Below are 72,089 nucleotides of genomic sequence, written 5' to 3' on the forward strand. Positions count from 1 at the left end.
ACAGTTCTCGTACATTCCTGATAGTCAAGGGATTGGAGAGGGAATGCATAGTTTCCCACTAGAAAGAGGTGGCTGCTGCCACAAGCGATGAGCTAGGGTAAGGGGCAGAGTGCCTGGGCTGAGAGCTCAGTGGCCGGATGATGTCATTGTTATCTGAATCAGCATCACAAAGGATGCTGTTCAATTATTGGCATGCTGTTGATTTGCCTGGTCATTCTACCCTCTGCGAAGGCAACAGAAATTACGATTGCTCTTTTCTTGCCTTTCAAGCTTATTCCCACTCACCCCAGAGCATGTGCTCCATGGCCACCTGCCCTGCCGTTCCTCCCCATTTTTCCACGGTGCCCCAGATGGGAACCACCTTGCTCACAGCACCTGCGGCTTAGACTGCTGATTCTGCTCTAGCGCGCTGTCGAACAAACCCCTGGACTCTGCCTAATGAGGTAACTTCCTTCCAAAGCTTCACACAAGGACTGATCCTTCTGCAGAAGAATCCAGACGCGGGCTGGAGGTATCCTTTAGGTGGCAGGCAAACAGAAGCCCCTCCCACAGACATTCATCTGGCTCGCATGGAGCCCCGCCCCCAGCCAGAGAAATTTCCATCATGAGCAGCCCAACTTCCAGCATCTCACAATGATTTCTTTCCTAAAAACATGGCAGCCTCACTCCGCAGGAAAAACACAACACTGTCTCTCTCTGTGAGCTCCCCAAAGGCTGGAGAGGGCCCCAGAGCAGTTCATCATCGCTCCTGCATTTTGTGGCTTTAATTTCTCGCTCACAGAACTCATCTTATCTGGTGGATGTCGTGACAGGAACCAGATGTGTCCAGCCTCAGCATTCCTGCAATGGGATTGTGGGAGGAGACACAGCCATGCCTGCTAGAAATCCTCTCTAGACAACTGAAGCTATCCAACATTTCTGGAAGGCTTTCTCAAGCCCGGCCGGGCACGTCACACAGTTCTGCGGTGTTTGTTAATTGTTCAATGGTACCGATGATTGAATGTTGTCTGTCAGGCACGTCTTTCCTCCTGGCTCTTCATCCTGCTTTGTACTTTTACTTAATCTACAAGAATTGCTGTCTTCACTGTCATGGCAACAGTGTCTGTCTTTGGGTGGGCACAGCAGAGCATTAGAGAGAGAAAATGCAACACCTGCTGTCCAAGGGGAAGTTCTAGCTTTGCTGCTGAAAACCGGATTGTCTATTCCCTTCCCTCTGACCTCGGGATAACACCTGCCCTCTGTAAACCAAAGAGCTACATACGACACATGAGAGGAACACAGATGTACGGGGCCGGGAAATAAAGCTTCCGGGATGCGGGCTGCTCTTATCCACAGCCCAAGGACAAAGTGCTTGTCAGCCCAAAGGTTTATTTTTAGTCTTTGGCGGGATCTACGACTGATCTTACAGAGTCTGAGGACTCACCCTCGCTTTCAGGTTATGGCCTGATAGCCACATGACGACTGATTGGATCAGCCTAGGAACCCAGGTGCAGAGACCACCACAGACAAGCAGATGACTGTGTGTGGCTGATGGGAAGGAGAGGGAAGGAGAGGGAAGTCAGGGGGAGAGGGAAGGAGGGAGGGAAGGAAGGAACCATCCCCCTCAGCTGGACAGTCCTATGCATTTCTCCGCCTTGGACTTTGGTCACGGTTGCGTGGGTGGGTTTTGTTATTTTACATCATTACTGGAAGAACGGCTTTTGCAGAAATTGCCTAAAACTTCAGGGATTCTTGGGAGAGAGCAGTAAGATTAATGAAGCAAAGCTCCCCCGCCTTCTGCCAAGAACATCTCTGCTCCTTCGCTATGTTGGCCAGAACAAATATCTCCCAGCACAGCACAGAACTCAGAAGACTGCAGACTCCGGTCTTTAGAAACTTATTTTTAAAGAAAAAGGAAACTTGACTGCAGCTGAGAGGATTGGCAGTCCTCCTATATCCCAGCCCCACCACCTCCTAGGGACCTCTTTTGCTGCTCAAATGCTTCATCTGGATGTGACAAAGCACCCACCCCCCCCCAGCTCAAACCCTGAGTATCTTGACTTTCCAAACTCTAAGCCACAGCCACATCGAGTCCCCAGCATCACTCTGTGAGGGAGCACAGAACAGCTGGTACAAGGCTCTGTGGAGGTAGCACTCTGAGAGGTGCCCCTGTGGGTTCCTCTAGGAGCAGCAGGAAACAAGAGTGTTCTTTCTACCTGGCATCAGTGCTAGCAGCCTGTCTGGGGGACCCATGCATGGAGGCTTGGGGGAGGAGCATGGCTCAGTTGTTCTCCAGGGGAAGGAAAAGCAGAAACATCGTACTTTCGGCCTCCAACATGGAGAGCTGGGAACTCTCCATGTTGGTCAAATTAAATGAACCAAGAAGACAAAAGGATGCAAAGGAAGAGTAATTTGTGCTTAAAAATGAAAACAGACCGCTCTTTCTATTTGCTTGGCATTTAGCACCGAAGTTCCAAGCAACCACACTCCAGAACGTGATTGACAGGGCTCATTAAAGTCCTTGCTCCCCTAGGCTGGAAACCTCAGCCAGGAGAGTGCTGATGATCGTCAAAGCACAGCTCGCCAGTGTGGCGTATTGATCAGTCCCCGCTGCTTACAGGAAAGAACAGACGCGTTCACATTTCTGACAGACCGTCTACCTACATACAGTGTGGTGATGACCATTAAAACCCCACAGCACACCGCAGTGGGTCTGTGCTACCTTCACCGCTAGAAGAGATACAGTGAGTTACTCTGCAGAACGCTCCCCTAAAAAAACATCTGCTTTATATTCTCAAAGAGAACCCAGCTACTTAGACAGAAATCCACCGTGGAACCATCTACAAAACCAGACCCCAAGAGCTCCCCTGCTGTCCCCCCTGGAGGCCTATTTTGAAATAGGCCACCTGGTCCCAGGCACAGACCTGGTCTATGAGATTAAGTCTATCTGGCTCCAGCTGGTCTCTCCTGATGCTCTACCGGGTAACCCACCACAAGCACAAGGCCGTGCTTCCCTTTGCCTGGTGTGCTGGAAGAGGGAGGTGTGCCCCTGTCGACAGCATCCAAGCTGTGATTTTGACTTTTGTATGTGCAGAAACTTCAGTGGGGTTGCACAAACCAGCCACTGTGATAGCGGCAACTCGACAAAGCCCTGTTCCGGGAGCAAGGGAGGCAGGCAGGCAGGTTTCTATTCAATCGACTACTTGAAATATTAAGTTGTCCAGAGGGCAAAGACATGCATCAATCAAAGGGCCCCCTCTGAGTCTCAAAGCGCATCAAGATCTGAGTAAAGTCCCCTCTGACTCCGTAAAATCTCACTTCAAAAACCCTCCCCAATGCGCATCAGATGGAAACACCTGTTCCATCCCTCTAACGGACAGATGAAAAGCACCACTCCGCCTTTGGCCTGTCTGCCAGTTACCCACCAACTAAAACGATGGGTTCAGAGAAGCAAGTGAGCAACAGAGCACATCAGACACACACGATTGCTCCAGCCACCTCAAGGGTCACCTTTGAACCACACACATACACACACACACACACACACACACACACACACACACACACACCACACACACACACATACCTCTCTCTCACACACACACACACAAAACCCACAAAAAAAAAAAAAAAAAAAAAAAAAAGGGGAAACCTCTTTATCTTGCTGCTGGGCCCACAGCCCATGCTGGCCTAGACATGTGTCACCAGAATATTTTCTCTGTGGCAGAGGAAGCAATGTCCAACATTAAGCTGTGAAGACACTCATGAGAAGGATCAATCCAAGTGAGGGCAGAGCCAAGGTTCTGCTCCAAGGAAGGTTCTGGAAGACTGGCCATGCCTTTCAGGAGACTGGGGTGGCTCAAAATAGCGCTGCAGAGTATTCTGAGATGTTCAAACGAACGCTCAGCAAATCTCTTCAGCTCACTTGGGCTTTAACAGTTCTTAGCTGAGAGACTGCTAAGAGGGGCCGAGAAGGGCCTGTGGATTTAGTGGGGTGGGGGGCTTTACTGTTGTTGTTGTTGTTGTTAATTTTCACTAAAAGGGCTGGCCCATCTTGCTCTGTGTTCTCCTTTCTTATTGAAAATAAAGTAGCAGCATGTTGCTTGCTAGTTGGTAAGATGCTGTACTCTTGTCTCAGAAATTACAGGCTTTAAGATGTCATATTTAAACAGCAGTATGGGCCTGTCATGCAATCAGCCAAAATAAATGCAATCCCTGGTTAAAATGTGAATCCTAAAAGTTTGAAAATGTCTAACTATTTCCCCAGTGCATTATGAATCTTAATTTCAGAGCTCCGGGCCTGGCTTATTTTATTTTATTTCTTCTTGGTCCCTCTCTCTCTTGTGAGAGCTAACACTACACACATCTTTGAAACACCCCCCCCCCAATCACACCTTTCACAAACTTAAATCAACAATGATATGTTCAAAAATCTTTGTCTTCCCTTTGAAACTGGATGCAAAAAAGAAATCTCTCCTGTCGGTGGAGACAGCTGTGAAAGACCGGGGAGCCTGCACATAGATTTCTTTAAACTTTTTAAACTGCTGTTTCTCTTTATCCCACTGGTAGATCTGTGAGAAGGTGTAGTCACTCCCCAGGGCCAGGTAGTGGTTATCTTTGAAGGAGAAGGGCTGCAAGGTCATGGCCCCCCGGGACGGGAGAGCTTGGACCTCCACAAACTGCTTACTGTTCCATCTCATGACCCGAGAGTCCCCGATGAAACGGGTGAGGGAAAGGTAGAGGGTGTTCTGCATCCGGAAGCTCTTCACAGCCAGCACATCCTCCATGTTGGGGATGTCACCGTGGGGGACAAACTTCTTCGAGCTTTTGTTCCACTGCAGGATAATGGGGACCTGGGAGCGGCTAGACAGGATGAGGTGTGACTTCCCATCGATGTCAACAAACTCGGCATCTGTGTCCCGGAACCACTCATGTAGAGACTGGTATGAGTAGAACCCTTTGCTGTTCCACTTGTAAACGGTGGACAGGCCTGCTTTCGAGCTGTCGGCGATGATGAAGAACGTCTCGTCATCAATCTCAAACAGCTCGATGTCATTGGGCTTAGAAATGCGAGACACTTCTATGTCTTGGAATTTGACAAACTTGGTCCAGCTCTCGTCGTATTTGTAAATGTGAGAGCCACCGAAGAGCTGGGCCACCACCACAAAGACCTGGTCATCGATGAGGATGGCCTTGCAGCCTACGATGGACTGGCCTATGACCAAGAGAAAGAGAAGGCATTAGTGTGGATGAAATGAGTGCTAAACCTCCCCGCAGACCCTGGGCCAGGTCCTGCTTGCCTGAAGGTACTGTGGTACCATGGAAGACAGCACAGCGGTTCCTCGAAAACTTAAACCTAGACTAGCCAGATGACATTTTACTTGATACAAACCAAAAAGAACTCCAAGCAGGGCCTGGAATAGAAACCTGGCAACAAATTGAGAGATCAAATGTTCATGTATTCCTCAAAGTCATACATAGAAACCTGACCTTGTCAGGTTTCGAACCAATGTTAGGATTGAAACAGTGAGGTTGGTGTCTTAGTTGCGGTTTCCAGTGCTGTGATAAAGCATCTTGTGGGGGAAAGGCTTTAGTCTAGCTTACAGCTCCGCATCACAATCCATCACCGAGGGAAGTCAGAATCCACGGCAGAGGGCAGCTTACTGGCTTGATCCTCATGGCTTACTCAGCCTGCTTGTCTTATACCATCCAGGACCACCTAGGGGCGGCACCACTCACAGTGAGTTGAATCCTCTCAATCATCAGTCAAGAAAATGCTGTACAGATGGATGTATAGACACGCCTACAGGACAGTTTTATGGATGCATTTCTCAATTAAAGATTCCTTCTTCTTCCAAAGTATGTTCAGGTTAGTGTCACGTTGACAAAAACCAACCAGGACAGTCATCGGGAACATGGGGAAAGGATAAAGAAGAGGAATTGCAGGTGGAGTCTGAGACAGCCACGCAGACCACGTAAGACGGAAGCCAGGGCTCTGGGAAAAACCAACAAAGCCAGTCTTGGCCAGATTGCACAGAGGCCCTCTTTGGGGGAGTGTACTGGCTGGTTTTTATGTCAATTTGGCACAAGCTAGAGTCATCAGAGAGAAGGGAGCCTCAATTAAGAAAATGCCTCCGTAAGATCTGGCTGTACTCAAGCCTGTAGGGCATTTTCTTAATTAGTGATCAATGGAGGAGGGCCCAGCCCGATGTGGGTGGAGCCATCCCTGGGCTGGTGGTCTTAGATTCTGTGAGAACGCAGGCTGAGCAAAACCATGGAGAGCCATCCAGTAAGCACAATCCTCCATGGCCTCTGCGTCAGCTCCTGCCTGCTGGTTCCTGCCCTGACAGAGCTGTCCTGACTTCCTTTGATGATGAACAGTGATGTGGAGGCATAGGCTGAATTAAACGCTTTCCTCCCCAAGTTGCTTTGGTCATGGTGTTTCATTCATCACCGCAATAGAAACCGTAAGACAGGGAGTATACAGCACTGCCCTTTCCCTTGTTAAACTTGTTGACTGTATTGGCTTCAGCTATTCTGGAGAAGGGGGTCACCCCAAGCCACCCCAGGAGTGGCTAACTGGAGAAGTAGTAGGTCAAGAATTAGAAGTCCAAATGTGGAGGTGGCTGGCTGCCACGGCTTGGCTGGGCCTGTCCTCCATTCTAGAGAGTATACTTTACTTTCACTTATCTTCCCATTAAAAAAATCAAAAGACTGCTCACGCTCCGGTGCCCCAGTGTGAGTTCCTCTCCCTTAGTAGCACAGGAATGGAGACTGCTGCCATGGCGGGGGCTGGAGGCCATTCAGGAGCAGGGCTTCTCCATCTCTAACAACCTTGAGGGATGGTACCAGGAAGTAGGGTTTGGGGAGGTGACTAGGTCACTCATGACTAGAATTACCCTTACAAAAGAAACCCTAGGGATCTGCTTCTGCACTTCTACCATGAGGAGACTGAGGCAGAGTGTGACTGGACCTGAGGGACCAGGGAAATGTCTCTGGGTGTGACTGCAAGGACCTGAGGTCAAATCCCCAGGTCCTGGAATCCCTGTGTTCCTATAGCAAGATGGGAGGTGGTGTAGGAGAAGAAGGAGACAGGAGATGTCTACATGGTGTAGGAGGAGAAGGAAAAGTCTACTTGGTACAGGAGAAGGAGTAGGTAGGAGACAGGAGAAGCTAGCTTGACGTAGACAAACAACAAAAGAGAATCCATCTCAGACACGAAGGAAGGCGAGGACTGATACCAAAGGTTGTCTTCTCACTCCAACAGATGTGATGTGGTACATGTGCCTGCACACACACACACACACACACACACACACACATCACATCACATCACACCACATCACACACAGCCATGAACGGTGATGTTGCATCAGACATTAAATATGCCGATATCTTGATCTTGGATGTCTCAGACTCCAGAACTTGCAAAATAAATTTCTGTTGTTTATAACCCTTCCTGTAATAGCAGCACCAAAATGTACCAAGACAGTCCTATTGAAAACATCATTATACACAACAGCTGGAAGGTGGATGCAATCCACACTCCCACAGAGAGACAAAGAGATAAACCAGCTGTGGTCCATGAACACCAGGAATAGTATTCAACCTCCAAGAAAGAAGGAAAGCCTGCTGCACACTGCAACATGGACTGGCCTCGAGGACATTCTGCTAAGTGAGTGAAGCCAGCCCTGAAAGGAAAAAGCTGTCAGTCTACCTGCAGGGAGGGGGTCACAGGCATAAAGACTGGACATTAAGGGCTGTGGAGAGGGATGAGCTGCTGTTTAGTGGGTGCATTGTGAAAGAGATGTGAAGATGGGTCACACACAATACCAGTGTGCCTAACACCATAGCACAGTGCGTAAGAAGCCGTCAGGATGGTGAGTTTTGCACCGTGTGTCTCCACGATGGGGCCCTCGGGGTCTCTGGAGATGTCAAAGGGTGTTCAAGACTGTTGAGAGCAGAACTTAGGGTGTGGTGCTGGTACACGGGGGTGTCATTACAGGATAAGTGAAGTAACCATCCTGACAATCATGAGATGCCTCCCACCCACTGAATGCCCGTCCACAGTTCAGAAATGCCTGTGGAATTTACAGTGGTCTGAGACCCAGCTCGGGTGCCACAAAGGACCCTACTCCCGCTCTGCTCTGGGTCACCACTGGCATTCTCTCCCCCACTGAAGAAGGCCACCCAGCAAGCTAGAGGACCACTCAGATCTCAAAGAACACTGGCCCCCCTCTCGAGATCATTACAAGTTTTGTCTTTCTTTTAATTTTCTCGGTAATTTGACCAAAGTGAATTTGGTCTGTAAATTACAAGGATAATGACCCAATTTCTGTCCTGCAAATTAGCTTTGGGGACAAAGGGAATCAGTGGCTTCCAAAAAGGTATTTACTTTTCTCTTTTGTTGGACTTCCTGGAACCTGACCCCTTGCCTGTGTTTAAAACAAAACTCTTGTATTGTTCTTCTGAGTTGCTTATTCACCAAAGCAAAATCTGGAAATAATAACAGGTAAAACTTAGAAAGTGAGTTCTTGTAACCAGGCACTATCCTAAGCACTTTTGCATACCTACTCACTCTTTCCAATCAACACTGGAGACATGCATGACTCTTACCATCGAGTTCATTTTTACAGAAGGGCTCAGCCATTTCTATAAAGTCACACAGCCAGTATGTAGGAGTACCTGGGTTTTAAATCTAGGCTACCTATACTCCATCACCAAAGTGCCAAAAGACACATACATAAAATCTATGTATGATGCAACCAAAAAAAAAAAACCCTTGATATATTTCTTTCATCTCTAATCTATATATCAATGTCTATAAATAGCTATATATGCTTCTTTAAAAACATTGGGGCTATACTATATACATGCTTTCTAAAACCTACTTTTATATGTATGTACATGTGTATCTGTGTGTGTATGCGTGTACATGTACATTCAGAGACCAGAAGACAAGCCTGGGTATCATGTCTCATAGCAAGTTCAAGGCATCCACCTGTCTCTGCCTACTCAATGCTGACATGATAAGCAGAAGGCACCACATCTGACTTTTTTTTAATGTAGGTTCTGGGGATCAAACTCTGGTCCTCATCCTTGCCAGCAACACTTTCCTGACTGAGTAGTCTCCCCAGTCCTAGAACCCACTGTTTTCACTGAAACCTTATGTTATCAGCCATTTTCTACAACTGTATTTAAAACAACAACAACTATACAATAGGTCTGGAGAGATGGCTCAGAATTGAAGAGCATTTGATGTTTTTCCAGAGGACCCAGGTTTGGTTCCAAGCATCCACATGGCAGCCATCTGTAACTCGACTCCCAAGGGATTCTACGCCATCCTCTGGGACTTGTGGTCACCAGGAATGCAAGTGGTGCACATATATACAGGGAGGCAAAACATCCACACAAAGTTTAATAAAACTACAAAAGAAAAAACACAATACTATACAATATTAGATGGCATACATGCACCAAATCCTATTTAACTAATCCTCTACTGTTGGACGAGGCAGTTCTTTCTAGTTTTTCATTATTGATAAATGACATGTTTCCTTTCACATATTGTTAAATAAACATGCTTTGAAACCATCTGGCAGTGTTCTTAACTGGAAGAAGCTGCTAGGATAAATGCTGGGTGTCTTTTTAAGGCTTTAGGGCATGAACTGCCAAAGTACTCAAGAACTCCCACCCTACAGATGGCAATTTCGAAGTCAAGCTTCCTTTCCCGCTTGGGCGGAGGTCCCTATGCCTGGGGGGGGGGGTTAGAAGTCTGTCTGTCCTGGAGAAGGACCTCAACCCCACTGTCCAGATGACTAGCCTATGGGTGCGTCAGCAGCAACAGAGAAAGAGAAGGAGAGAGAGAGAGAGAGAGAGAGAGAGAGAGAGAGAGAGAGAGAGAGAGAGAGAGAGAGAGAATACGCTTGTCATCTGTTTGTCCATTTAGTATAGGTGCAAAGATTACAGGTTGGAACATGCAGAAGTCACAAAACAATAAAAATACAAAAAAGCAAGAAAGCTGAAGAGTGACGAATAGAAGAAGAAGGAGGAGGGGAAGCAGCAGACATTGGTGTGAACATGACCATGGGATTTCTCACCTGGAGACAGAGGAACACCTTACCAGAGAACCTGGGTGCCTCTCTGATTCCTCAGAGACCCCATCTAACAGACACAGACTGAGAACACATGGAGAAGCTCCTGCTGACTCTAGAGTCACACCAGGACAAAGCAAAGTGACGAATGAGAAAGGCCCAGCCCAAGGAGGGGAGAACCATCCACGCTCTCTCCCTCACTCTCATTCAAGGCTAGCGGCTTCATGGCTCCACGTGTAGCTTTGCCTGTCCACCCACACCAGGAGACTTTCACACCAAGCTAAACTTCAGCTACCAAGAGACAGGCAAACACTTCCCTGCCTGAACAATTCATTCTTAGACAATCTCTGCCAGTTCTGGGGTTCCCTGTGCCTATGAAAGTCTTAGAAATCTTAACTAAAGTCAGAAAGTTGGGGGTCTCTGGTGGAAGGGGAGTGGGTCCCATTTCATCTGTAGTGGACAAGGCTGCCATTGGCCTTGGGCTCTGCCCATTGCAGAGGTTACCCATTACATCCTCACCAGACTGCCAAGTCCAATACTACACAAATCCCATCGAAAAGAGAAGCCATAAAGTTCCTGCTGCACAAATGACAGAAGCAGTTGAGCATCAATGAACTTGCCCAAAGACTCTGTCCCCACCCACTAGAACACAGCTGGCTCAGAGGAAGTGCCCAAGTAATCCTTATCTATGGATGAACGCACGGAGGAGGAAGGATTTGAAGTCACCACCAGTTAAAAAAGAAAATCCCTGACCAAGCGAATAGAATCTCTGGGTGAGATGGAGACCTACCATTCCATCTCGGCTGGATCAATCAACTTGGCTAAGGAACACCTCTAAGGAGGAAGGATCCCCTTAAGCCATGCTAAAGAGTTAGGTGGAGCAATTAGTCCTTTAATGAAATTTGTCTTTCCCAGAATCCCCATCTCTAGTACAGAAGCTTACAGACCCAGACCACGGCCAGGTAGGTTCCTAAGTCTGTCTGATTTTCTGAATTATTCAGGTAAGTGTTTACCTTTTCCATTTCTACCTCTTTTCTAAGCCTGCTTCCCTTAACACTTTGGACTTCTCCCTGCTTCCTTGTTCCATCCCCACCATGTGGCTGCTCTTCACCTGTGTCTAACTGTACCAGCTTAAATGGCATGGCTTTTTCCTTCTCGTCCCCATTTACCCCTGCCAGGCAGCTGCTGAGGTTTAGTGCTTGTGTGCCCTGCACGTTTCCTTTCAATACTAATAAAATTACCTTTGTTCTTACATTTGCGTTCATTCTTAAGACCTTATATTTATGAGACTAAGAACCCTAAAGGGGGACCCCAGTTTCCCCTCTATTGCCAGCCGCAGTGAGTGAGTGGCAAGGACAGGTAGACAACACCATCATCAACCTGGGACAGGGACACACGTAGAGACAGGTTCTGTCCCTGAATGAATAGAGCAGGCCACTTGTAAAGCTGTGCTGACTGCACGGATGCACAGGCAGAAGCCAGCCCACACATCCTCCACCACGCGCCAAGCCCCAAACCATGGAGCCAACTCCCACCAGGATAGTAGGATCCCCTTACAGCCAAGGTTCTCCATGCAGAGCTACGCTGAGCCTGTGCTTCCAAGCCCTGCTCCCTGGACAGTAAGCTCCACGCTACAAGGCCAGGTGGCTGTGGCAGCAGCTAGCTCATCTGAGATGGCATCTCCTGGGCATCAGGACTCATGATTAGACTCATTAGTAGCCTGTCCCCCAGGAGTGAAACGCCACTGTTTCTGACGATCTCTGTCCCGGCCTTTGCTGTGTAGCCACTTGTGCCTGAGAAACGCCTAGGATCTTCCCAACCCAGAATTTCTACCCTGGTACACTCCGGAGAAGCAGTTCAATGCCTCCCGGAGCCTGAGCAGGAAATCTCTCAGAGGACAATGATCGGGCTTCCAGCGTGCTGTTTGTACAGCCAGTATCAGTTACACTTGAAAGGCTGGGAAGATTGAAGAATTGTTTTGATCTTAATTTTTATCCATTTACTTAAAGAGCAAGCAGATAGTTCATTTTTAGTATCACTAAAGCCCTGGGAACCCACAGCAGCAGCACTGAAAGAAGCCAACGGCCTGGATTTATGATCGGTCCGTTCTCATTGCTGTGCTTTTACTAAGTGTGAGCAGTGATCAAGACCCAGCAAGGGAGCAAGCAATGGGGGGAGGGGTGATTGTGTGTGTGTGCATGAGTGTGTGTGTGTGTGTGTGTGCATGTGCTGGTACATTAGTGAATCAGCTTAACAAAAACAAAAACAAAACCATGGCTGACACGGGTAGACAGGCTGCCTTAGCTATGCAGAACCATGGGAGTCCCATGTGACTTCTTACCATGGAAGGAAGATGTTTTTCCACCTTTCTCATGGAGTCCCCACCTCCTCTTTCCCAATGGGATCACCACCAGTGGGAAATTACCACCCGAAGTTGTGTTGTTGCCACCAATAATTGACCATATGGAGAACACCTTAGATGACCGGTGTCACACGGCCAGTGTGGGCTGGAATGTGGTCCCCGCCTGTCCTCAAAGCTAGGGCTTCAAGCCTTCCCTTGATTGTAACGGGGGATGTTTCTTTTCACAACGCACCTGTGATGTTGTCATAACTCCGGAAATTCATTTCTATGTGGTCCCACTCCAACACCATGCAGTTCTCCATGCTGGGCTGAGCGATGGCCACGTACACGTCGTTCTTGGAGTTGAACGTGTCGACCGACACTGACTGGTACGGCAGAGTCTGGTGAACGACGAAATCTGAGAGGGTGTTGAATAACAACTATTAGTTCATAAAAACGCTTGTGAGAATTCCAACGGCCATTCTCTCTGCTTTGCGTCATCAGCGCAGGCTACCGGGGAAGGAACGGGAGGGTGGGGACCAGGCAACTCCACACTGCCCTGTGCCACATTTTGCTCTGGAAATTCTGCAAAATGGGACCATCAGGCCAGTGGAGTTATTGATAATGCTGCTTCCCAGACGCAGTGTCGCAAGTTACCAACAAGGCCTCCACTGTCTAAGTGAATGTGGCAGACTTGGCTATCAGAAAAGCAGGGCAGAAAGAATGCTGCGGGAAATTCATGAAGCTGGCATGCAAATTCTTCTCCGACAGGGCATGCTGTGTTCTAGTAAGTTCTGAGAATGCTACACTTCTAGCCCTCTCAGAGCAGTCCCTTTGGGAAAGAAGCTGGCTTAATATGGTTTGATATACCACTTCTCAAACTCACAGGAAACAGGGATCCTGTCATTTATACCCAGTTCCACACAACCCTATCGGGAAACAGCACCTCTGCAGGCCATAGTGAGTACTACACTTCCAAACAGGAATGGAGAAGGGGGGGGGATACCTTCTGCAGGGGTCTCAGAAGGGGTCTTATGAAGGACCCCTGGGGAAATTGGGGGGGACCTAAATGAGCTCCCTGGACATTGGACTTGGTGTGCGGTGCCTAGGGTCTGGGCATCACAACAGAGCAGGAGGAAGGCAATGAACTTTACGGGAACACGTTCAGCACAGTGGCATGGGGACTGAGTGTTCCTCACCCACACTGAGTCCGCAGGTGACCACTAATTCTCTGTGGAAGTTTAGGTATGGCACAGAATTGCCAAGGGACAGAGGGGGCATGCCCACAGAGCTAACATAGCATGTATACAGGGGAAGTAGAAATCTGGAGAAGAGAGAATGTCTTTAAAACACACACACACACATACACACACACACACACACACACACACACACACACACACACACACACACACAGAGAGAGAGAGAGAGCAGGGCATGTGGCACATGTGTCTAATCCCAGACCTCAGGAGGCAGATTTCTGTGGGTCCAAGGCCAGGCTGGTCTACATAGCAAGCTCCAGGCCAGCTAGGGACATACAGTGAGAGCCTGTCTCAAAAAAAAAACAAAACAAAAAAAAAAAAAAAAACACCCACAACAAATGGTTTAAAAAAACAGACATTAAGCATTCTTCTGGTCAGAAATGCTCCAACATGTACAGTCCCTTGGTTATGCATCCAGGAGGAGATCGTGGGTTTGGCCCAGCTCTTCCTCACCCAATCCTTAACCATCCTCATTCAAAGTTCCTATCACCAGCAATGCCATGTTTACGTCTTAGCCACATGACTCCAAACAACAGCATCAGAGTCCAATTTGGAGATGTTGCCATATCAAAGATGTCATGTGAGCGTCTTAGCCACATGACTCCAAACAACAGCATCAGAGTCCAATTTGGAGATGTTGCCATATCAAAGATGTCACATGAGCCATGCATCCAGGGAGCCCATCAATAGAAGAGACAGGAAAGGTAACAGCTGGGCAAGAGTCAAGATGGCAAGTATGGGGCAGGATGAGAGGAGTAAGTAAAGACAGGCAGCAGGAGAAAGTCAGGGCTCAGGGGACAAGGACTATGTGAGGCCCTAGGAAGAGCACTGTGCCTGGAAGCGAATGGCCTGAAGCTACCCCCTGCCCTTAAGATCTAAGGTTAGTCACTTCCAGGTCTCGGTTTATTTGTCCTAAGATGAGGTAAGGAGGCTGCCCCTCCAACTCTGTGGCAGGGACAGATCAGATCACAGCGGGTGAAACTGTCTACCTCAGAGCTCACTCCAGACACAGGTTGTCCCACCTCCATGTCTATATCCTGGCCATCTTGGCAGAGAGGGTGTCTATTTTAATAACATTTTTGCTGAGTAGATTCTTGATGTTCTAACCTTGGGGGAAATGACATGACCTCTGTCTGCCTTCCTATGCATGGGGGCTTATGTGTACATCTGTACATATCTGCATGCACACGAGAACCTCTTAGCCCAACACAAAAGGGAGTTCCGTACACCTTCATTTTAGGAGGTGGCCCTCCCTCATTTGCGGTACACAATAAGTGCTTAATACATTTTTTAACTTAATGGGTGGGCATAGCCTTAACCCAAGTCTGTTGTGAAGACTGTGGGTGACAGACAAGGAAGCTGAGTAGAGCAGGCAGATTCTATGAGAATGGGGAGAGGAGTTGTGTCACTAGGAACTGAGAGGGGGATGCTTCTGTAGCCCAACAGACAGAAGGTGAGCAAGGGGAGGTGGAGGGGCATATGGTTCTAGTGGACGAGGCGCCCCCCACCACCACACAATCCAGCAGAAAGCAAAGAGTCCAGGAGAGGCCAGCCTTGGAGGTCAGGCAGATCAAGCTTCCCTGTGATTGAAGGTGGGAGATAGCGCCTCCATTTTAAAGGTTGTGGTGTGAGGCACAACACCACCCATGCCATTCAGCAAGGATTTTACTTCTGCAAGTAGACAGTAGCAAGCCACCTGCCGAAGACTTGGGGAAGATGCCCAGTAGCCTCTAGCCAGCTCCTGACACATACCCGCGACCATCACCACCAAGAAAGAACTACCAAGCTAGTCAGCAGGCAACGAAGCATGTGTTCAAGGCCGCTTGGGTTCAAGGCGGGTGAACAGGAAGGAAGGAGGCAGCTCCTTCCTGCACGCTCCCTTTTGTGGGCTCTAAAACATCAAGGGATGCAGCTCTTTTCGTTTCAGCAGAGATAGTGATAAACTCCTCTGCATCAGGCCGCTTTCCTTTCATCGTGGAGGCCAAGGCTCTAAACTCCCGCTGATGTCCTCGGCTCCCATATCTGCTGGCTCCCACTGCTCGCCCAGATGTGCTCTCAAGTCTCAGAAACGTAAGCCTCTGAGGTAGAATGTGTGTGCCTTAAAGTAGAAGATCTCCACTTTTACTGAGGAATCCTGCAATATAGAAAGGCTACCAGACTAGAGAGATGGCTCAGCGCTTAGGACTTGCTGCTCTTGCAGAGGACCCAAGTTCAATCCCCAGTATCCATGTGAGGATACTGTAACTCTGCCTGTAACTCCAGCTCCAAGAGATAATACAACCTCTTCCGGCCTCCACAGGCCCTGAGTATGCACAAAGTCATAGGCATAGACACAATTAAAAATAAAAATAGTTCTACTAGAATACAGAACATGTTATACAAATCAAGCTTCCACGGCTCTGTTTTAATTTATTTTTCCAAATTAAATTCATCGTTTCATAATATTTCCTATACGCTGACTATCTGGCATGACACAGACTGTTAATCACGTAAATGACTAATCCTTCATAGAAGACAGCCCTACTCCCACCACCAAAGGAAGAGGAAGAAAGGGCCGAGGGACAGGGGACTGAGACCGGCATCTATACATTGTGGAGAAAGGCACTAGACAAATTTGCATACCTTCTCCTCCCCACACCTGAACCGGACTCTCACCAAGCCAAAGGCACGGTCATTGTAGAGAGACCTCAAAGGACACACAGACTGAAGTGACATCAATTTACTAGCGTTAAAATATTAATGGTACATTCCGCCATGAGAGCCACCGACCGCTTCCATTCACATCAGATCAGGTTCATGATGTCAGTGGGTCTCTTACAATTTCGGCCTTTCTCCCACTGGAATCCACAGATTTTTACATAGCTATTTATAGAGGTTGCAGGAAATAAATTATACATGATGCCGGGCCTATGGGGAGAGAGAGTGCACATTAATGCATTATTTCTCTTTGCATTTTCATCAGCCCGAACAAGGGAGGCTAACAGGACAATTAGGATGCAAAACTCACTCCCTCTAAGGAATTTAGTGAATTATCCACCTAACATGGGATCATCGGTGGGTAACAGGAATCTCTGCCTGGTTAAAAATAGACTTGAAGGGGAGGGTGTGGAAGAATTGTGATTAATCTGAAGAGCTGAGGCAGCCTGGTGGTGGCTGCCTGCTCTTGACTCCCCTCTGTGGAGGAACAGCATGGTAACAATGCCTTCCTCTCCTGGGCCAAACAGGGAGAGATTGAGCTAAGAAAAAGATGGCTTCCTCCAAAGTAAGGAAGCCATAAAGTGACCCTGGGCTCTCTCTCTCTCTCTCAGTGAGTCTTGCTCTCCATCCTCCAGGCATCCTCTCACCAAATGTCCCCTGGCCTTTGGTAAAGCACCAGAGGCCAGGACTTGATATGAGCTGAAGACAGACACGTCAATAACCTCACAATTTATTGACCCCACACTTATGTGGCAGGGACAGTATCTGGGGACAGGTCATCTTATTGTGTCATCACCCCCATGGACAGAAATTGTGGAGCAGAGCCAGGGTGTTCATAGCTTAAGGCAACTGAAAAGAACAGTCAGTTCCTTCCTTCCTGAAAGCTCCGTTTGGACTTTGGAAGGAGTAGGAACCTTGTTAACAAAGACAAAGAAACCCAAGAGATGGCCCAAATGTGTTAGAGGGCTCACACCGTCCCCATAGATTCTGGGACTCAGGTCCTGGCTGCTGCAGTTCCGAGCCGTCTGCTTTCCAATGACAGTTCTCAGTCCCAGAACACAATTAGGACCATCCACAAGGTCCTGAGGTCAGACATCCTATTTTCTTGTATAAATGATGCTCTGTTCCCAGAGCATTCTATAAACCTGTGTCATCTTCTCAGAGATGGACACTGTGACCAGATGTGAACAGAATGATGGGAAATGCCCATCTCACTGTGGGGTTTAGAGAACTCTCTAGAAAAGGAGTGAAGGCCAAGAGGAGTCTCAGAAAGTTACAGTCCAGCACCTAATGTCAAATGGTCTTGAATGACACCTTTTTGTACAAATGCCATTGACCATGACCTCTGATTTATTGCACTGGCCTGATAGCACAACAAATAACCTCTTCGTGGCCAGGTGAGTAAAAGGCACCTGCCAATCACACAGCTGAATACACCCCAGCTCTGTGGTTCAAGATAAGGCTACTTTGTTGAGACTTCCAGTTTCCCAAGCAGAACGTGTGAGTTTCTGCAAGCATACATGTGCACATGCACACGAACACCTGGGATTCATATCTACTTGGTGGGTTTTGGCTTGTTTGAAATGGAGTAGTCGATTTGGGCCTAAATAGGGTGCCTTGTTCTTGGGATTTTTATGTCTTCAGTGTTTCTTTCGCTGTTTTCTGAGTTCTCGACATGCCTTCAGGCTTTGTAGATAGCAACTCCTAGCCGCACCGTTTATTTCCACAAACATCTAGAAAGCCGGCTGCACACTGTGGCTTGATCCTCTCTCCTTGAAAATCCGGCTTCAGAAGCACCGGAAACCTGTTTGAGCTTTTCAAACAGAGGTACCCCCTGCCCTCTACCTGCGGGGACCTGGAGGTAGTCGGCATTTTAATTTTATTCTGTAACCTCAAAAATGTGGAAATGGAAACCCTGAGGCGGGTTCTGAGAAAAACAAAGTCACACTACCTTTACAGTTTTCCCTCAATGTGAATGTTTTTCTTCAGTAACCGCTTGTCAACTTCTATATTCTACTTTGCCACAGGCTATAATTTTCCTAGTTATCTCTCCCTACTTGAAATGAAAAATAACTTATAGATATAAAAATCTGGTATTAAATTTATAATAAGTATCATCTGACTGGAAAAAAAAAAAAGCCAGTCATAGCAAAAATATCCAGACTTTTCTGTGCTGACTTCCCATGAAAGACAGGCCAATTTAAAGAGGGTCTCGCACCAAATTCTCAAGTCTGTATTTCAGTCTTCAAAGACAGACAGACAGATGGGCAAGCTGGAGAGCTAGCTCAGTCAGGAAGGTATTTTCTGCATATGCAGACTTAAGTTTCCTTCCCCAAAACCTACATAAAAAAGCTCGACATGGTGAGGTGCACACATAAGCTCGGTGCTGGGGAGGCAGAGCCAGGCGGACTGCGGGGCTCACTGGCTATCCAGTCCAGCTGAATCAGCAGGCTTCAGACCAAGAAACGCTGCCTCAAAAAGCTATTCTGAAGAATAGCACCCAAGTTTCACCTCTGGCATCCACATACCCATGCATGCACACGCATGAACATGCACACACACTCAGAAACACACATAATCAGAGGGAAAAAAAGAACACTGAAGTACTTGGATTTTGTTTGCAAAGAATCAAAATTAAACAGGCTTGGTTAAAAAAAAAAAAAAAAAAAAAAAAAAAAAAAAAAAAACCTGTAATACCCAGCCCTTGGGAGGTTGAAGCAGAGCAATACCTTCAAATTCAAGGCCAGCCTATTCAACATAACAAGAATTAGGCCAGCCTGAGCTACATAGCAATACTGTTTCAAGGTGCATGTGGGGGGGGGGCGGGGGTGAAGAAAAAAAAAATAAATTAAAATAAGAGCCAGTGCAGCTAACAAAATCCTTTCTAACTGTTGAGATATTTTCCTAACCAAATTGATTCATTTCTTAAACATTTTACATGATTTTGTGTATGTGTCCACATGCACACAAGTGTGAGCAGAAGACAATTGGTAGGAATCAATTCTCTTCTTCCCACATAGGTCCCAGGCATTGAACTCGGGTCACCAAACTTGGTGGCAAGTACCTTTACTCAGGGAGCCACCTTGCCAGCCCTGATTCACTTCTCTTAAAATCCTTACACTTTCTCTAAAATGGCTTTGATAGAAAATGTCTACGGTCACTTTCCCTCATAGGCAGCTGGTGGTCTACCAGGAAAAGAACGAATTGTTCTACCCGTCCGTCTTTGAGGAGAGAGGTTCTATCTACCTGTGGTGGTACACTCGTAGTCAAAGCTGGTCACATCGTTGAGCTTCTTCTCCTGGTATTCTGGTGGACCAATACACAGCACATCAGACACAGTGGAATTGGTCATCTTCAGCCATAGATACAACCATTTGGCTTTGCAGTCACATTCAAATTTATTACCCCTTAAATCTCTGAAACACAAAACACAAACACACGCACAGGGAAACAGACATGTTTGGTATGTTTTGAGTGTAATATGAAACACTGGGGTTATTCATAGCCCGATACATCTAAAACAATCCAATTATGGAATTTCTTTAAAATAACTGTGTCTCATGCATATTATTCTTGTACTTATTGTTATCTTTATTGAGTATTCCTTGATGCAGTGATTTAACTGAATGGCATACAGAGAGTTCTCAGAGATGAGACATCATCCCTCTTAAAATTGTCTCAGTTCAAGTGTTGGAGGTGGGAAGGGATGGGAGAACATCCCAATATGGGTTCCCATAAATAAAACAAGATGTAATAGGAAGACAGTATTCACAAACACAACTGGAACATTCCAGGCCTTGTTAAACTGCACCCAGTACAATATGCTACAGTCACAATGCTTCTAGTGAATCTTGAGAAGGCAAAGCAGATGGAAAGACTACCTAGGCACCACCCATCCAGCAAGCCTAACTTGCTATTGGACACAGGATACATTATCTAACGACTGAATTCAACACAAGACAATACACATGCTGTTTCTCAGGGTGTACTACTCTGTGAGAGGACTAGCTAGTCGAGAGCAAAGGGATTTGAAAGCCAACTGACTGGGGCCTGTGACCAGTACACCCAAACTTCATTTGCATTACTTACAGTTCAATAAGAGAATCTAGATCACTAAAGACGTCCCTTGGAAGTGCTTTAATGTGGTTGTTGGCCAAAGAACTAGAAAAAGAAAGTCACATTTTAATGTGGTTACTGCCTTCCTGCCGTTCATTCTGAAGTCCCTTTAAGTACATCTAATGATTCAAGGAGAGCTCTGAGTGGCTTTGTCAACACTGAAAGACACAAGCTCCACGACACAAAGACAACTGAATTTCAATGGAAGCCTCTTTGTTTTGAAAGTAAGCACTTTATTAAGCTCTTTATGCACAGCTATTAAACTGCAAATGACTTCTCTGCTTCTTAGACTAAAAACCAAGGTTCCAGGCCAGGCCTTGTGGAGCAACACCTTTAATTCCAGCCCTTAGGAGGCAGAAGCAGGTGGATCTCTATGAGCTTGAGGCCAGCCTAGTGTATGTAGTGAGTTCCAGGCCAGCCAGTCCTAGACCTAGTGAGACTGTGTCTTGAAAAAAAAAGGGAGGGGGGACATGCCAAGGTCCCATTTCATGGTGTGTAGGACTCTCCACAGTCTAGGAACCTCCTCAGTACGTGAGACTTCACCATCCACTCCTCTATCCCAGACACATATCGATGGCTCCTTGAACTTCATTGGAAGATGGTCATTTGCAAGTATGTTTTATTTGTTTGCTTCTTGACTGGGTACCTTCTTGACACAAAAGCAGCAGAGATTGCTGCCTGTCCATGGTGTAGTCCCACCTCCAGAACAGTGAAAACACTCAGAAAGTTGGGAAATCTTTGCAGATAAAGAAGATGGATATGCTATTCTGGAAAATGAATGAATGAATGAATGAATGAATGAATGAGGCAACAATATGAGACTAACAATGGAAGATGTACAACCTTTTCCCAAGAAGTTCTCTTACAGTCCATCAAAGGATATTTGATGGTCCATGTTTCTGAAATGGACTCAGTGAATACTCTCTGACCCACTAGGATAATAATAATGAAATCTCAGTGAAGCGGCATATTTAGTGAATAACTGATTAGGATCGATTTCAGCCTTTCATTAGCCAAGGCTGATGAGAAAGAAATCATTTCCCTGTTTCTTCTTAGTGTTGGACAGGTTTCTGAGATGCCAGTCCGCTCCCACCTCCAGCTACGGCAGACTATTCTGCAGAGCATCAACTCCTATCCATTCAGGATTCTGCAGTGCCCCGTTACCAGCCTGCTGAGGATGGAAGACCACAGTGCAGTGTCCTTACAGGAGGATGTTGAGTGTGGAAACAATGTACATCAAGTCTGTGCTTTCCCCAGATACCACCCACGAATGTAAATTGGCCAAGCAATGGACGCCTTCTTCTAGAGTCTTCTTCAACTCGTGAGTATAAATGGCAACATGTCTAAGTGATAAACATGTACATAGTTTATAAAACAGGTATGAAGTGAGTCATACCTGGCCATAGCATGGTCATGGCCTATCCCGGAAGGACAGTTAAATAAATGAGTACTTCTTTTTACAGTCAGCGGGGTGTAGTACAAAGTTTAAGCTCCTTTTCACTCCAAACATTCTTCCTTCAAATACTGACTGAGAATAGGGAGGCCAACAGCTTCTGCTTATTTCCTTCCCACTCAGGCAACCATAAATGGATTAGAATACCATTTCATGTGCTATTTTACCTTGCTTTTCTTAATGAGGTACTTGCACATTTTTGGATGTGTTGGGAAATAAGCTGATTATATAATCACACTGAACATACACTGGGGTAACTTTTTGGAAATGTAAAAAAAAGGGGGGGTGGTGTTTGTTTTGATTTGGAAAGCAAAGCAAAAAGAAATTAGCTAAATATCAGTTAGTTATTTAATGAAACTACGTGGCTACCTGGACGCTGCTGCACTGAAACGGTGATAATATAATTAGATTCGGAATGGCTAAAGCAAACAAACAAACAAGAATATTTAGCGATTGCTCCAACTTGCAAGTTAGGCTTCAGAAGGCAGTCCTCTTTTCATGAGCTATCCGCCCTACCATGCAGACTGCTTAACATTTGCATCTTCCTTTCCATTTCATTTCGGCTACAAACCCAGAGCACTTACTTCATTTCTCCACCTATTTAATAGCTTCCTGTCCCCTGGGTTCTATAAGACCGCTGGAAAACAAATGTCCTAGATTTTAGTTACAGATTGGCATGGCTCCCTCCATGCTTTGGAACCCAACTCGTGTTTTAATATGAATGTGGGTATCTAAGGTTGGGAAAGTTCACAAAAGGCCAACATCAAACATTTCATTTAAGTGAGAAGATTCTGGGCAGGGACCTCCCTAAGGAAGTGAGTGAATTTTGGAGCTGAGGCTTTCTCTGTATGAGATGTTTAAAAGGGAGATAAGGGCAGTGCCAACTATAAACAATGTGTAGGTTCTGCCTGTAGCGTGTGCCTAATATCAATGGTCCTCCTTCCCAGCTTTTGGGACCCATTTATCTGCCTCAGCTGTTCCTCTCCAGATGGAACTCCATCCTTTCAGCAGTCTCTGTCTGGATACTCAAATGGTCAAGAAAATATATCAATACAGAGAGAAAAATCAAGACCTTTTTAATGACTGGAAGGATGGGATGGTATTGTCATGGAGGAGGAAGATGATGATGATGATGATGATGATGATGCCAGCCATTTTCTTGACATTTGGCATTTACTATGGGAAGTAGGCCTTTGGTCTTTGCAGCCAAACATCGTAAATGTATTACGTATATCAACTGTCCACAGTCAGTACAACCATCATTATCTTGAGAATGAGGACACCAAGGACCAGAAAAGCTAAGTAATATCATTAAGGGATGACCTGGAGTTTTGAACCCAAGCCTGAAACCTCAGTCTGTGGGAGGTAAGGGCTCTGGCATACAGGCCGACTCTGAAAGAAGTCTGCACTTCCATAGAAAAACAAACCCGAGAACAATAATGTCAACAGGACACACATTCTCTGGCATGCACTGTGCTGACAAGTATGCTCCAGTCCCCCATGGTTGTTCCCTGTCCCCTTCCCCTCCAGCCCTGGGCTCAGGTGGGCTTCTGCTTGGCAGCCCCAGAACCCAGGCTCACTGTGCACACTGGCAGATGCCTTTACCAGGATCATTATGGCTTAATGAGAAGACTCTTTTAAATGACTATGTTCCTACACTACCGTCAGGGTTGCACTCAAAGGTACCATCATCCCTGCCCAGCCCCCAGAGTCAGTGCCCTCTGATTTCCTCAATTCTCTTTTTTATCGTAGACAAAGTGATTATGGATATAGGACCCATCATCTTCCTCAGACAAAAATTATCTATTATGCAAATGGAGCCCAAGTCTTGGCTCCTACCATGACAATGTCTGGTTTTACATTTTCAGAAACACAGTCATTATTTTTTTTTCCAATCTTATCAACTTCTCTAAGTGTATGTGCATGTTTTATTCTGATATGCCGATCAATTCAGATCAATTCCTTTTTCTAGAGTAAGGAATGGAGAGCTTAGCTGAAACTACAGATTACTCTAACAGAACAGAAAAAGTGACCTTCACCCTATAGGAGGACACACGATGTCTCTATGCCACTTTCCCGTCCTCTACCCGATGTCCTTCACTGAGTCTCCCGAGTGTCAGTTCCCAGTTCTGTAGAATGGAGACTCACAGATTACCATGAAAGACGGAGAAGGCCTTTGGGTACCAGGCCGGCCTGGCCCCTGGCACCAAGTGGGTAGAAGAACCATGCTTCTATCCCGCCTCCTCCATGCACAAGGCCTTCAGAGCACTGAGGGTTTCCTACTTCACATGGAGTTATGTGGGTCCCCCTGGTGACACAGGATGGTGGAGACCAGTGTGCAAGTTGGTCACCCCAATGAGTAATGTCTGACAGTGACGGAGCCTCTTGGGCAATCTCAAAATGAGTTTCCTTTGAGAGGTGTTGTGAATACAGAAACATCAAGGAAAAACAATTCTGTGTGGGTGCGTGTGTGTGTGTGTGTGTGTGTGTGTGTGTGTGTATTCATGTATACACATGTGACCACAGGAGCCATCCACCTTATTTTTTGAGATAAAGTTTCTCCCTGGGACCTGGGGTTCACTGCTTCAGAGAGGCTGGCTGGCCAGCAAACCTCAGCAATCCTCCTGCCTCTGCCTCCCCAGCACTGAGGTCACAAGTATGCACCCCCATGCCTGTCTTTTTACATGGGTTTGGGGGAGCAAACCAAGGGCCTGATGCGTGCATGGCCAGTCCTTTGCAGACTCAGCCATCTCCCCAGCACCTACAGCGGATCTCGGGGGACTTACAGGTGAGTCAGGTCACGGAGACCCCGAAAGGCGTTTCTTGAAATGGTTTCTATTTTGTTCCCTTCGATGAACCTAAGGAGAGAAGCGACATAAGATGACCACATTCCCTCTCCTCAATATCTCTAGCAGACCATAGAGTGTGCTTTGGCAGTAAAATTGGAAAGCACTCATGAAGTGTCGGCACTCCCAACTTAGCAGCAAGCTCTGCTCAACCCCACGAGGGAGCCAGGCATGTGAGCAAGAACACACAGGCATGCCAGCCTCTCTGCTCCTTCCAGATCAGCTTGATGTCTCCAGATTCAGAGCTGGCAACAGGGGCAATAGCATCTTGGGTTTGAGGAAAGGAGAAGCATGTACTGCATGGAAGCCAGACATTCTCCCATCGCTGCAACACTGGAAAGCTTCCGGGCATTTTTCCCTGCTCTTCTCCCATTGCCCTCTGCCTGGCTATCCATATACTTTTGTTAATACCATAGTCCCTAGAGGGGAGCCCATTGGGCTACATCTCTGTGTTTTAGTTTTTACTAGGACGAGTTCCATTAAGCCTGGCTTCCAGCAACCTTGAGCTCATCCTGTCCTCCACAGCCTCATCTCTGGACAAACAGTGACGTGGCAGGGATGTTCTCAAGCTCTGAAGGATGCTAGAAAGCAGACAGGAGAGTCCAGGGAGCAGGGCTGGCTTTCTTTGTGCTGAGATGGTACAGGACTTACACAGAGACCCCGTCTGTCACAGCGACACTGGCCATGCTACAAACTCTCAGGATATGACACGAAAACACTGTAACTGTTCCCAAGGGCCAAAAAGCTAAGTCAAAAGCTAACACGTCTTTGATGAGATGGTCCAAGGGAAAGGCTGTGCCACATCTGTGACACAACTGATGAGTTAGTTCTCACAGAGAAAACTCTCTGGTGCCTGTTTTTAAAAACTCTGATGTCTGTGTACTCCTAGATTTTAGCATACCCTGATAAGCTAACTTTCTCACTGATGCCCTGGGCAGACATGAACTCCCCATCAGAGAAAATCCCAGGTACCCCACAGCTATTCATGGGCTTTTGGCAGACCCTGGTGGCTTCAATCCTGCAGCTGTGACACTCTCTCCACATCAAATACATGCCCAAAATACTGGATTATGACAGGGTTCTCCAGAGAAAGAATTCCTGGGGAGACGCCGTTCCCTGAGACCTCACACCAGCAGAGAGCGTTTTCTACCTGGGATGTGTCTGGAATTCCAACATCTACCTGTTCACCTCAGATAAGACAGCAGGAACAAGGCTTTGCAAATCCTCTGAATGCTAAGCAAGAAAATCCCAACTGATAGCAGGATTAGCATTATTACAGACTCACCAGACACAAGGCTGGGACAACTTAAGGGGAAGGGAAAGACTTGAATGTAATAAAGGCTAAAATAAGAACCACAGCCAAGCTCGAGGTTAGAGGGGGAAATGGTACGTCTGAAGAGGGGGGATGACCCCCTCTCCTTCTTTTTTGTTGTTTTGGTTTGGGTTGGGTTTTCACTTTTAGGAAAAGGAAAATCTAATCAGACCCTCAGCAGAACTCACAGGAGATAGAGCCAATGGGATATGGGACAGCTGGATACAAACCAGACAGTTTACCCTCAAAAAGGGAAACTTTGTTTAAAAATAAGTAGCCCTGAGAACCGTCCAGCTCTATTTCTGGCCCCTCAGCAAATCCATGCCTAGTTATGGAGGTAAAAATATCCAACGCAATCTCCAGTCGCACTTACTACATGACAAATTAAATGTCAGCAGAGAATGAATGAGTGCCTCCTCTCCTGAGCTTTGTCCCCAGCCTCCTCCTGCCCCAGCGTGCCAGAGAGTAAGTCAGCTCACAGGCCAGTGCTGGCTTGAGAAGGGGACTTTGCAGTCCTCTCCTCTCCACAGGACACAACTTTAGAAAGCCCCTGGAGGAAACAAACTCTGAGCGACACTTACAGGTATTCGAGATGAAAAAGGCCAGCAAAGGCATCATCCCGGATCACCGTGAATGAGTTAGAATTCAGCAATCTGAAAACAAGACAGGTTTTAGTAGAGACGGAGAGGTCAGTCACGAGGTGAAGCCGTTTCTTTTTCTTTTGTTGGGTGCTGATCTGTGGGCAAAGGAAGGCTCTTCTCAGCCTAAGGACAACCCCTTAGGTTCCCAACTGTCCTCGCCACTGTGATGGGGACAGTGAGGAAGGGATCCCTTGCTGGCTGAATCTTCTGCTATCTCTCCAATACTACCTCTCTGTCCCCATCTTGGAAAATACGGACCTTGGGAAATATGAACTGATGGCCACTATTCAAAACCAGTTTTCTGCTAGGCACAATTGCATAGCCAATGAATATGTCATGATGCCCAAGAAACCATGGAATCATAGACTTACAGGAATTTAGCCCAACTGTATTCTAGAGATATTTGAGCCCAAGGAAGAGAAGAGAGTTGACTGAAGTCACACAGTGGAGGCAAAAAAGAAAGAGTCCAGTCTACCATGCTATACATTCTCATGAGAAAGAAACATTTTTAAAAGGTTAAGAAATCTCTAGAAGATTGTCACTATATAGTTTTCTATTTGAGTAGCCAGGTAAATAATTTTTTGTAAAATATTTATAGAAACCACCTAAGTTTATTTGGCTAAATAATATCTAAGCTGTATTTCTATTCTGAAAGAACTGAGATTTAAAGTTGTGTTTTGTTTGTTTGTTTGTTTATTTGTTGTATGACATGTCGGCAGGGCACAAGTGTGCCACAACACTTATGTAAGGCCAGAGGCTAATTTCCTTCCACCATACAGGCCCCAGGGATCAAACTCAGGTCCTTAGGTGTGGTGGCAAGCACCTTGCCTACTGACTCATCTTGCTGGCATACGAACTGAGATTTTCAGTGGTAAGTTTCATGTTACAGTAGGCATAAAACATATCAAGAACAACACTATCAGTGGCAACTTATGGAAGGTGGTTAGTGATTTGTGTCTCTGTCTTTTTTCTATAGTGCCCTGCTTGTTGTACTTAGAGTCTCCCTAAGTCCAAGAAGTATGACAGAGCCTGTGCTATGTACTCACCACTGAGCTACACACCCTCCATACACAAACCCCAGCCAAGTGAATTACTTTCACAAAGTGACTTTGGGATGTTTATTGTCATTATCAAACACCAGCTGACTTTGGTTTCAGGGCCCTGTGTGGGCACTTATCACAGTGACTTGGGCGTGGTTCACTAAGAGGACCTGGGACAAACATAGTTTTGGGCTGTGGGCTTTACCTTTTCTGAGCACCCATTTCTTCATCTCTCAGATGGGGAAACAAAAGTACCTTTCCCGAAGAGATGTCAGGCCAGTGAGATAAAAGCATGCCCACCTACAATGCCAAGTATGCTGCCTGCCTGCACATGTGTGAGACAAACTGGAAATGCTCCTATCTGAAGGGTAATATCGAGATTTTTAAAGGTAAGTTTCTTTTGATGAAGTGAGATGTTTGGGGGAACTATTCACTGAGGTGAAACTCAATGCAGCCACCTCCCACTTGCCTGATCTGTGAGTGGGATATACACAAAGCCCCAGGAGAAAAGTGGGTGGAAACTCAGGGGATGAACTGGATCAGGACACTGGTTCAGTGTGGACACCACAGGACAAGCTAAGAGCCAGCAGGGGTGACTCGGGTAGCTGTTGTATTATAGGAAGACCCACACTAACGAGGCAGAGACCACCCTTCAAGGACCACACTTTGGGGACCCCATTTTGCAGAGAATGTCCCATACTCACAGCAGCTGCAGGGAAGGCAGATGGGAAAACATTCGGTCCTTGATTTCCAAAAATGTTCCATTGACTAGGCTCCTACAAGCAAGAGAGGGACAGAGGGAAGCCCAGGTTGCTTTCAGGAAATGCCAAGCCACGTGGGCACTCGGCCTCATCCTGCAGCTGAGCTTCACACTCTTCCTCTGCGGGGTGAAGTGTCTGTGTCTGGCCATCATCCTCCCAGGGAACAAGATGAGAAGGGGCGAGCTCCTTTCCCATGCACTTGAGCAATAGGGAGCCTTGTCTGGCTAATAGGATCCTGTACCATCAGCCTGGCTCCTCGTACAGACATTAGTTCTGTCTGCTTAAAATAATCCCCTCGCTTCCTTCACTTCCTTCACTACGGGAGGCCCCTGCCGAAGATGGATAATTACTTCACCTTTGCCCAAGATACTGTTTGTGCAGACACAAAGTTAATGTTGGCCACCAAAACTCTGGGGTAGGATTAAGCATTCCCCCTGGAAGCACATGTCTCTGAAAAGACACTCAGAGCCCTTCTGATTAAACGCACTGTGAACGCCTTGGGGAAAACTCAGAAACACCTGAACTTGCCCACGAAGGAAGAGGCAAAGCCATCTGCCAGATAAATGGTCAACCCGGGATAGAAGCTTGGTTGTCTCTGCCTCAGGGTCTCCTAGCCTTTCTGGCCACAGCAGGACTTCCATACATTATTGAGTTAACATGCAGAACACCTCAGCTTTGATCATATCCGAGGGGCTTAACAAGAGAAATTCTAGACTCCTCCATGTGATCTAATTTAGCAACAGGAAGAGTCAAACAGGCCTACTTGTTCCCCACAGCTATTATACTCTTCCAACTTTTTGCAGATGTAAACAGGGCCCGGGATCCTCTCCATCCCTGGACCATGACGCTGTTTTGCCTTGGAGAAGAGGCACGAGAATGATGACGGGCAGGGAAAGGCACAAGCAACGTTATCCCCAGGACTCCCTCCCTCACCCTCAGGATTCCCTCTGCTACAACTGTGGGGGTGGGGGAAGGGGGGCCCCAGCATCTTACCCTGGAACAATGGACTACCCCAGCAGGAAATGTCTCAGCAATATAGCCCCCCTAAGGTCCCTTCCATAGCAACCTTTTTGCCAGTGTGACTGTGTGAGACCTAGTTGAAAGCACTTAACAAGTGGACAGAGGACCCTTTCCGATTAGTTCTGCCCAGTGCTGGTAAGACAACCCGCTATGGGGAAAGGTGGTGAAAGACAGGCCCTCTTGAACTCAAGGCAAGAAGTCGGGTGTCTTCCTACCCTAGGGGCTCAGCTGGACACCTCATTACCGCAAGACACTTGGAAGCCCTCTTTGAAGCCACGTGGAGCAGCCCCTCCACTTCCAGAGGCTGCGTGCCTTTGCCCAGGCTAGCCTCTTCCCAGCCTGTAGTGTGGAGAGGTCCGGAGGGGGCCAACTTCACAGCACCTCTGAGGCTGATTGCCATGAGGCCTCACCTATTCCTAGTTAGTCCACTCAATCCGGGCACAATCAGCTGCTCTCCAGTCACACACACCCCCACCCACCCAACCACACAACAGAACCACTCAAAACTTTAAGGCACCCAAACGATCGTGGCGGGGCGCGATATACAGGCTGTGGACTCTGGTGCAGAGACCCTTCCCCGCTGTGGGCCCTGGGTCTGCAGTAACATCAGCTCCCCCAGGTAGATCTGATGCAGGTGGACGCGGGCCACAATGAGAAACTGTCACGCGGACCTACTGGATTCCCGCACTCTGGGGTTCTGAGTCCCCCTAGCCTCCCCGCGGCACAGACTCCACCCACGCCCCGTGGTGCGCCCCCAACTCAAACGCAAAGAAAGGGATTAGGGAGCAGGGTCAGGTGGCGCTGCCCCAGCACCAGCCGCAACTCCCTGGTGGCGGCCGGCGCAGGGCAGGCAGGGCAGGGCGGGCAGGGGCGGGGGTGGAGGGGTCCCACTCACAGGGAGCTGATGTCGCCAGGCACGATTCTGGGCACCCAGGAGGAGCCCACGCAGATGATGGACTCCTTGGTACAGCTGCAAGTGGCGGGGCAGCGCGCCAACCGCCTCACCTGCGCGCTCGGCGGGATGAGGCACGCGGCGCTCAGCAGCAGCAACCCCAGCGCCCCGCCGCCTCTCCGCAGCGCCATGCCGGGTCCCCCGGTCCCCGCCCGGGCCCGGACCCCCGCTGCCGCCACCGCCACCGCCCCGCGCCGCGCGCTCGGACCCGGCGCCGCTGCAGACGCGGGTGTCGCTTCCCCGATCGGCCGGCGGCGCTGCTGGCGAGGACGCGGGCGCCGCGGGTGTGGGAGGCCGAGCCGCAGCCGAGCAGCATGCTGGCCGCCACCCCCACTCGGCGCCCCCCCACCCGCGCCCGGGCTGCTGGGCGGCCGCCGCACCCGCCTCACCCGCGCTGGCCTGACATCAGCACCCGCGCCCGCCGCGGGCCGGGACCAATGAATAATGCACGCGGGGGCCCTCCCCGCGGGGGGGGGGGAGGGAAAAGTTGGATGACCTTGGGGGAGGGGCCGGCCAAAGCGCAGACCCCTTGGGATCCCGGCTGAGCCTAGCAGGAGCCGGGACCCGCAATCCTTCTGCACGCTGCAAAGAATTTCAGGGACACTGGACTCCTTTCTGCGGGGTCAAAATGTGAGCTTGCTCCCCCGGAAAAAAAAAAAAAAAAAAAAAAGTAAGAGCAGAAAGGTCTGGAGGCCCCCTACCCCTCAGAAAAGTAGGGGTGAGGAGAACTAGCTTGACCTGGGAGAGGGGTCTCTGCCCTGAGTGCTCGGAAGAGGCCAGACCTTTGAGCATACTTCATTGATTTTTGAAGAGGACCTAAGTGAATGTGGCCAAGGGGCTCGGCTGGGCAGCCTTGGCTGGCAGTCCACGTGACTGTGGGGTCTGAGTCTCCACCGCACCTGAGCTCACTGAAGCTTGCCACTTTGCATTACCCAAGGAAAGTAGAATCGCAGAACAGCTACAGCCTGGCATCTCCTGCCACGCTGGGCCTGGGGGAGGGGGGAGATCCTGCAAAAGTTTCCCCAGGCTCAGCACCGTAGCCTACGCCCCATCCCCCGGATTAAATGATAGGGACACGGCTTGTAAAGAGAGTTTGATACACCAAGCACTGCGCCTTTCATCTCCTAACCCTTAGCAGATCCTATCCACCGTCCGAATTTACCGAGGAGAAAACTGAAGCCCGGAAGGCCTCGGTAGCAGTCGCGTCTGGTGTAAGGGTCAGCGCCAAAAAGGAAGACTGGAGCCTGAGATGGGAAGTTGTAACCGACCCCAGGGAACCTCTTTTCTACTCTGGAATCTGTCTCGAGGAATTTGGATGTTATCACAAGGCAGTGTGCTGCTGGGGAAAGGGAGGAAAAGGCCAAAGCAGAAGGAAACGTTGTAGATGCCCCAACCCCCACGGCTGCAACTGCTCAGAGCCGGGACCTGCCCGGCAGGCTGGGAACCTAGGCAAACCCTCCTGATGTTGTTAGCATGCTCCTGAAACAGGCACAGCCAATGCAGAAGATCGTCAATACTGTCACTTATTCCTGAGTCATTTTAGCACCCTTCACAAGGGAAATGCCGAGCCGTCCACCATGGGAAAGAAGAGAGACACAGTCCCTAGGAGCAGGGAACCTCAGTCAAGCTGGGCAGACAGCCCAAAGGGAGAACTTTCCCAGAGTTCCATGGATGTGTAGACTGGCCAAAGGGTTCAGGAGTGGAAAGTGGGCTGTTAGTAGGGGACTTGGTGGGAGGAGTTAAACACTGTCTCCGTTACTTTTCTTGTTGCTATGGTAAAATACCCTGGCAAAAACAGTTTAAGGGAGAAAGCATTTATTTGGGCTCATATCCAAGGGTAGTCCATCATGTCAGGGAAGTTCTGGTAGTAGGGGCCTCAGGCGTCTGATCCCGTTGCCTCTGACGCTAGGAAGTGGAGAACGATGGATGCCCATTCGTGGCTGGCTTCCTTCTTTTTTACCCAGTCCAGGACCCAAGCCTAGGAAATGGCACCACCTTATATCTTGGTGGATCTGCCTGCTTTGGTTCACCTAATCAAGATTATCCTGCACAGGCATACCAAGAGGCTAATCTAATCCAAATAATCCCTCAAAGGTGTGCTTGAAGGCATGTCTCCTAGGTGATTCCAGGAGTTAACATTCAACAGTAACCATCCGAGAAGTCACTGAAGTCACCAACAACTAGCAGTGATGTGAACTGCTCATCATCAGTCTCTCTCTCTCTCTCTCTCTCTCTCTCTCTCTCTCTCTCTCTCTCTCTCTCTCTCTCACACACACACACACACACACACACACACACACACACACCTTGGTGAAAGGATCTTTCCATTTTCTGGGTGGGAAAGCTGAGCTCAGAGGCATTTTCCACTTACCCAAGCTCACTAAGCACCCAGCCAGAAAGATTATACTCCAGAACTAGCTGCTGGGGTCTGAGGAGGGGAGCAGATGCCAGGACTGTACAAAAGGTGATCCCACTCCCACCAGCACTGTCCCCTGTTCCTGAAAGGGCCACAGGCATGAGCAAATGCAGAGGCACGTGTCTAGGCCTGGCCCCTTCTCTTACAGGCAGCCTTCTTAGTCACACCACTCCATCACCAGATGTTTTCTTTTCTCACCTGTACCACAAGGCTAATCATCATTATCACTGTCATCAATGCCTCCAAGGATCTTAGTTCCTATTCTATTACTGTGAAGAGACACCATGACCAAGGCAGCTTATAGAAGAGTTTATTGGGTGCTTAAAATTTCAGAGCATGAGTTTAAGACCATCACGGTAGGGAGTATGGCATCAGGCAGGCAGGCAGGCAAGCGTGGTGCTGGAGCAGTAGCTGAGAGCTTACATCCTGATATGCTAGTAGGAGGCAGAGAGAGGGTGCTATAATTGGGAAATGGCATGGGTCTTGAAATCTCAAAGCCCACCCTCAGGGACACTTCTTCAACATGGCCACACCTCCTAATCCTTCCCAAACAGTTCCACCAAGCATTCAAATTTGCAAGCCTATGGGGGCCATTCTCATTCAAACCACCACGCCATGCTAGAGCAGAGTGCAGGGGAAGCCTGGAGGAGTAGGGCTGGCAGAGCTGTTATTTGTTGAGGCTCTGGTGGAGACACTAAGCGAGTGCTTGTAAATTATAAGGCACAGTTTATAAATTAAGACATAAAAATGGAAATGCAGATTACTTTGGTTTGGTTCCAAGATCTTCAGCAGTTTGGGGGAAAAAAAAAGAAGAAGAAGAACATAATAGACAATCAGAGAGACACAATCTGTTTCCAGGAACTAGAAAGTTTGTGAAAATGTAAATGTCCTCATTCAGATGGACATTTGTCCCAGAGAGGCCTGGTGATATGAATGTCCAGTCCTACAGTTCATGAAGTGGTGTGACTCCTGTGCCTTCCTCTGGGGCCCAATGGTCTGTACCTTACATTACCGCACATGCTTGAAGCTCAGCACTGTGTCCATTCATGCCCCTCCATTCAACCACCAGCCAACACTGACTGGGAGCTCGCTAGAAGGTAGCAGTCAGTGATAAAGCCATGCCAGGAGAGACACACTTCCTACCTCAGTTGGAGACAGACAATAAATAAAAGAGTGTACAAGGGAATATGCAATTACAAATGGAGGAAGAGATGGGGGGAGACCAAGCTCAGGGATGAAGGAGACCGGGAGAAAAAAGAAGATGAAGCAGTGTGAAGGCCCAGGACTGAGAAGAGCGGAGTGCTTGTACAAACCACACTCAGTGTGTCCAGAGCACAGAGAATGGGGGTGGAGTGAGCTCTGGAAAGTAGGAGCAGACAAGTGATGCAGGACTCTGCAGGCCAAAGCAAAGAGGTTGACTGTCCTTCTCAACGCCAGAGGGAGCCACCGATGGACTTGAATCCGATGAGTGACATGATGTCATATACTTTCATAGCTGATTCTGACTGGCAAGCCAGCCCTGGAAAGCGATGAGGGCAGCTGGGCTCCACCTCTGGCAGGGGAGGTGGAGAGTGGCGTAGTTTTGAGAGTCATCCTGAAGGAAGGGTCAGCAGAACTCTCCGTTGGGTTAGACTCGGGTGGGAAGTCAAACGAAATGTCAGGGTTGCCTCTCAGGATTTGGCTAGAGCCCATGGGTGGTGGGTGGTGGTGCCACGTCTCAGGATGACAACATCTGGAAAAGAGGAGGGTTTGGTGAGAGAGTAGTGTCAACAGTTTAGTGTCAGGAACACTGAGGTTTAAACGTCCAAGAGGCACCCAAGTAATGAACATACTGAGCGGGTCTTTAAACACCCAGTCGTAATGGTTGCGGGGAGTTGTGGGCGGTGGTCTTCACACCCTTTGCGAAGCCTCAGTTCTTTCTAAGTTCTCGGTGTACTGTTGGTTAATTGCATAAATGAGACACATTTCAGAAGTACATTAGAAAAAGACATCTCTCAGATGCAATTCAGCCAGGAACAATGCATATTACAGAGAACTGTGGAGCTAAGAATACTGCAGTTGGGAGTGTATTTTTAGATCACAAGTAATCTTCAAATCCAAAACCGACTATAATAAGTCTTGTGAGAATCCCAGAGACCTCCTCATATTGTCACTCTCCCTTCCCAACTTGCCAACCAAAGCCTGCCCGTAGCCTCGCCTGATCTTCCCCCACAGAACCACAAGCCTTGGAAAGCCACCCCAACACCTAATGTTCCTGGCTCCCAACCCTTCTGAAAAAGAAGCTTGGAGAGAGAAGCTGCCCATTCAACCCTCAGAAGCACTTGGTTTGAATGACTGCTCCTTGATGATCCCTCGGGACTGGCCTCTCTCCCCCCATACACACAGAGTTTGCCAATCCCAGGTTGACCACATCACCCCAATCTGCCACTCTTGTGTTTGGCTGCTCATCAAACAGAGAAGCTATTTCTAGCTTTTGCTCAATGGGCCTCTCAAGCTGGAATTCACTCTTAGCTGCCCCTTGATTTCAATCCAATCCCAAAGGGTTGCCTGTGGGTGTCTGTCTTATCCCTATTCAAAGGACCCCAGGACAGTGACAATAGCTTTTAGTGACTTTTGTCACCTCCCCCTCACTACCCAAATGGAATACTATGTGAAGGGACTCTGGCAGCCTGAGCATGGCAAACATGGCTCTGGCAGGCCTTGCCCTTCTCCCCAATTCCCACTGTCTTGCTAAAATCCACTAGATCACATTCCTAAAGCTAGCTGCCAAGGTCTATTCCCTTCTTTGGCCACTTCCTCCTCCTGAGGCTGACTACCAAGGTTCAGCTATCAAAGTATGAAAATCCACCAATCAAAAGACCCCTTTGGTTCACCTAATTAACATGCCTAATTAAAATTAAACACTTGATCCTAACATGGGGTTTTCCCTTGTACCTTTATAAACCGCCATTTTTCTATAGGCCACATCTGTCTCCTCTCTATCCATAGACAGCGCTTTGTGTCCCATGCCCCCACTCGCTGGACAAATACCCCTGCCCCTCTCCCTTGTCCCCTTTCTCCCCTCTCCCTTGTCCCCTTCTCCCTCTTCCTCTATCTCCTGTCTTTGTCCCTTACCCCTGCCCTCTCTCCCTCTGGAACAAATACATCTCCTTTGTGTTGAGAACTTGGTCTTGGGGGTCCTGAGCTCATAAGGATCACTTCACTATGGATCTGTTAGCCTGCACCAGCAGCCACGTGTTCTCATGACAACAGATTTTGCATCACAAAGAATCACACCTCTTTGACAACATGGCTCACTTGAGGAACATCTTCATCTTCCATTGCAGATGTCCTAACAACTACATTGTGTAGCAGGAATCTTAAAGGGTCTTATTAATAAAAACAAACCCAGGGCCTGGTATTGGGGTAAATGCTGGAACATCAGAGAAACAGAACAAGCCACAGCTTTCTCACCTCACCAATTCCTCAGATGATCCTGTTTCCTCAGACTGGAAGCTTCTGTGTCCTCATCCAAATAGATCTCAGCTGAACTGCTGCTCTAAAGCCTAAAAGCTTAACCAGCTCTAGTTCCTGGTCCTCACACCTTAAATACCTTTCTGTTTTCTGCCATCACTTTCTGGGATTAAAGTGTGTGTCACCATGCCTGACTGTTCCAGTGTGGCTTTGAACTCACAGAGATCCAGATGGATCTTTGCCTCTGGAATGCTAGGATTAAAGGCATGTGCTACCACTGCCTAACCTCTATGTTTAATATTAATGGCTTTTCTGTTCCCTGACCCCCAGATAAGTTTATTGGGGTGCATAATATATCAACCATAATATTATTCTAGAACATTCCATTCTCCCAGCTACACAGACCAAGTAATCGGGCTGTGGTGGTTAGTATTAAATGTCAACTCCACACATTGGAGGCAGGTCTCTGGGTACATTCATAAAGGATTGTTTGGATAAGGTTAGTTTCTGAGAATGTCTGAGAGGAATTGCTTTGATATGCTAATGGAAGGGGAAAGACCCACCCACTTTGAGCAGGACCATTCCCTAGGCAGAGGATCCCAGCACTGGGAGGTGGAGGCAGCAGGTCTCTGTGAGGTCAAGGACATCCAGAGCTGCATAGTGAGATTCTGCTTCAAAAACAACAACAGCAATAATAATAATAAACAAAATTTAAAGAAAGAGGAGAGAAAGTGAACTGAGCAGTCTTCTTCCTGTGGAGATGATGTTCAGCTGCTCAAGCCCCCTCGAGCTCCTGACCATGATGGACCAAGCCTTGAACTGTGAGCCCAAACAAACTCTTTCTCCTTTAAGTTGCTTTTGTGGGGGTGTTTCATCACAGCAACAGAAAAAGAAGCCAAACATAGATCTCACAAAACCCTTCATCGAGCACATTCATGAAACATGAGGGAGCACTCTCTTTCCCACAGGTGAGGGAGTTTTTGTGGCTGGGAGTCTGAGAATTCAGACTTCCAGAGCAAAACCCCACCTGCGAGAGGGCGGCTGGTGCATTTTAGGGATTGCAGATCAAGCAACTCATTCAACTGCTCCGTTATATGAGACAATAGACATCCCCCTTTGTTTAAGTAGTGTGAGTCTGGGTTTAATTCCACAGCAATCGAATGGGTCCACGTCTCCCCTTCAGCCACCACCAGTGGCAGAGGACAATGTGCAGGGACAGTGAGAGGAAACCCAGAAGTGCCCAAAACAAGAGCCACCACAGCTTCCTTTTCTGTGTGGCCATCCCATTTTGTCATGTGTTTGTTTGGTAGTGTTTGGTACATATGTGTGCAGGTGTACGTATGTGTGTGAGAGTGAGGTGGGGCCAGAGGTCAACCTGGGGAACCTTCACAAGTAAGTTTCCACCTTGTATTTTGAGACAGCATCATCTTCCACTGAACTGCAGTTCACTAATTTAGCTGGACTAGCTGACCAGGACACCCCTAGGGACCCTCCTGTCTCCACGTCCCCAGGACTGGGATATTGGGACATTGTGCCCAGATTTTTACAGTGCTTCCCAGGCATCAAATTCGACTCCTCATGCTTACAGGCAATCACAGCTTTGCTGGCTAAGCCATCCCTCCAGCCCTCTGCCCCAATGTTGTGATATCCTTTGTGATGCCCCCGTTTATCAAAGAAATTTTGATCATATGGTAGTTCTATTTTTACCAAACCTACACATTTATGTTTAGTGTAGAACTATTTACAGTTGCTAAATTATTGGACCAACAACCTGCATGTCCATCAACAGATGAATGGGTAAAGAAAATGTGGTCCATAGATAGTGGAGTTTTATGCAGTATAAAGAAGAACTAAGTTGGGGCTGGAAAGATGGTTCAGTGGTTAAAAGCACTGGCTGCCCTTGCAGAAGACCCAGCTTCAGTTCCCAGCACCCACAGGCAGCTCACAACCAGCTGTGACTCCAGTTCCGGGGGATTTGTTGTCTTCTTCAGGCCTTGAAAGGTACTCATGCATATGGTATGCACACCTACATGCAAGTAAAACACTCATAAACACAGAACAAAATCTTTGGAAGTACAATGAAATTGCATCACTTGAGGAAAATCAAAGGGAACAGAGATCATCGTATCAAATGCAGTAAGCCTGACTCAGGAAGACAAATGCCACATGTTTTTTCTTACATGCGGAATATGTATATACATGCATATATAGAATGTATATATTGCTTATACATATATATATAATGTATATTTGAGAAAATAAGGACTGGTAGGATGGAGGGGAGAAATAGAATAGTGAGTGGTGAATATCAGCAAAGTGTCTGATGCACATGTACTGAAGTATCATAAAGATGCCCATCACCTCTACAATCAATGCATGCTACTATTTTTAAATTTAACTTAGAAAAAAGAAATGTGTGCACTCAGCAGTGCCCTCCTCTTTCTCTTGAACAGCTTTGCTGGAGCTTTAGCTGTTCTGCTGGTTTTTCTCAGGGAGCCTTTGTCGGTTTATTCTTTTCTGCCTTGGTTTCCCGTGCTTTGACCCTACATTAACTCTCTATTCTATCGGGGATTGCTATATTCTCTACACTTACCTGTTTTCTTCTACTCATTCTGGAATTCCGCACTTTTAAAAATGACTCCACTGGTTAGAGTCACTTTGTTATACAAGTCACTTTATGTTTAACTTGCTTTATATGCATATTTTTTTCCTTCTTTTCGTTGTTGTTGTTTGTTTTTTGAGACAGGGTTTCTCTCTGTGTAGCTCTGGTTGTCCTGGATCTCGCTCTGTAAGACCAGGCTGGCCTTGAACTCACAGATATCTGTTTGCCTCTGCCTCCCAAGTGCTAGGATCAAAGGTGTGTGCTACCACTGCCCAGAGACTTACTTTATATTTACAAACCAGATGCCCTTAGTTATGTTTCTAGTTCTAGGGTAACACATTAAATAGAGTTGAGTTAAACAGAATAGAAGCATACCTGTGAGGTCATGTACAGTGGGTCTATGATCATGTCACCTAAAATAAGCACAGTATTCTGCATGAAAAGTGTTCAGTCTCAAATCCACATGACTGCTCTATGGGATTATCTCTGCTCTTCTTAGTGAACATTCTCAGGAGAAATTTTACTTTATTAGAACGAGTGTGAAGTAGAGAGTTGACTTAGATTTATAATAACGGGCCTGCAAATAGCCTCTAAGCTCCTCTCTTATCCTAAATCAAAATGAATCTCGTGCTTTACATTCTGGCCTTTCATCTTATCAAGATTCATATTTTTTGGAGTAGCTTTTGGTCTCTCCTTATTTTTAACCAATGCAAAATCAAATCTGAAACTTAACGATGTTTCTGTTCCACAGCATCTGAGCTAGTCTCTGATCACATGCTCTTGATCAGCTGGCCCAGCCCACCAACAAAACGTGCTCTGAGGGAATCATCTGAAAGGCTCCCACATGAACCCAAAGACTGCCTGTTTATTAGACTACCTCATGTTCAAACCTGAAATGCCCCTAAAGACTTCCACTATGATACTTTAGTCTCCAGTCTGTAGAACTATTTAGAAAGCTGTGGAACTTTTAGGAGATGGGCATTGGCTAGCAGAAGCAAATCACTATGGATGGGCCTTGAAAGGCTGTAAAATGCACTTCTGGCCTCCTTTTTCTGCTTTCCTGGTCTACCAAAATGTTAGGAGCCTGGCCACATACCCTGCCATAGATGCAGCTACCCCAGACCCCACCATAGACTGATCTGCTCCACAGTCAGACCTTTCCCACTCTGATGAGCTGAAATCCCTCTGAAACCATAGACCATCATGAACCTTCCCTTCTTTGAGTATTTTGTCACAGAGGCAGGAAAAGCAGCTAATACAAAAATGGTACCAGGAGTGGGGTCATTGCTGTGATAAATCTGACTATGTGGCTAGTAGTCTTTATAAATGGTTTGCAGGAGGAAATGTTTGGAAATGGAGATTAGAGAAGCCTTAGCACGCTATGATCAGAACTCAATAGGCAGTTTGTGGTAAGTGTTCAAAAGACTGGAATTGATTGGCAGGAAGAAACAGAGCTCTCAGCCTTCAGCTAAGAGCCATGGTGAGGATGGGAGGACACTCTTTTTATTTTATTTTATTTTATTTTATTTTATTTATTTATTTATTTATTTATTTATTTATTTATTTACTGAGTAGAACCAAAACTTATTCTGAGCCACAGCCATCCTAGGGTCCCGCCCTGTCATATAGCCTCCCTGGTTCTGTGGGTTGCAGTCTGATTGTTCTTTGCTTTATATCTAGGATCCACTTATGAGTGAGTACATACCATGTTTGTGAAGGACACTCTTTAAGTAGAAAATGGACCCAGTTTTCCACTGCTCCATGTAAGTCCAGCTATGGACGATTCCACCTGACTTCACTTATGTCTTATGGGAAGAATTCCTCAGAAGAGATAGGCAAAGCTTATTTCTGGTACCCGCCCCCACACTTTCCTTTTCTGAGCACTTCAGAATGTAGTACTATAATCCCAGATACTAAAGAGCATGGAAGATGGCTTCAGAGTTCATAGTTTGAACCCCAGTTCCACTGTTGGTGTCCAAGATCTTGACTTTCTGCTCTGCAGGTGGGAGAGGAAAGTGTGTGATCCCTTGTTGTTAGGAGGAGAAGGAAACTCCTTACATGGAGGACAAGGTAACTCAGCAGTTAGTGAGTTACCTTGTTTCTTAAGAGCCATAAATTATCCCAGATGCAGATACTACGATGGGTGTGCTGGCTAGTTTTATGTCAACTTGACATAAGCTAGTCATCTCAGAGGAGGGAATATCGGTTAAGAAATTGCCTCCATAAAATCAGGCTGCAGGCAAGTGTGTAGGGCACTTTTTAATTTGGGATTGATTTTGAAGAACCCAGCCCATTGTGAGTGGCGCCACCTCAGGGCTGGTGGTCCTAGGTTCTATAAGAAACAAGCTGAGCAAGCCATGAGGAGCAAGCCAGTAAATAGCATCCCTCCATTGCCTCCACATCAGCCCCTGCCTCCAGATTTCTGCCCTGCTTGAGTTCCTGTCCTGACTTCCTTCAATAATGAACATGTGACATGGAAGTGTGAGCCAAATAAACCCTTTCCTCCCCAAGTTGCTTTTGGTCATGATGTTTCCTCACAGCAATTGTAACCCTAAGACAATGGGTAAATAGGTATAGGTGTTGGTTGATATAAGTCTAGACACAGATAATTTTCCTCTAGAAGCTTCAAATATCCCCCTGGAAATAAAATTCCCTTGTGTCAGAAAAGCCCTCTGGGAGCTCAGAGGTATCTTAGTTCTTCCTCGGCCCTTTATTTCTACAGCTTCAAGAGATGGAATCTGTGTGTCCAGCTGAAGAGCAAAGGGACTCATCAGCTCCTTTCTGAGTGACTTCTGTGGGCCTGGCTCTGTGCAAGACTCTGAAATCCACCATAGACAAGGTGGTGTCTGCTGCCTCCAGACTGCCTCCAGGTGTCAGTGAATCGAGTGGACCTTGAACTCTTCAGTTAACAGTCACCCCACTCTCAGGCAATGGGGCTCAAGGAGTTCAGTCAAAGGGCAAGATGGTAGGGGTGCTGATCACCCCTCACCCCACAATTGCCCTTATGCCAGGGCAACACCAGACCTACCGCTGCACAGAGGTACATGCCACCCCTTAAACAGGCCTAAGCCTCTTTGCTCTCTGTCTTTCAATGACCTTGGAGCTTAGAATTTATGAGGCTACTAAAGTCATATCATTTGGCAGGGTAGCCCATGATCCATCATTTACGGAAGGGCAAAGGGTTGTTTCTATTGAACCCGTACATGGCATAGAAGAGCAGTCACTTCAAGGAGCAGAGAGTTATAAATCCCACGTTTGTCCTCAGCAGGTCATCATGGCTCATGCCCCATTGAGGCTTGCCTTCTGTTGCACAGAGAGTTTTGAGAGTGTCTGTTCAAAGCATGCAGCATTGTTGAGATATTTCCCTTATCTACTCACTTTGAAGAAGAGAAATGGCCCTTAAAGGCACAATGACAGTATCTGACAGTCACACCGAGAGTTCACAGTTTACAACACCTTTTTACCCCTCTTATCTCAGCAGCAGCTCATGATAACCCTGGGACAGAGGAAGTAACCTAGACAAGGCAAGTAGCCTGTCCAAGAGCAGACAAGTAGTGTCCCTGTGGCAAACACTGTACTGATGGAGTTCTCCTCCATCAACTGAGCTGCTGAGGCATGTGTAGGTGAGGGAGACGTGTTCTAATGCTTCCACACTTCAGAGAAGGCAGTAACCTGGCCATTCCTTCCTCCTCACCCCAACTATTTTGAGGGCATCTTTGGTGTTCAAATTTGTCCAACAGCCAGATGAAATATGAACATTTTTAAGCCCCTCAGAGAGTAAGTCCTGGCAACTCAGACACATGGGAACTACAAGATGACCATACCCAAAATATCCCAGGAGGTCCCAGTTGACTGTTAGGGAAATGTCAGAATGAATGCTCTTGATAAACTCTCTCCATGTAACTAAGATCTGGGTTGAAAAGAAAAAAGAAAGAAAGAGGAAGGAAGGAAGGAAGGAAGGAAGGAAGGAAGGAAGGAAGGAAGGAAGGAAGGAAGGAAACTTTCAGGAAGCAAAAGAGGATTGCTGAATGTTGAAAAGAGTAGAAAGGAGAAGATGTGTTCACCCTTGGAGATCATTCTTGAGGGCTCTAGACCAGAAAAGAGCCAGCTGGAAAGCTTCCCCGGCTGCCCTCCATAGCCCTCGGGGTTCTGGTGCGGCCTCTGCAGCTCCCGGGGGTGCCATCCCAGACAGGACTATTTATTTTTATTTTTTATCCTCTGATAGAAATAATAGGATTCATCAATAATGTCTTGGTTTTAGGCTCATTTGGGAAATCCAAAAAATGTGCCACAAAAATAGCATACTCTGATCGATTTTACTATAATATTTTGGACAATGTAATTACAGTTGGATTCCCCAGAAAGAGTTTTAGTGTCCTTTCTGGGCTAAGGACAGGCCAGTGGAAAAAGAATCTGATGGCCTTCAGATGGCCAAAAACTGATGATGCTGGATCAATGGGATACAGTTGGTTTTTCTTTCTTTTTTCGTGTGTGTGTGTGTGTGTGTGTGTGTGTGTGTGTGTGTGTGTATTTTTAAAATGTTTTATATTGTGTATATGTGTGGGGACACTTGTGCCACTGTGTGTGTGTGTGTGTGTGTGTGTGTGTGTGTGTGTGTGTGTGTGTGTTTAAGTCAGAGGAGTCAGTTCTCTCCTTATACCATGTGGGTTCCAGGGGTCAAATTCAGGTCATCTGGCTTGGCAGCAAGTGTCTTTAGCCACTGAGCCATCCTGCCAGGCCACAGCATGATGCCCTGTGATTTCACCTGCTACAGTGTGTGGTGGCACAGGAGTTCCATCTGTCTTTGGGCTCACTGTAGGCTCTCTTGGACCCCTGGCATGCAGTGGGTGCTGTCTGGCATTGCTTGAAGGTACAGCCTGATCTGGAGTAAGAGGAAAAGGCCCCTGGGAAATGGAAGATACAGAGGAAAAGGCAGAAGGAATCTGGACAAGGGAGCATCTCTATGGTAGGGCAGGCAGGAAGACAAACTCTCTGCCAGCCCATCAGAGAGCTGGAGACAGAGCTGTCTCAGGGAGGAGTCTCACATGGGTCAGGTGGAAATGGCTGGACCTTGTACCACCACCAAGCTCAGTCACAGTCTGGGGTTCCCTGGATGAAGAAGGACCTCAGCTTGCAAGCTGAGGAGGATCCCATAAACAAGCAGCTGGAGGCTGTCAGCTAAATGCAGGGCTAGTCCCTTTGTGAGGAGCCATCTGACGTACCAGTCTCTGGTTCTGCTGCGAAGGGCCAGAGGCATCTGGGTTGGGCCAGGGAACATACAGAGAGGACATTAGTGGATACTGCTGCACAGTATCTAGGCCTTTCTAACTGAAAGAGACATTAACCGGAACTCTTCACAGGAACAGCACCCTCTATAGGACTCGGTGATGCTCACTCCTACAGACTATTTGTAGTCATTGCTGTTAGCTGTTCCATAGGAATTGATAGCACAAGTCAATAACGATGGAAAAGAAGGCCTGGGGCATAGCTCAGTGGTAGAGTGTTTTCTGGGCAGACCCACATTCATGTAGTTGTAGAAAGTGTAGGCACCAGGTCCTGACTGGTCACAGGCTGAAGATTCAACTTCATCTACCATCTTTACCATGTAACAGGGATAAACTGAGAATAGACCTGGTTAAAGTCACCACTGAGGAAGCTACAGAGGACACCATGCCCAGTGAAAAAGGCTACTCTGGGTCAAGGAGGCCACGCCCAGCTGAGTCTTAGCCAAGGAGGACCCTGAACCAGCTGCTGGCCTTTTGGTAAATCAGCTGAAAGCCTCAGAGTCTTGTGTCCCCATGAGGGTTCCCCAGCCCCAGTGATTCCATAGCTGTTAGCCATGCCTGGGGACTCTGGAGGAGGAGGGATAGGAAAGAAGAGCTGCCTGCAGGGGGAGTGTGACAGAGGGCAGCTCCCAGGGCCACTGAGAGCTGAGCCCAAGAAAGTTGGGACCGTGGAGCCACAAACTGGCTGGCACAAGAGCAAGATGCCTGCTGGGAGAGTAAGCACAAGATCAGAGCTGATTCTCCCATCCACAAGTCTCATCCCTACCCTTCCTTCTCAGTGAAGTGCTGAGCACAGGTCGGGTGTTCGGTTCTGAGCACAAACATTTCCGTACTCGAGTCAAGTGGACCACGCTGGGGTACACGCTCGGCATGGCTTCCTGCTTCTCCAGGACAGCACATTCTGTCCTGCCTGTGGACACGCTTCCCAGAGCCAGGTGACAGGAACCCTGTGGCCTCAGAGATAATTAGTTTGTGATCCAGCAGTTTTAGGAAATGACTCACCGGCTCCTCCCCTGACAGGTGAAGGACTCTCAGGAGATGGAGGAATGAGAGAGTGTGTGTGTTTGGGGCTTCCTTTCTGTCACTCGGCGACTGTCCCCAACATGTCACGATAGTCTCCAGCTAAAGAGGACATTGAGGATTCAGGGATGAGTTCATCAGTGGGTGGATGGAGATGCTGGTAAGATCCCACCACACTGACAAAGCTTGTGCCCACTCAGTTGCAGGGACTGTGGCCCCGCGTGATTCCACTTCGACGCTCATGGCCTGTCTCTCACCTTCACTGAGCCATGGCTCACCCCTCACCTTATTCACACCATCTCTCAGGAGAGTCTCCTGATTTTAAACAGGCCAACCCTGTCCCTGCTGCCTTCTGAAATGTTCCTGCCCTCCCTTCCATGCATGCACACAGCTTTTTGTTCCTAAGCGGTTCTCGTACTTGGCATATTTGTTTGCACATTATTTGCATGGTGTTTATTTTCTCATGAGAACTTAACCTCCCTGGAAGCAGAGTCCTTGCTGTCTTGTTCTCTGCTCAGTCCTGAAGGCCCGGGATAGCCCGTAGTGGACAGTGAAAGGATGTATGGATGGCACTGAGGTCGCCCCATCACCCAGCACATCCCATGGTGTATCACTGCCCTGACTATTTATTGGATGAATAAATGAAAGAAGAAGGTCAGGACTCATGCTCATCACAACAATCCCCAATGCGACCAAGGAAGGTTTCCTGAACAGCATTGGGATGGCAGGCCTTTGAAGAAATTGCCAAAGAGGAAGAGCCACATGGCAAGAAGCCAAGGAGAACCATGGATGAGCTCTCTAGACCCCTGGGGTCATTCAGAAATCTGGTCTAAGAAAGAAAAGAGGAAGGAAGGGATGGGAAGAAGGAGGAAGTGAGGGAGGGGAAAATTGTGCAGATAGAACGGGCTTTATCTCTAAGTGGTCCTGAACTACTTACATCTATGAATCATTAAGTCAGACTTACTCTGGACTTGCCTCTGTCCATATTTCCCATAAGCTGATGATTTTCTTTGAGTTCTACTTTACACTTCTGTATTCAAGGTTCTTCACTACAGCGCCCCTCATCAGCCAGGGGTGGGATTGCAGGGAGTCATTTACCCCATAGAGTCCAGATCGCATCCATCAAGTTGACAACTGAGGTTAGCCACCACAGTTGTTACATAACTTTGGGCAATCTATGCATGTGCAGGTCGTACATCCCATAATTTTAAGCATAGGTATACTTCATCACGCATTGTAAATATGTTTTTTTTTTTCTTCTGACAGGTCACTTCAAGGCCCGGCATTCTTTACACTGGTCCGAGGGAACTAGAAATCCTCAATTCTGTGGTCCAACATCATCTTAATGAGTTACATCCATGGTAATTCTATTTCCTCCCAGTCGTATCCTAATGCTGTGTGTTAGACCTTGGACGTGTGAATTTTGAGGAGACCCAAGTCAGTGCAGATATTTACAAGATGTTTTCATCTCAGCTTCTGATCAATATAAAAATATTGAGCTATTTTTTTCATATTAAAGCTCTGAAACACAGAGTTGAATTTTACACTGAGGCGTCTCCTTGGTGGTATGTTTTGCAGTTCATAACAGTTTACACTCACAGCACTAAATTTTCCTCAGCTACATTTCATCTATGCTTACTATTTAACACATTTCTAGCTGAAAAAGAAGCATATGCCCAAAGTTTTCAAAACATACTGTAAAGTTGTCCAGTGATTGAACCGAGTAGCTAATGAACCCTCTCCCGTCACTATTCTGCATGAGAGCACACGGTGTTCTTTACCCTTACAGGCTGCTGCCATGCCCTTGAACTTCCTCCAGAGCCACAAGCGAGATCAACTGCTGGTTTTTACTACATGCCTGGTCTCAGGGATTTTGTTATAGCAACTAATAGTCTACAGCAGACGTTTAGGGGAGGGAAACTGTTATCTTAGCACGTGGACCAGCAGGTCTGAAGACACTGGCACCTTCCCTAGCAAAACCTGGAGGCCAAGTCTCATAGACTCCCTCGCTAGTCTTCACTGCCTTCTCTGTGATAAGGAAGTTGGGGCTCAGAGAGGTTCAACAACTTGCCCAAGTCACACAGCATACTGGTTTCAGAGCTGGCATAGTCCTTCAGCAGAGGCCTGCTTTAGGAATGCTGGAGGCGGCTCTGTTCTTTGCAGTGACTTCTAGTTGTTCTTTCTCTCTCCCCTGGAGCTTTGGTCTGCTGTTCTAATTCCCCTAGATCCCATATCTCATAGGAAACATAAATACGATGCAGTGGATACAGGCTCTCACGTGACTTCACAGATGGTTCTGGACCCTAGTATTCTAATGGCTTTCTGATGTAGAGGGATACTAGCCTCCAGTTTAGCTTTCTTCTCAGTTCACAGGGTGTCCAGCTGTACTAGGTGAATGTATGCACCTTCTAGGGTCGTGAGAAAGCCTTTGTTCTGAACTAGCCTGAGGCTTTGGAGTGTCTAATTCTGCTCCCTACCTTAGAATTGGTTGAACCTGCATGGACCATTTGCCCAGAGGAAGGGGAACAATATCAGTGAGATTTCTGGTGCTATTGCTCCATGGTTGGAGTTCAAGCATGTACAATTTTAAATTAGGAAGTGATAATCATGTTGCAATGTAAAGTGCGCCTCTTCAAACTTCAAGCTGGAGAGACCACAGTGCATTCAATCCATTGTTCAGTTCAATCATTCAATAGGCATTGACTGAGCACCTAATTTATGCCAGGCTCTGTACCAGGCCCTGGGGCTGTAGAAGGGGTGAGGAAGTTGGTGTTCATGGAGACCCCTCTTCCAGTTTTGGAGACTGACTGGTCTACATATGGCGAGAAGTGTCCCGAAGGGCATATGAGGAGATGGATGGCATTTAAGGAGCTGAGTAAGTGCAGGGAAGGTTGGAAAAGTCATTCTGAACAGAGGGGACAGAAGGCAGAAAGGCCTTGGGGCAGACAACAAGGGCTTGGTGTGCAAGGACAGACAGAAGGCCGGGGCAGCCAGCCCTGACTGCGGAAGTCGGCAGGCTGACATCAGAGCAGTCGGGGGGGGGGGGGGGGGAGCTTGCAGGGCACAGGGAACTGTTCGGAGTACAGTGGGAGTGACTGGAGGAAGACGGAAGGTTGACAAACCAGGGCATGCAGCTACCAAAGGGCTTGCTGTGCAGAAGACAGACCAAAGCAAGCAAGGGGAAGCAGGGAGGTCCGGTTCGAGAAGGGTCCTGGGGAAAATGTCATACAGGCTTGGGGTAGTCCCAGTTCTAGAGGAGTGTAAGCTGCCATCGGTACTTCCAAGAGTTTCAAGCCACACTTAGCCTCATCATTTAGTAGACACCAATCTTGGAGGTAGCTAACCTGTGGATAAGCAGATGCAACACACAGGCGTTAGGCTAAGAGCGATAGCAGACCGATAAAAGCATAGTAGCCACTGCAGTGAAGAGTTTAGATGTTCATCAAGTTCTTATCCAGGACTAAGCCTGAGCTAACTAGGTTGTGCCATCATCCCATTTGAACTCTAGCTCAACTCTCTCGGGTGTGTACTAATGTCCCTCTGAGCATATGTAGCCAATGAGATCGAGTGAGGAAGTAATGGACCAGGATGTGGACCCAGACCTATATGGCTCTCACCTAACATCAGAGAGATGCTCTTTGAGGTCCCCTTTGGGGCTTGGCTTTATGTTTTCCCATGTTATCATCACAAGTGGGGTTTCAGGCTCTATGGAGAAGACAGCAAATGCATCCAAGAGAAAGAAGCCTATTCCTTTCCTATGACTCTCCTGGGAGACCAGCACCCACTCATGGTGAGTTTTAGTAACACCTGTCCAGTGAAGGACGGAAGGAAAGAAGGAAGGAAGGAAGGAAGGAAGGAAGGAAGGAAGGAAGGAAGGAAGGAAGGGAAGGAGGCAGGAAGGAAGAAGCCCAAGCCATTCAGTCTTTGCCCACCCAGAAACTGCTTTGTCTCTTTGCCCACAACGCCTTGCTCATGAGCAGAACAAGTGGGGAGCTGGCCTGGGAGTGAATGAGATAAATAGTAAACCATGGCACGTCATGAATAAATTATCAGCGAGCTGAGGTGTTCTCAGCTGACAGGGGACCAAACAACATTGAAACAACGGTAAGAACAGCAGTTCAAATACTTGATTCAAGAGTCTGGCTCAAACCATACCAACCTGGACGAATTTGACCTGCAAAGATTTGGCGGCTTCAGCTTCCAATCTGGCTAACCAGACTTCTTTAACAGGGTTTGAGAACCAAACGTGAACCAAACAAAGGTCACGGGAACCACTCTCCCAACAGAGGTTCCATGCAGTTAAATTCATTACTGTATCGTGATTGCCGCTGTTATTAGACCGTTAATGCTGGGTGTTAAGGAGTCTGGCTCCCTCTGATTTTCTTTCTTCTTTTCATTTCCTTTTCCCCAGAATGGAGAAAGAAGACAGGAATGGGCTATTGGAAGTGTGGGACTCTGCCATTAATAGGGCTGTGGAAACTCGTGCACAAACCCGACGGGAAATACCCTTTCCCTTCCCGCTTCATTTATCTGAATCGAGTTGGCTGCCTTTCATGAGGACACTCAAATAATCCGGTAAGACATTTCTCATCACTAACAAATGCCACCCCAGTGATGCCAAAGCAAAGCGAGTGCCTACAGGTTAGAAGGGGCGTTTGTCAGAGCCTGGCATGATTACCTGCTGAGGACTGGGTAAACACGTTCTGTGAGTGAAAAGCCAGCTTCCACACAAGATTGCTGTAGCATCACTAAGTACAGCTGCTTTCCCAGTTCCATGCTGGAGAACAAAACACCCAGGGCTTATGTGTGCTAGGGAAGCACCCTACACTGAGATAGGAGTGGATGAGAAGGTAAAAAGAGGCCAAGTTGGCTGGAATAAGTCATGCTGATGTTTGGCCCTCGTGTTTGAAGTAGGAGAGGCATTCCCGTGTTTTCATGATATTCTGACAACTCCCCAACCCAGAGCATTGGCTCGACTTTACCATGTTATCTTGCTGCCCAGAGCAGAAGACTACGGTCGGGTCAGTCCTCTTCTCCCTCTCCTGAAGGCTTCTGTGGACTCGGTAGGAGAACCTATGTCTCCTCCTTCCTTTGCATGTTGTATAGGCTTCCACATGCCACAGCTGGGGGCCCTTTCTCCATCTTCAAAGCCCATCACTGTCACTCCCTCCTCTGTTTATATTGTACCTCTCCTCCATAATCTGTGCTCCTCCTGGCTCCTGTTTCCAAGGCCCCAGTGAACTACTGAGTCCCCCGAGTGATCCAGATTCACCTCTCCATCTCAGAAGCCTTCATTTACTCTCATATAGAAAGTGCCATGTGCCGCACATGGTAACCTGTTCCCAGTTCTAGGGTTTAGGGTATGGGCATGTTGGCCTGTCTGCCTCAGAAAGGGAACCGGAAGGAGGTTAGTGGAGAAGGGTGGCTGGGCAATGCCCTGAATGCCGCCACCTGCCTCTACAACAGCTTCTCCTGAAGTACATCTTAGTGAAGGAAGGCTCCAGGTCCTGGCGGCTTTGTCCTTGGTCCATCCCTCGCCTGCTTTGTTGTTGCTTTGTTGTTTTGTTTTGTTTGTTTGTTTGTTGGTTTGGTTTGGTTTGGTTTGGTTTAGTTTGGTTTGTTTTGTTTGGCTCTGTCCAAAGTATCGGTCTCTTGAACTGCCCTGGCAAGGAGCTCTGGCCTGTGGTTAGCCAGTAAGAGGGACTGGAAGGAGGGGGATGACAAAGAGCGAGCTGGCATTCCACGCTCCTCTCACCTCAGGTTATGGCCCACTGTTCCATGAAATCCAGCACACCACCAAGTCACACCTACCATGGCCCCCACCTCCTGGAGGGAGCCCTGACCCCTGGGCTCTGGTAATGCCACCTGTCCTCCTGGGGATTGTCATGGATTCCTGCTGCTGCTAACTTCTGGACTACCTCTCTGTGGCCTTTGACATCTCAGGCCCCATCACTGGCATGACCAATTGCTTCATTAAATTCCCTCTCTACACAAACCTGAAGTGGTTTGTTTTCCTGGCTGGATTCTGATTGATTAAGTTGGTAAGAAATTAAATAAGCTTCAGATAAAAATAGACACTTATTTCATGATACTCTCACCACTCAAATTAAGTTCTGAAATTCTTCTTTCTCTGGGATTTGTCTCAGCACCAGGTTTTTAAGCCAGACAAAAAGGTTCCCAACCAGTCTGCCAGCTTTCTAGACTTGTCACAAGTGACCACAATGTGGGCACTTAAAATCACAGAAATGTATTCTCAGCTCTGGAGTCTAGATGCTGAAAACCAAGGTGTCCGCAAAGCTATGTTCCCTCCGCCTGCCTCTTGTGTGCAGCTTGGATCCTGGAACCCTGACTAGGACTGCCAGGGAATGAAGCTGGGGTCTGCAGGGGCCGTGCACACTCTGATGGAGCAGCACCTTGCTACTGCAATGACCCAGAACCTCAGCATGTTTATTACAGGTGAAGGGTTAGCTAGTCTTGGTAGGAGGCCTCGAGGAAGAGGATACCGCAGTTGCTAGTTTTTGCACACACTGATGGTGACAGTCTGGAAACACTCATATAGATAGAAGGCTATGTCAGTTCAGACTCTGACCCATATGGGGGGAGGGCTTTGCCAATTTCCCACGGGTCCAAGGTGTCGGTCCCTGTCGTGACTGTACCCATGTCAGCAATACGTGTTCACTCAGGACTCTACTCCCTCAGGACTTCCTCTGCTCCTACACTAGAAAGCTCTGAAAGAAAGAGCTTGTGGCCTCTTCCAGCACCTGGAGCTATTACCCTTTGGCTTGCAGCTGCATCCCTCTGGTCTCTACTCCCATGCTAATGGGCTTCTCCTCTTTGCTGTCTCACATCTCTCTGTGCCTCTCTTCAGGGGCCTTGCTTGTCATTTACTTGGATTTAAAGCCCTTCAGGGTAACCCAAGATGATCCCATTGGAATATCCCTAACTTAGTCACATCTACAGATACCCTTTTACTAAATAAGGCCACAGACCCCAAACATTAATAAACAGACACGGGGGCTGGCGAGAAGGCTCATGGGTAAAGGTGCTTGTTGCCAAGCCTGAAGACCTGAGCTAGGTCCCCACAGGCAACCTGGAGGAGGAGAGAACCCATTTCTACAAGTTGTTCTTTAAACCCCCCACCCCCACCCCCACACACACGCACATAGACACATAATAAACACATGCACTAAAACCTCAAATGCTTCTAAAAGATAGAGATACAGCATTTAGACAGAAGTGCCATTTAACCCACTACAGTGAGTTACGCTGCTATAGAGCCAATTGAAAATGTGTGTGTGTGTGTGCATGCGCACGCTCACCTTTATATGTTTCTGTCTGTCTCTCTCCCTTTGCCTCTCTGTCTCTCTCTCTCCATCCTGTCTCTCTGTGTGTCTCTCTTTTCTCTGTCTCTACCTCTCAGTTTCTCTCTGTCTCCCTCTCTCCCCAGTCTCTGTCTCTCTTTTCCCCCTTGCCACCCGCCCCCCACGAATTCCATCAGCATCTTCTGCAGTTCCAGAAGGTCAGCTCTTAAAGAAACATGCTGTGTCCCCAGCAGATTCTGAAACGCATCCTCTACCCACACCCCCAGAAGCTGGTCAGTAGAAACAGTAGCCTTTGAACCCTGCCATACCCTTGGCCAATGCCAATCAGCAGAAAAGGGACCAGGGCTTCTCTGTGGAAAGATGTCATGGTTCCTTTTTTCCCTTCTTGCCCCAGCTCAGCAGCAGTGTTCATTCTTCGTAATCTAAATGTATGTTTCCTAGTTTATTCTTAGTAAACGTTGGTCTGCTGAGCCAGAGGTTGGTCATCAGTGCAAAGTTCCTCACAGAGTCGTGCGAAGGCTTCACACACACTGGTGCCCGTGCCTGACTCTAGCTGACGAAAGAGTAAATAGTGACGCAAATGAAGACTTCAGATGGCTTCTCTAAGATTACACCCCAGCTACGGGTTCAGGACAAATAAAAGTTTGGACTGAAATATCGTTACACTGACTAATGCTCACCAAGAATAAACTGGAGAAATCATTCAGAGCAGAAATAGAACAAGTAATTGCCCTGAGTTTTAAAAAAAAAAATGGAAATAATGTGTTTCAAAGATGAGTCAAATTCTTTATCATTTTTTACGTAGGAGATAAGCAAAGTCCAACATAGAACATCTGTACAAACTCTTGAAGCAGAGGAGAGAAAACTGAGTACTTTCAGAACACAACCTAAGCCCAAAGATCAGTAGTTCAAAGCCAACCTCAGCTACATAGTGGATTAAAGGCTGGCCTGAGCTACATGAGATACTCTCTGAGAAAAATAAAATAAAACAGAGTGCACCTGGGGATGTGGGACTGTCTTTACCTGTGGCTAGAACTTTTTTGATAGTATCTTACACATTGTTATGCATACATTTGCTCTTATCCTAAGGAAACATGGAATCAGGGAAGCTCAACAGCAAGAAGGTAACATTATTGGGTACGGACTCCACAAAGAACATTCTGCTGTGGTTTAAATGAGCATAGCCCCCATAGGCTCATATGCTTAAATACTTGGTCCCCAGTTGGTGGAACTACCTGGGGAAGATTAGGAGGTGTGGCCTTGTTGGAGGAGGTGTGTCACTTGGGGGTGGGCTTTGAGGTTTCCAAAGCCCATGCCATTCCCAGTTAGCTCTCTCCACCACCAGGTACTTGTGGGTCAGATGTAAGCTCTCAGCTACTGCTCCAACGACATGCCTACCTGCCTGCTACCACAATCCTCACCCTGATAGCTATGGACTCACTCTCTGAGACCGTAAGCCCACCCCCCCCATAAACTCTTTCTTCTATAAGTTGACTTGGTCATGCTGTCTTCATAGCAATAGAAAATTAACTAAGACAGCCTACCTCCATGTAGAAAACAGATGGTCAAAATCCAGGCTTCATGGCACACACCTAAAATCCCAGCACTTGGGAGGCTGAAGCAGGAAGATGGGACTACATAGTGAGCTCAAGTCTGGGTGACATACAGAGACCTGATCTAAAAAAAAGAAGAAGAAGAAAAAGAAAACAATTAAAATAAACAATAATAAGGAAAGGAAAGCAGCTGTGAGCTGGCCAACTCAAATTGTGGTTGTAATGGGGTGACAGGTGAGTATGGGTGCTGGGGTGGAGATGGCGAGAGGGGCAGCAGGAAGGGACAGTCAGAAAGCAGAAGAATGGGGAGATAAGAGGGAACCCCTGTGGTCAGTGTCACCATCCCTCCTGGTGAGAGCCCAGGATCTGTGCCCTGTGGAAGGAAGACCTCGGGCCAAACATAAACAAAAACAACAACAACAACAACAACAAAAAACTAAGAGGGATACTTGCAAAAACATGCAAGGAAGCTAGAAAAAAAATAACAGGTACTGGGGAAAAAAAAAAACCCAACACCTGTCAAGCCAGCCAGCAAGGCGCACTTGCAGGAGCGTGCAGCACTCAAGTCAGGGAAAGGGTGTTCCACTGGGTCATCAGCACCTGTCACAACAGGCTGCAGGATTTTTTTTCATGTTCTACGACCAGACAGTGGTACAGTTCCCTTGTCTGTGGTTCTATTTCAGGAGTGAGAGGTTTTGAATTTCTTTCTGCTTATGGGCTAGGACAGTTCTGCTGTGGGATGGTCTGTATGTCAAATTGCTCTGATTGGTCAACAAATAAAACACTGATTGGCCAGTGGCCAGGCAGGAAGTAGGTGGGACAAGGAGAGAGGAGAATTCTGGGAAGCAGAAGGCTGAGGCGGAGAGACACTGCCAGCCACCGCCATGACCAACAGCATGTGAAGATGCCGGTAAGCCACCAGCCATGTGGCAAGGTATAGATTTATAGAAATGGATTAATTTAAGTTATAAGAACAGTTAGCAAGAAGCCTGCCATGCCATACAGTTTGTATGCAATATAAGTCTCTGTGTTTACTTGGTTGGGTCTGAGCGGCTGTGGGACTGGTGGGTGACAGAGATTTGTTCTGACTGTGGGCAAGGCAGGAAAACTCTAGCTACACAGTTCCACTCTGATTCAAGATGGAGATGGTTTTCATCCTCTTCGGTCTCTCCCACCCAACTTCTGCCTCTGGAGCTCTGGACAGACTTCCCAAATCTTTGGAGGAGTCCACCTACCTCTCTACACTGCTCCCTGGTGATCAGCGTCCTACCTGGAAGGGACTGGAGTGACAGGAGTTTAGAGCCCTGCTGTGGGAAGTTCTCTATGCTGTGAATGTGTTGCTATGATTGATTGATAAATAAAATGCTGGTTGGCCAGTTGCCAGCCAGGAAGTAGAGGTGGGACTAGCAGAGAGGAGAACTGGGGGAACAGGAAGGAAGAGTCAGGGAGACGACTGCCAGGTGCAACAAGGAGAAGCAGGATGTAAGATACCAGTAAGCCAAGAGTCACATGGCAACTTATAGATTAATAGAAATGGGTTGATTTAAGATATAAGAGCAGATAGCAAGAAGCCTGCCACGCCCATACAGTTTGTAAGTAATATAAGTTTCTGTGTGTTTAACTGGGCCTGAGTGGCGACAGAAGCCAGGTGGACACAGAAATACTCCAGTTACAGGACCCTAGGCAGATGTGCCTGAGAAGCTGCTGGGCTCACTTCCAAGTCTTGGTAAGGGAAAGCAGGGGTGAATAGTGACCCCCAGGTCCATGTCCACCTACATTGCGACTGTGTTTATTACTTTACACGTGGTCAGGACAATGAGCTTGACAAAAGCAACTAAAGAAAAGGCTGATTTGGGGTCACAGTTTGGGATTACAGCTCATCACAATGGGAAGTCATGGCCAGAGGAGGGTAAAGCAGCTGGTCACATTTCATCCCCAATCAGGAAGCAGCAAGAATTGAGTGCGGTACTCAGCTTGATTTATCCTGTTTACTGAGTTCAGGACCTCATCCCGTGACTGGGGTCACATACCATTGTGGAATATCTTTTTTTTTTTTTTTTTTTTTTTGAGACAGGGTTTCTCTGTGTAGCTTTGCGCCTTTCGTGGAACTCACTCTGTAGCCCAGGCTGGCCTTGAACTCATAGAGATCCACCTGCCTCTGCCTCCCAAGTGCTGGGATTAAAGGCATGCGCCACCACCGCCTGGCTTATGTTACATTATTTTATGTTGTATTTATTTAACTCTGTGAAGCTGTGTTACTTTGTCTGTCCAAAACACCTGATGGTCCAATAAAGAGCTGGCCAATAGCAAGGCAGGAAAAAGGATAGGTGGAGCTGTCGGCGGCAGAGAGAATAAATAGAGGGAGAAATCTGGCAGAAAAGGCGAAAGGAGCAAGAGAACGAGGAGAGGTAGATGCTAGGAGCTAACCACACATCCACACAGCCAGCCCCAGAGTAAGAGTGAAAATAAGAATACAGAAGTATGTTGTGGGGTGTCTTTCTGTATGCTGTATGTGTGTTGCTCTGATTGGTTGATAAATAAAGCTGCATTGGCCTATGGCAAGGCAGCTTAGAGGCAGGCAGGAAATCCAAGCAGATATATGGAGAGAAGAAAGGAGAGAGGGGAGAGACCCCAGCCTGCCATCAAAGGAGCAAGATGCCCATAGACCGGTAATGCCACAGCCACGTGGCAACATATAGATTAATAGAAATGAGTTAAGTTGTAAGAGCTAGCTAGCAAGAAGCCTGCCATAGGCCATGCAATTGGTAATTAATATTAAGCCCCTGAATGATTATTTTATAAGCAGCTGAGGGACCGAGGGGCCAGGCAGGACAGGACCAAAGTGGGACCTTGGGCTGCGGAGACCATAGAAACCTTCCAGGTACAGAAGTAAGAAAAGGAAAAAGCCCAGAGGCAAAAGGTAGCTGGATAATTTAAAGTTAAGAAAAGCTGGCAAGAAACAAACCAAGCTAAGGCTGGACATTTATAATTAACAATAAGCCTTCATGTGTGATTTATTTGGGAGTTGGGTGGTAGGACCCCCAAAGAGCAAAAACAACCAACAACCCACAATTAGAGTGGGCCTTCCCAACCAATTAACCAAATCTAGATAATCCTTCACAGGCATGCCCAGAGGTTTGTTTCCATGGTGATGATCCTAAGTCCCATCAAACTAACAATCAAGAAAAACCTGCACAATGACTTTATTTGGAAAGGAGGTCTTTAAAGGTTTCATAATTAGTTAAGAATCTAGAGATGACGGCATCCTGAGTCCAGGGTGGGTCAGAAATCGTGTGAAGAAGAGGACACAGGACACAGAAAAGATAAAGATGTGGAGATGAGGCAAAGGATGGAGTGGCAGGTCTGTAAGCCACAGAACCAGGAGCAGGCAAGGAGGGCTCATCCTGGGGCTGTAGAAGAAGTTTGATGCTGTTCTTGATTTTGACTGTGGCCTCCAGAGCCAGTAAGAGGGTTAACTTGTGCTGTTTTTAGCCACACTTATGGTCTTCTTACAGAAGCTCTGGGAAACCTGTCAGATGGAGAGGAGCTAGTGTGGACAGAATGTGAGGGATGAAGGGAGGAAGGATGGGCTCAAACAGGAGGCCCATCCTTCTGCTGAAACAGACAGACAAACAGAACAAGAACAACCTATGCTTGTGATCTTTGCTGCCTCACTTGTGGTTATGAAATTAGACAATAGCCCCAATTAAAATGAAAAAAAAAAAGTAAAATATCTCTCTCATTAAAACCTTCAAATGCTATCTGGGCAGTGATGGTGCAAGCCTTTAATCCCAGCACTTGGGAGACAGAGGCAAGTGAATCTCTGAGTTTGAGTTTGGTCTGGTCTATAGAGCAAGTTCCAGGACAGCCAGGGCTACACAGAGAAATCCTATCTCTAAAACAAAACTTTCAAATGTTGACTATATGCTGCAGGATGTTCTATATGTTAAGTATGTTGCTCTGATTGGTTAATAAATAAAACACTGATTGGCCAGTAGCCAGGCAGGAAGTATAGGCGGGATAAGAAGAGAGGAGAATTCTGCAAAGTGGAAGGCTGAGGCAGAGAGACACTGCCAGCTGCCACCATGACAAGCAAGATGTAAAGTACCAGTAAGCCACAAGCCACATGGCAACTTATAGACTAATAGAAATGGGTTAATTTAAGATATAAGAACAGCTAGCAAGAAGCCTGAGCCATTAGGCCAAACAGTTTAAATAATATAAGAGTCTGTGTGTTTATTTTATAAGTGGGCTGTTGGACTGCCGGGGCTTGGTGGGACCTGGAGAGAAAATTCCAGCTACAACTATATGTCAAAAATGATATAAGATTTTAAATACATTGAATTAAATAAATATTAAAAGCAATTACACTATACTTTTTTTAAAAGTTCTAAGATCAGGGTTTTTTTTTTAACTTATTCTTCTTTTATGTGTGTTTTGCCTGCATGTATGTATGTGTACCACATAAGTGCCTGGTGCCTTCAGAGGCCAGAAGAGAATGTTGGATCCCCCTTGAAGTGGAGTTGTAGGTAGTTATGAGTCTCTGTATGAGTGCTTGGCATTGAACCTGGTCCTCTAGAAGAGCAGCCAGTCCTCTTAACCATTGAGCTCCTTATTGTATTTCTTTACTATGGTGACCAAAAGCGTAAACAATTATATGTGTGCCTCATGTGATCTTTCCATTGGACAGTTTCCAGGGGTCAGCAAACATGGCCCCAGGTCGAATCCAGCTCATTGACTGTATTTGTGAATAAAGTTTTATTGGCACTAGCTATGTCCATTTCTTTATATATAGTTTCTGGCTGCTTTAGTGCTGTAGAGATACAACTGAGTAAACTCATTGAAAGCCACATGGCTCGCAAAACTTCAAATGCCTGCTGCCTGCTCCTTTGCAGAAAATGTCAGAGGGAGACTCATTCTAAGATGGACCAAGTCTCTGAGCCGCTCTCAGCCGAGGAGAGCTGCCCATCCAGCCTGGCCAATCCTGCCACGCCCACAGCATCTTCTGAAAAAGATGTTTATCTTCTGGTCTCTTTACTGACCGGAAGCCTATAAAGCGTTAGTGAGTGGCCTCCAAGAAGGACTGTTTCTGGTAGGAGAGAGGAACACAAGTCAGGAAGAGACACGTTGAAGCTTTGCTGAAGGCTGTGGTCCAGAGGCTAAGAGGTGGGGTGAAGCTTCTCTCTAGGGTTGGTATGCCATTTGGAGAAAGCCTAGCGATAAGGGTCACAGAGGTCAACCACCAGCTTTTCCTAACTGCTCACACGCAGGGCATTTTAACCGTGTGTTAGCTATTCTTAGTTGTCAACTTGACTACATCTGGAATTAACAAAAACCCAAGTGGCTGGGTACGCCTGTGAGGGACTTTTTTTTCTTAATTAAATTATTTGAAGTGGGAAGACCGACTTTGAATCCAGATCTTTTGAAATGGGAAGATCTATCTTTACTCTGGGCCACAGTTTCTGCTGGCAGCCTATAGAAAGGACATGTGAAAAAGAAAGCTTGTTCTCTTTGCTTGCTTGCTCTTGCTAGAAAGTCCATTCCTTCTCTAGAACCTGCCTCTTTGGGGTTCTGGTATACACTGAAGACTTGTTAAGACATCCAGCCCCATGGACTGAACAACTACTGGATTATTGGGCCTCCAATTGCTAGAGAGCCACTGTTGGACTAGCTAGACCACAACCTATAAGCCATTCTGTTAAATGCCCTTTAGATAGATGATAGGTAGATAGATTAGATAGATAGAATAGATAGATAGATAGATAGATAGATAGATACAGATAGATAGATAGATAGATAAGATAGATAGATAGATAGATAGATAAGAGATAGATAGACAGATAGACAGAGAGAGACAGAGAGACAGACAAATTCTGTCAGTTCTGTTCCTCCAGAGAACCCTGACTAATACAACCCCCACCATCACTGGGCTGTGGTTGTTTATACCTTTTTAGGAACAACAGTTCTCTTTGGAAACAGACCCCTAAGTGTGTGCCTAGCACTTTCTGCCAGGCATAACCACGGCTAAGGAGCTGGGTCCTCAGGTGAGTGTGACAAATGGGGAATGTCCAAACACATAAGCCAGGTGCTCTCTCCTCACCCCATCACCTAGGCCCTGAGCTCCCCTTTGCAGCCCTCAGCCTGCCTAGCTGGGCCAGAAGCCAGTCCCCTTCACACCACATTTGCCATGCCGTTATTTACCTGTGTCCCTGACAACAGCAGTGCCCTGGGCATCAATCCTCCTTCCTCTGACATGCCTCAGAAGGCATGTCTTCAGCCTGTGGGAGAAATCACCCGATGTGGAGGGCCCTATTACCAGGCACAGCGTGCAGCCCACAGGCCAATCCCAGGCCTCTCCTGTTCTCTTTTTATGTAAATGGAACTGTTTCCTTGAGACAGAGTATACTGTGTGTGTGTGTGTGTGTGTGTGTGTGTGTGTGTGTGTGTGTGTACACAACCCATTCCATTGTCCACCATGACCCACCTGTGGGGGGAAGGGATATTGGAAATACTGACAGAAAATCTCTACTTTGAGTTTGGCCACCCACCGCCCTGTGTCATCTGTAGAAATTCCAAGGTGACATTTCAGAGATAGGCTAGAGACAGTGAATGCCAGGTGGTGCCACCTGCCCCTGGGGTTATCATAATGGATGGGGCTTCCCTTCCTAGGGGTTTATTTTTAGGCCATGAGATTGATGACAGGTGGAAAGGCATTCTTCTGTACTGGTTCCTTCAATATACCATTTTACTATTGCTTATGGCATTTAATTTTTATAAGTATTTTGTTCCAAGCTTTTAGAAAGTCCTCTTTTCCTCAGTTCAATAAACTTTACCTTCTGGATTTTACGGGTTTGGGGAGAAAAGGATTAACTCTTCAATTATTTGGAGGGGGGGAAAGAATGAGGTAAACTGGCATTTCTTTTCTCTCCCAACATAATTAATTATTCAGTCATCCTCTCTTTCCCTTTTTATTATATTTCTCCAGCAAAAATCCTCTCTTGAGGTCTGTATTCATTACAGCCTAGATTGACTGCAGAGGCTGGCTTTTGGAGTTCTTGTCTGGAGACCCCTGGAACGGCTCATCGTCTCCCCAGGGTGTGTCTGTAGGGCCGTCCTCTCTACCCAGAAGCCTTTCTCTTCCACCTTTGTGTTTGCTCACTGCTCCCTAAAAGTTCTCCTGAGCACCCTGCACACGGGTTCTACGGAGAGGTCCTGTCCTCAGGGTCACCCGCCATACCCCTCATTCCAATCTTCTCTGCAGAAGCACTTTACCCTTCCATTTCTTGACCATTGACTCCACTGGATGGCCAACTCCCTTCCATGACTGTCTCTGTGTTTTCTATCTCTATAATGGAGGGTGCTCAATGGCCTTTGTTCTTCAGAATTGAATTAAATATCCATGAACCCAAGTCACGTTGGGTAGCATACTGGCTGGTTTTGTGTGTCAACTTGACACAAGCTAGAGTCATCAGAGAGGAAAGAACCTCCGTTGAGGAAAGGCCTCCATGAGATCCAGGTGGAAGGCCTTTTCTCAATTAGTGATCAATGGGGGAGGGCTCAGGCCATAGTGAGTGGTGCTGTCCCTGAGCTGCTGGTCCTGGGTTCTATAAGAAGATGGGCTGAGCAAGTCATGCGAAGCAAGCCAGTAAGCAAATCCTCCCACCTCATCCCCCCTCCCCCCCCACACACACACCATGGTCTCTGCATCAGCTCCTGCCTTCAGGATCCTGCCCTGTTTGAGTTCCTGTCCTAACTTCCTTGAGTAATGAACAGCAATGCTGAAGTGTAAGCCTAAAAAACCCTTTCCTCCCCAACTTGCCTTTTGGTCCTGGTGTTTCATCAAAGCAATAGGAACCCTAATTAAGACAGGTAGAATTGCTAATAGTTTACAGGCTGAGTTGTTTATCAGATGTCTTTGCTTAGCAAACTGGCACCCCCTTTCTGGGTCAAGTCAATACCAGGTAAACAGAAACTACTCTTAAGTACTTTAAATCAGAAGAACAGGGTTCTGAACAGTTTTATATCAACTTGATATAAGCTAGAGTCATCTAAGAGGAGGGAACCTCCATTAAGAAATTCCCTCAAGAAACTAGACATCAAAATACTGAACAGTCCAATTAAAAGCTAAACAGAGAATTCACAAAACAAGAACTACAAATGGCTGAAAGACATTTAAAGAAATGCTCAACATCCTTAATCATCAGAGAAATGCAAAGCAAAACGACTCTGAGATACCACCTTACACCTGTCAGAATGGCTACGATCAAAAACACCAATGACAGTCAATGTTGGAGAGGATGTGGAGCAAAGGGAACACTCCTCCACTGTTGGTGGGAATGTATACTTGTACAACCACTGTGGAAATCAGTATGATGGTTTCTCAGAAAATTAGGAATCGAACTACCTCAAGACCCAGCCATCCCACTCTTGGGCATATACCCAAGGAATGCTGATTCATATCATAAAGATACATGCTCAGCTATGTTCATAGCAGCACTATTTGTAATAGCCAGAACCTGGAAACAACCTAGATGCCCATCAACGGAAGAATGGATGAAAAAAAATGTGGTACATATACACAATGGAGTACTACTCAGCAGAGAAAAACAATGAAAGCATGAAATTTGCAGGCAAATGGATGGAACTAGAAAAAATCATCCTGAGTGAGGTAACCAAACCAGAAAGACAGTCATGGTATGTACTCACTCATAAGTGGATTCTAGATACAAAATAAAGAACAATCAGACCACAACCCATAGAACCATGGGGGATAGATAATAATAGATAGATAATAGATAGATAGATAATAATAATAGATAATAGCATGGAGGTCCCTAGGACGACTGTGGCTTATAATAAATTTCGGTTTTACTCAATTATTGAAAAAAAAAATAGCCAAATGAATGGAAACACATGAACTATGAACCAAAGGCTGAGGGGCTCCCAGCTGGATCAGGCCCTCTGAATAGGTGAGACAGTTGATTGGCTTGATCAGTTTGGGAGGCAACTAGGCAGTGGGACCAAGTCCTGTGCTCATTGCATGAGTTGACTGTTTGAAACCTGGAGCTTATGCAGGGACACTTGGATCAGTCTGGGAGGAAGGGACTGGACCTGCCTGGACTGAGTCTACCAGGTTGATTGCAGTCCTCGGGGGAGGATTTGCCCTGGAGGAGGTGGAATGGGGGGTGGGCTGGGGGTAAGGGGAGGATGTGGGAGGGAGGAGAATAGGGGAACCCTTGGCTGATATGTAGAACTGAATGGTATTGTAAAATAAAATAAATAAAATTAAAAAAAAAAAGAAATTCCCTCTATAAGATCAGGCTGTAGGCAAACCTGTAGGGTATTTTCTTAATTAGTGATTGATGAGGGTGGGGTTCAGCCCATTGTAGATGGTTTCATCTCAGGGATAGTGGTCCTGGGAGCTGTGAGAAAGCAGGCTGAGCAAGTCATGAGGAGCAAGCCAGTAAGCAGCATTCCTCCACAGCCCCAACATCAGCTTAGGCCTCCAGGTTCCTGCCCTGTCTGAGTTCCTCCCTTGGCTTCCTTCAATGGACTGTGATTCAGAATATGTAAGCTAAATAAACTCTTTCCTCCCCAAGGTGCTTTGGTCATGGTGTTTCATCACAGCAATAGTGACCCCAACTAAGACAGAATGTAATATATGGTAGTTTTGCCCAGGTGATGGAAGTATGGAAAGGCCAAGAAGGGCTGGTGACTCTCCTGGAAAGACCTGGAAGGCAGAGCAAGAGTCATGCTACCAAAGACCAGAGCTGGGGCTACAGCAGTGCTTGTTAAATTCTACCTATTCAGGAACTTTGCAAATGAGAACTTGTTTTGTTTTTCAAGACAGGGGTTCTCTGTGTAGCCCTGGCTATCCTGGAACTTGTTTTGCAGACCAGACTGACCTGAAACTCAGAGATCTGCCTACCTCTGCCTCCTGAGTGCTGAGATTAAAGGTGTACACCATCACACTTGGCTTGCAGCTGAGAACTTTTTATACATATATAAGTATGGATGGTAAGTAAAGAAATACTTATAATAAATCAGCAGGAATTTTATTTTAACATAATTCTTATACACACACACATATAATTCAACCATTATTATAGAGAAAACCAAATTTGCAAACTAGTAAGATGGATATGCCTGTTTAATTTTACATGAAGAACTAAATCTTAGCTGAATAAATGATGCTTCAGGATGCATAGCATCCTCAGTGTTTTCCAGAGTTGATGTATACTTTGACATTATGATCATTGGTGCTGCACATTCTAACTCACATCAATTCATAGCACAGAATAACAGAGGATGTTTAGAGCTATTCAGAAACTGTTGGAAATTCTGTCCTAATCCCAAACTAAAATTCACTGAATGGTGTGTGTGTGTGTGTGTGTGTGTGTGTGTGTGTGTATAACTTTTAAAATCAAGCATTGTAAGACAATACAATCCAAACACACGCTAATTTGATGCTTCCTTGCTGAGACTTGGTAGTAGGAAAATATTAAAGTCTTTGTTTTCTATAATTGAACCATTTGCTTTGTATAAAAGCAGAAAATTCTGTATGTGCAGTTAAAAACACTGGAATTCATAACATAAGACAGTCTGCAATCCAAGCAGCGATGTGTTTTTGACAGGAAGCACATGAGCTGTGTGTTCAGAACCAAGGCTGCAACGAGGCTCTGCAGCACAGGTACCGCCAGACACATCTCACGTTCATTGTGTGTGTGAGTTAAGTTTTGATCATTGCACAGCCAACGTTTGTGGGCCACCCCCCATAGTCAGTCATGCCACCCAATATGGAATCAACGCCCACAGTTTAATAAACCAGACCCTTTAGCATCAAGGTAGATGCGGTCGATGCTGAGAGCACTGATGATAGAGAAGGGCAAGAACATTCGGACAGCGGCTTTCTTTCTACCCTCCAGCCTCCCACCATTGCCTCCTGATGCTGAAGCAGCTGAGGTCGACTGCACAGAGCCCTGCTCGGCAGCCCAACCTGCCAGAAGCCTGCTCTGATACAGCATAGCTCCAGAAACAGGGTAAGTTCACAAACAACAAGGAGTCTTTTTCTTCTCCTTCTGTAACTTGCCAACACCATTTACCTCTAAATGGAGCAACCAAGGAATGAGATAAGAAATGCCAAGACATGAAGAAAACCAGCTGAGTGGAACGCAAATGAGCAGACTTCAGCAGCTCCCCAGATGGGTCCCCATCTCCAGCAGCCTGGAAATCAATGGGGCAGCTTAAGTGTTTGGGGGTTAATAGGGAGGTGGAGAGGCCACCATAAGCCAACCATCGCTGAAACTTCATTCAAGATGGGGGGTGTGGACAGCATCTGGCCATGGACTTTGTTGGCATAAATAAACCCCAAATTGCACCAGACATGTTTATGCAAAAATTATTTTAAAGGCTCAAATTGAGGGCCAGTGAAATGACTCGGCAGATGAAGGTACTTGCAGCTGGGCACAAGGACCTGGTTTGAATCCCTAGGACTCTGCAAGTTGTCCTCTGACCTCCACACACGCACCATGGTGTGCATGCTCCTCAGACCTCATGAAACACACAAATGTAATTTTAAAAAGTGTTTAATGATTCAAATTGAAAGGAGCATCCTGTGTTTTACAAGCTAACTTGACTTCAGTACTTGAGTGGAATTACCTACCCCTGTATCCTGGGAAGTGCACTGTGGAAAGTTTTCTGACATTTTCCTTTCTTACTGCTATTGCTGTTCTCAGTCCAATATTGTTTTTCTGTTTCTAAGTTCCCAGATTTATGTTCTCTGTGGAGGCCCACAAAGGTTTCCTAGTGAAATCTGAGCTTGCTTTACCCAGCAGAGCTGCATTGGAAGATTGCTTGACCATGTGCATGGTTGCTAGGTGATTGGAAGGTTCTACACTTGGCTGAGCTAGGGGGAGATGTTTGCTCCACTCCTTGGCATTCCTATAAAAGACCCTTTAGAAGAGACAGAAGGGACAGTGAATATTGATCCAGGCCTTCCCAAGGCTATCCTGTGTTTCTATCTGTTTCTCTCCCCTCTATCTTTCTATCTAATATCTCTTATCCCTCTCTCCTCAAGAGTTCCTTCACATAAAATGTGGGTGCCGGTCTCCCAGCTGAGCTCCCACAAATGGTGCCAGGAACAGATACCGAGGACTTGGCAAAAGGAGAGAGGGGACATTGTGGGTGAAAGAGGGCATGCCTGATAATGAATTAAAAATAAAGGCAACAGTATTTTATTCTCAGGAGTGAAAGTAAGGCAACTGAATGCCGAAGTTGAAAAGTGAGGCTACCGCGAGTATTTCTCTCTACCTAGGTTTCTTTCTTTCTTTTTCTCTCTCTCTTAATATCTACCTACAAAAATTAAGGAAAAAAATATAAAGTAGAATGTAGGAATATAGGGTGGAAAAAAACTTATCGTCAGAAGAAAAAATATAAGGTAGAATGTAGGAATGTAGTGTAAAAAAAAACTTAGGATCAGAAAAGCAATGAGACAGAGGAGCTGTGTTCTTGGGACTCTGAACACGAACCCCTGGGGAAGAACTGCAGTCATGAAAAAAATACTATGAAAGAAAATGGGCCAGAAAGAGATTCCTGTGGAAGCTTTTGGCCTGTGAACAGCTTAGATTTAAGTCCTGAGTGGCAGAGGAAAGGATTTTCCCTGAGGTGGATTCAGGTGAAATAAAACTCTTCACTCCACTGACATTGTTACTGTATGATAACCATCATACCATCAGAATTAGCTTCCTAGGACGTGAAGCCAAGTTTAGGGAACAGAAGTCTTGGGGAAAATTTAATAATCTGTCTCTCAAAAACTGAAAGCTTTCTTAGGAAAAACTTAGTAATCTCTTTCTAAAAAAAACTGGAAGCTTTTCAGGTCTTTCCTTCTCAGATTTTTTCTCCTTCTGTAAGGGCAAAAATTTAACTCACCTGGAAATATCTATCAGAATGGGAAAATCACCTGTAATTGCTCTAGAAAAAACAAAAAAAACCTCTTGGAACAGGGCAAATCCTCTCTGCTAGTCGTATCTTCCCTTGAAGATAGTATTAGAAAAACACCAGATGCTTTGGACCCTAGCCGGAATCGCCTGTGGCTAGAGCCTAGCAATAGACCCTTGGGAGAGTGCAGGTGCAGAGCTGAGCAGGGCAGCTTCCCCGCCCCCCCCCCAACGTGGGGGGGGTTGCTGGTGTAAAAAAAAAAAAAAAAACAGGGACTAAGTTCTCAGTAGCTATAATGGCAGCATGGGAAAAGCTGAGGCAAAATTTGGCCATACAAACAAGGCTGGTGGGAATGGCGAGAGTCGCCTGCTCAACTCTGAGCCCCACGTTGGTAGGCGGGGCTACGCAGGGCCCACAGCAGCAAAAAAAGAAGCTCTCTGAAAAAGCTCTTTCTTTTCTTTCTCTATCAGGGGAAAAAAAATCTTTCTTAAAAAGCTCTATTTTCAAGTACTCTCTTTACTCTTTCACTGACTCAGTAAGGGGGTGGGGGTGGGGGGGACGGGACAAAGAGTTACCAAAATGCCTGTCTGAGTACACTCGGGTGGACAGATTCAGTCCACTCCAGGGACAATGTTAGGTAAAGGAAGCACACCTATCAACGGCAGCTCGGGGAGAAGAGAAATCTCTCATGGTGAACAGAAACTTCCTGTGGCATAAACAAAACAAAACTAGCTTGATCTTGATTTCCAATGTGAACACAAACCATGTGAATGGAAGTTTTTTCTTGGACCCAGAAAGGCAGCATGGGAAATGTAGTTTGTTCATAACAGCAGGACAATATAGAGAAAGGCAGCTTGGGAAATGTAGTCTGTAATGTCGTTTATAACAGCATGATGATATAGAAAAGGCAGTTTGGGAAATGAAGTCAGTAACAGATACCAGTACTACACTTCCCCAAAAACTTTGGGTTTTTTTTTCAGCTCAAAGGGCTATTTTTTTCCACAAGCTTTGTTAGCTTGACTCTCAAGAACTAGAAACAGGTAAACAACTTGCCTGTCAGAAGGCAATTAAAATGCTAATACTGTTTGTCAACAAGTCACTTTGAAACCCTTAGAAAACTAGGGAAAGAGGTCCATACACTGGGAAATTGCTTTAGGTATGAAAAAAGAAAACACAGGCAAATAAAAAAAAGAAGAAGAAGAAATTTGGGTAGTACTTGAAATGCAAGAGAGAAACATTGGCACCATTGAAATGCTCATGATAATCTTAAAAGGCAACTTTAAAAAATTAAGAGGAATTTTACCCTCAGTCAAGCTTAGAGCCACTGATGAATTAGGCTCTGACATTAAACTCTCAATAAAATTTTCAAAATGATAGCAAAGCTGACTATAAACTCTGAAATGATTTGCATACTTATTGTCTTGTTAATAGTTCTGTGAAGGAATCTCTTCTAGATATTTACTCATAGTTTGATTTTGAATGTAAGTTAGTTCTGCTAAGAGATTCTTCTAGATATGTGCTAAAGTTGATAAAGTTTCCTTTTGAATATAAGTTTGTAAAATAGCTCTATAAAGTTTTCTCTTGAATATAAGTTTGTAATAAGTGTAAATATTGAATGTAAAAAGTGTAAATGTTTTAAGTTTGCAAAGTGTAAATTTAATATCTGTCTAGTCCACACAAGTTAGGTAACAATAATTTTTAAAAGATAAACCAAATCAAACTAGAGGCATCTTGAAGTTTTTATTACTTTTTTACCTTCAGATATATTTGAATGCTTTTTATGATAGCTTAAAATATAATGTTATGATCTCAGTAGTCCCTGGAAAACCTAAGTGAAGGTGTCATAATTAGGAGAGTTTTTCTGTCTTCTTCCTAGAAGTTTCCATTCCTTCTGTTTTTGTTTAGAAGCAGGTAGGCCTTCCACAAAGGTGTAAGCCTCCCACAATCGAGTTAGTTTGTAAAAGTGTCTTTATAGTTAGCATGGGTTTTTGCTTACTTGAGTGGATACTTTGAAGTGTTTTAAAAATGACTGTTTTCTCCTGGGAAACAAAACAGTCTCTTGAAAATTTCATTGAACATCTGTTAGGAGAGTTTTGATCCAGGAAAAGGGCTTGGTGCAGCTGAGACTGCTATAATCACCTTAGACCCATTCCAAAGAGTATATTCCATCTTTATTATCCTCTGCTCCTTAACTGGGAGGTGTGCAGCTATGGAGATTGCTGCGGATGTTTGCAAGCTCTTAGTAGGGACCTGGATCAGAGCTGAGTTAAGCTCTGTACCCCCTCTTGCCAGAGGCTGGTAGCCAAAGATGGGCAACTTTCTTCATGATAGCTTCCTGAATATATATATATATATATATATATATATATATATATATGTATATATACATATATATATATATTTAAATTTATATATATGTAAAATTAATCAAGAACAACAACCTATGATAGGCACAGTCTATCTGAGGGGCCTGGGGGTGGCTTTTATTATATCAAGAAGGGGGAGTTGTAGAGGCCCACAAAGGCTTCCTAGTGAGATCTGAGCTTGTTTTACCTAGCAGAGCTGCATTAGAGGATTGCTTGACCATGTGCATGGTTACTAGGTGATTGGAAGGGTCTACACTTGGCTGAGCTAGGGGGAGATGTTTGTTCCACTCCTTGGCATACCTATAAAAGGCCCTTTTGATGAGACAGAAGGGGCCAGTGAATATTGATCCAGGCCTTCCCAAGGCTATCCTGTGTTTCTATCTGTTTCTCTCCCCTCTATCCTTCTATCTGATATCTCTTATCCCTCTCTCCTCAACAATTTCCTGTCATAAAATGTCTAGGCCACCCAGCTGAGCCATTTTTCTCCTGATCTATGTTCAAAGTTATCCAAAGGTTACCCAGGCCTGCTTGCTCTACATGTTGTGGTGCATCCTATATTGAGAAAAAAACACCGAAGGGGGGAAAAAAAAGACAATTGAAATGTTTTTAAAAGTGCACAGGCATTCACTCACAAAGTGCACAGGCATTCACTCACTAGGAGAGAGGAGAGGATGGCCAGCTGAGAAGAAATGACATGTTTTAAGCAAGGTCTGGGGACAGCAACTTTGCTAGATGACAGCTGTGGAGGCAGTCCTCTCTAATGGATAATGCAAGCATGATATGAGGATGTTTGTTGCAGAAGAAATTGGGGTAAAGGCACCAAGACAAGCAAGCTATCTAAAAAGGGACAGAGGAAGAAACATCTACCTGACTGGAGCACCAGGGGTTCCTGGCATTCCGATGAACTGAAGGGACAAGGCTGAGCAGAAGTTTGTGGCAGTTTTCTTCTAGGGATAACTACAGACAGAGAGAAAGAGACATTAAAACACTAACTACTTTTACAGAATCAAGAAATGTCTGGTTTCATCTTTTAATTATATGTTTACATAAATTAATAGTTTGAAAGCAATATGATGTGGTAAGAGAATATAATGCTGAAGACCATCAAATTTGATATCTTCAAGTGTGGAGACTGAACTCTGGTTCCAGTGGCAATCAGCTATATGGCAGTGTGGTAGTTTGAATGTAATTGACCCCTATAAGCCTATGGGAAGTGGCACTTCTAGGAGGTGTGGCCTTGTTGGAGTAGGTGTGGCCCTGTCAGAGGAAGTGTGTCACTGTGGGGGTGGGCTTTGAGGTCTCCTTTGCTCAAGCTTCACTCAGCGTGACACGGAATCAACTTCCTGTTGCCTGCAAGATGGAAGACTCCCAGACACTTCTCCAGTACCATGTTTGCCTTACACCACCATGCTCCTTGACATAATGGACTGAACATCTGAAACTGTAAGTGAGCCACCTCAATTAAATATTTTTGTAGTGTCTCTTCACAGCAATAGAAACCATGACTAAGATAGGTTCCTTAACCTCTCTGTATTAGTCTGGGTAGGACAGGCTTAGCTGTCATAACAAATAAGCCCAATCTCTGTGTTTTCTCATGTTCTGGTTCAGTACAGATGGGACACAAGTTCTTTCTGGCTCTTTCCAACTGAACAATGGAAGTTCCACTCATCTGCTGACATAGCTACCTTGAACATGTCACCGTTGGGGCTGCTGTGGAAGGAGAACACAAGCTAGGTAATGTAAAGAAGTGAGGGCATGGCCAGGCATGGAATCAATGTGTGCCATTTTTCTCCATTGACTAGGCCCAGGTCTGGAACCCCACATAACCTTAAGAGTTTCCCAGTGTAACACGGAGAATGGTCTCTGCCGCAGTGTCTGACCATCAGTATGAGGAGGAGATGTGGCAGGACCTACTAAACAGTGACTGTCACTGACATGGAGTTTCAGTTCTACAAGACAGGAATGTGCTGAGGATGGGTGGAGGTGAGGGTTACGCCACAGAGAGGTCATAGACACATGATGCCACTGAGCTGTTTGCCTCCACATGGCTGGAGTATACTGTTCGTGTTATCCATAGTTTCCACTGTTCTAGAGATAAACCGGTTTTAAAAATTACATCTGGGTTAGCTCCCAGGTCTGAGTAAACCTAGCTCAGGGGCAGGGTGACAGTTTGATTCAGTGACAGCTGACCTGCTCCCTTAGTAATTTATCTAGGGAAACACGCTATTCAAAGTCCTTAATGTCTAACACAGAGTCGATCACTTGTGATGAAGGGTTCAAGACACAAGGCAGTTTCCAGCCCTCTGTCTCCCAGACTCCTCACACAGGCTCTCAGTGCCTCCATCTCCTGGACTCACCTCAGCCAGGGTCACCCAGGGACTTCCTCTCCGTTGCCAACCAGCCATCCCCAGCTGCACATGAGATCTACCTGGGGAGCCTGTAAGAACAGCTGATGCCTGGGCTGCAGTACAATTCAATTACCCAGCCTCTCCAGGGTGGCTCCAGGCCCCTGTACTGTCCTCAAAGCTCGATGACGATTCTCTGGTGCAGGCAGGCTGAGAAGAGCTGAAACAGTTTGTTCTGGCTTCTCCGTCTTTGCAGAACTGTAACAGGGTATGTTTC

The 72,089-nt window shown here is 46.5% G+C and overlaps 1 protein-coding gene across 1 annotated transcript; it reads right to left on the reverse strand.

Annotated features, from left to right (window-relative positions):
• Positions 1–3,591: 3,591 nt before the first annotated feature.
• Positions 3,592–30,876, reverse strand: Lgi2 (leucine rich repeat LGI family member 2). Its single transcript, XM_028865905.2, has 8 exons — positions 30,458–30,876; positions 28,486–28,557; positions 26,682–26,753; positions 24,729–24,800; positions 20,463–20,534; positions 19,620–19,789; positions 12,668–12,832; positions 3,592–5,194 (listed from the first exon to the last, which is right to left on the reverse strand). The coding sequence occupies exons 1-8, from the start codon at positions 30,643–30,645 to the stop codon at positions 4,377–4,379; spliced, it is 1,629 nt and encodes a 542-aa protein (XP_028721738.1). The 5' UTR covers positions 30,646–30,876; the 3' UTR covers positions 3,592–4,376.
• Positions 30,877–72,089: the final 41,213 nt, after the last annotated feature.

This window comes from Peromyscus leucopus, chromosome 10 (assembly GCF_004664715.2).
Source record: "Peromyscus leucopus breed LL Stock chromosome 10, UCI_PerLeu_2.1, whole genome shotgun sequence".
NCBI lineage: Eukaryota > Metazoa > Chordata > Mammalia > Rodentia > Cricetidae > Peromyscus > Peromyscus leucopus.

Bases quoted from the DNA above. Each gene is read 5' to 3' on its own strand.
- Lgi2 (XM_028865905.2), bottom strand. From the start codon at position 30,645: ATGGCGCTGCGGAGAGGCGGCGGGGCGCTGGGGTTGCTGCTGCTGAGC. The intron at 26,754-28,485 runs GTGAGTATGGGA...TCTTGTTTTCAG, and splicing joins CTGCCTTCCCTGCAGCTGCT to ATTGCTGAATTCTAACTCAT. The intron at 20,535-24,728 runs GTAAGTCCCCCG...TTCTTTTTCTAG, and splicing joins CTCCGTGACCTGACTCACCT to TTCTTTGGCCAACAACCACA.